Source organism: Nesoenas mayeri, assembly GCF_963082525.1.
Source record: "Nesoenas mayeri genome assembly, chromosome: 1".
Lineage (NCBI taxonomy): Eukaryota > Metazoa > Chordata > Aves > Columbiformes > Columbidae > Nesoenas > Nesoenas mayeri.
In genome coordinates, this window is record NC_137541.1 from 12365396 (window position 1) to 12437484 (window position 72089).

The 72089-nt window shown below is 37.8% G+C and overlaps 1 protein-coding gene across 2 annotated transcripts; it reads right to left on the bottom strand.

Moving 5' to 3' along the window:
* Positions 1-25678: 25678 nt before the first annotated feature.
* On the bottom strand, positions 25679-58309 carry GNAI1 (G protein subunit alpha i1). 2 transcript variants are annotated; one of them, XM_080340852.1, is made up of 10 exons: positions 58277-58309; positions 57981-58120; positions 40925-40967; positions 40688-40829; positions 35841-35998; positions 33924-34052; positions 29409-29538; positions 28025-28178; positions 26926-27140; positions 25679-26829 (listed from the first exon to the last, which is right to left on the bottom strand). In XM_080340852.1, the coding sequence occupies exons 2-9, from the start codon at positions 58096-58098 to the stop codon at positions 26950-26952; spliced, it is 1065 nt and encodes a 354-aa protein (XP_080196978.1). In that variant the 5' UTR covers positions 58099-58120; positions 58277-58309; the 3' UTR covers positions 25679-26829; positions 26926-26949. The 2 variants fall into 2 exon arrangements, with proteins under 2 accessions (XP_080196978.1, XP_080196979.1); XM_080340853.1 differs by lacking the exon at positions 58277-58309 and adding an exon at positions 58235-58276.
* Between the last annotated feature and the right edge of the window lie 13780 nt (positions 58310-72089).

Consider the following 72089-nt stretch of genomic DNA (forward strand, 5'->3'; position numbering starts at 1 on the left):
ATATATTTCAGATGCGCTTCATGAAAGCTCTACTGGTCCATGACAAAGTGACAGCAATGCCTCTTACTTCATCCTGGGGCTGTCGGTCCCCATGGAGGATGCCAGCAAGGTGCAATTCTGAACATAATGAATGAACAAACCAAATGGCATAATGAACAAACCAAAAGGCAACTTTGTTTAGGCAGGAAAATCTTTGGGAGCAAAAGAGGAAAAAATTCCCCAACCCTTCTACGGGCACTCTGTTGCATAGTAGTAAAAAACAGTTAATAATAGCAGGGAAGGAACTTCATTTTTCCCTATGAAATATCTCAAAGTAAGAATACTATGGATTTTTATAGGGAAAAATAGATTTTTATATTCCATATTTATATATATACACAATTTTTTTTTCAATCTTGGACCAGGTCTTCTGATGACATTTGTACCAAACCAGCAGCTGAGCTACTGCATAGAATGTGACATTCTGCATAGCAGAACGATGTCTCTTCTAGGGACACCTAGATCTACTGTGGTTTCTGATATTTTCTAGTTCTAATAATGCCAAAAATTCCCTGAAATACTTAGTTGGAGAGGTATTTAATTTTCTGGTTCTACAGATCTATTAAAAACACCACAGCTCTTGTAAAGAATAAGGGAAGTTCTGTGCATATCTGTGGTGAAGCCATTGACATCAATGAAGCTGATTTGTGTTTGTAGACCATGTGTTCCTTTTGTTTTACAGTATCACAAATAAAAATCCCTCGGCTAAGCTTAATGATTGTCTTTCTTAATTCTAGAAATACAAGACTCAGCCAACTCAGGAAACAATATCATGAAGAATACTATTTCAGAAAAAAATCTCTAATGCTTCTTTAATAACCAAATTTATTGCATTTCATGGTTTTCATTTCCTCACAAAAACCTCAGCAGAGAAGATCTTCTCAATCAAATGGAATACTGGCCCTGTTCCACCTTCCCATTAACTGCTAATCATAAGCTATCACTGAAAAAATAAAGTTTGTTTGTTTTAAGTAGAAAAACAACAGAAAACCAAGTAGCTGAAATATTTCAGGTGCTGAAAAAGAAGGCTGCAAGGTTGAATTTTAATCCTGAGGAAGCGATCTGGAGCACAGTTAGTGTATGGTCCTAAGTATTGCGGTGCTCGCTCTGCAAAGGCTTTCTGCTCTGGGTTTAATGCCTGTGACAGTTTCATTGACGGGCCCTCCTAGGTCTCTAGTGCCGCACTTTGATTTAGTGTTCCAAACAGCTTGAAGAAAAATGTCATCCCACTAAGAGTGTTAATTATAAGGCTCTCAGGAGTTAATTGATTACAATCTTCCATTCTTCCTTATAAAAGGCATTACACCTGTAGCTCTAAGTGTCTATGATTCTATCCGACAGATAAACTGCCTGTACCAAAAACTACGAATGTAAAGCACTGTAAAGCTACCATGAGCACACAGCTGCCAGCTTCTCAATGAGCTGAGGACAAACAGAGCCTTTAGGACAGCAAAGTCCAGCCTACGGAGAGGAAGGAGGAGGCAGGTTCAAGGGTGCAGACTTTGAAAGGTGACGATCAGCCAGACTCACTCACTTCCCTACCAGCGGGGTTAAAGCTGTGAGGAAAACAACCAGGGCATAAGGAAAATATGAAAACAAGTTTATGCAACGTATTCTAGGTGGACACAGCAGGCTACATGCTGAAAAATAGCCTTTCATTTATAAATCATGCAAAGACATCAAACAAACCCCTCTGAGATGCTGGATATCTGGATATATCATTTTGGCCATGGCACATGCATGAAATTTGGTCAAGGGACTTTTTCTGTGAAGGAGTGCAGACAACTCACTGCCCCTGGATAAAGTGCAAATGTATCTTAAAAGACGACATTTCTCCCTTTGTTTTACTGCCACTTCTACAGCCACCGGAGGTGCTAGAGTAGTAACCACACAGAAACAGGAGAGAAATGCATCTGCCTGAACTGTTTAACAAACATGTGCTTGGACAGATAGGCTTTATTTAAGGCTTTGAAGTTCTAAAATGAACATCCAGATCAAAGTCAGCAAGTGCAGGCAGAGGAGCAGAAGGTTGTTGACTCAAACAGTGCTTGACAGGCAGGGAGCTGAACACTGCAGCAGATGCCGGTTCAAAATGGGTTTTATCAAAATGTTACAAGACCGAATTCGTCCTTGCACATGTGTACATAAGAGAGAAGCATGCTTTTGGGATTAGCTATTTGAATTAGAGTGGAGTTTTCCACTTCCAATGAGATCAAATATATGCAGGAAGCAGCTACAATAACACCTCTTGCATCCTTACAAGATTTAGTAAATCCCATTGAAGTCAACTGAAAAGAAAGGGGGAGCAAGGTACCTCCATGACCTTTCCTGGCCCATAAAATCCAGCTTTCCTCAGCTCTAGCAGAGCAAGTAAAACACAAGCGATAGCAACACAGCCTGAAAAATGGGGAATTTTTGCTACCCTGTAGCTGTTTTCATGCATCCCTGAAGATAACATGGAGGTTTGTCTGATTAGCAGTAGCCAAACTTTGATTGACTCAAAAAGGGGCAAGTTGCAATCTGAGAAAGAAAAATGACCAAAATATGAGAGGAAAAGACAAAAATGTAGCAGAGGAAAGAATAATCATGTCCTAATCTTAAGCTGCAGCTTTTACCATATCCACTACTACTCCTTCCTCACAGTGCTTGTTGACCAATGCAACTAAATCTTACATTTAAGTTTATAAATGTCCCTTCCTATGGCAAGTAGAGTGGAAACTTGTCTACACAAATGAAGAGTGAACAATTGAAAAGACACTTTAACTGATATTTGTAATGTGAATGTTCATAGGGAAAAATTAACACAATTTTAAAGGAAAAAATGAACACCTTGTGGTAGCTTGAGGGCAAGAGGAACTAAGACGATATTATTGCACGCTTCATGCCCATGTAATATTAATGCAATCACCATGACAACTGTGACATCCTCTGAAATTATACACCTTTACAATTGCAGAATGTCTTCTGAAGGAAAAGCAGATCTGCAGCTAGCAGGAAGGCTGCGGTAGTATAAAATCGACCTTCTCTTTTTATAAAACATTCAAATACTTCTTCAATAACTCTTGCTTCTAAAGGCTACCATCATAAATTAGTTTCTAGTTTGTGTCTGACCTAAGCTTAGCCATGGATGTCTTTTTTTTTTCCATAGTGGAAAACAAATGTATGCTTTAAATATACATTATTATTATTCTTTATAGGCAACAATTCATACAAGAAAAAAAAAAAAAAAGGCTGCATGAAGCAGCTGACCAAAGTCTTATGAAAATTGAAGGGTTCAACACATCAAAACCAATCATGACTACATCCACCAGCCATCTTGCTTAATCAGAAGCTAAGGCAGGATGCATCATTTGAATGTCTATAGTGTTAGTTCAATGTTTTCAGTGAATAAATAATCGGAATTACATTGGGGAGCTATATAATCTGGGGCCCTGAATAGCAGCCATAAAGTAACTGTTCAATAAAAGCCACCAGACACCATGTCATGGGAATGTTATCCTTCTCATAACGTATTCAGAAAAATAAAATGACATAAGCAGGCTTTAGTAACGATGTCTCATTTCTAGCAAAATGCCTCATGTGGATTACGTACCATGCAGTCCTCTTCTTTTTATAGTCTCATTACAATTCCTTTCGAACTTAAACCAGGCTATGAATCGAATGCCCATTCCTCTACTCATTTCAAAATGAAGTGAAAGCCCCCAGTACCTCAGGTTTATTAGAAAGAAGATAAAGACTTACGGAACAAGAAATAATGAAAACACAATGCTAAATGTCCTTTCCTGGGCAGAAACTCAGATGGAGGTTCAAGATAGCAGCTACTTAACTTTTATTGCCCTGTTGCTGGGGGAGGATGCACTGGACAGTGTCAGGGGGACATCAGATTCACTTTGTGCAGTGGCTGGTAGTTCTCATTCAATAAAAATATGTTAATAACATTTAAGAGTTTCCATATCCTTCTTTATCTTCATAAGAATCCACAGATACAGAGGAAAATAAGACAAAGAGAGGAAATGTTGATCCATTAAAATGGAGTTCACAAGTCCAAAACCTTTTGCTGAATGAAAGGTGGGTTTCAGACTCTTCTCTAGTATCTATTTTCACCATGTCCTGGACGGTCTTGTGGATCTTCAACTTTATTGTCAGCTGCTCAGCCTTATAAACTACTCCAGCATAAACACAACATGTTCAAAAGTTGTGCTGAAATGCACTCATGTCAGTCATAAGATACACAGTCTTATACATCGACAGAATAATCCTCCATTGGTTTCACAGATCAGAGAATTGTTTGGGTTGGAAGGGACCTTAAAGATCATACAGTTCCAACCCACTTTCCACCACACCACCTCAAAGCCCATCCAACCTGCTTTTAAACACTTCCAGAGATGAAGCATCCACAACTTCTCCAGGCAGCCTGTTCCAGTGCCTCGCCACCCTCACGGTGAAGAATTTCTTCCTTATATCTAATCTAAATCTACCCTCTTTCAGTTTAAAGCCATTACACCTTGTCCTGTCACTACACTCCCTTGTAAAAAGCCCTGCTCCAGCTTTCTGGTAGGTCTCCTTTAGGTAATGGAACTCTGCTACAAGATCTCCCCGGAGCCTTCTCTTCTCCAGACTGAACAACCCCAACTCTCTCAGCCTGGATTCATAGGAGAGGCGCTCCAGCCCTCTGATCATCTTTGTGGCCTCCTCTGGACTTGCTCTTCCTTACAGTCCAAGCAGATGGCAGGATGACGGCTCTGGTGGTCAGGGTATGCTCTGCCGTTTCCAGGCAGAGGAAGACAAGGGTGCTCTGGTGCCAGCAAGCAGAGGGGTGTCTGGTCTTGACCAAAGTGTTCAGCAATTAGAAAGCTCGGATGCTGATTTCAGTCACGGACACAGCTACTACTAGAAACTATGCAGCACTCTCACTGTTTTACCCAAGAGAAATATTGGTTCCATCATGTGCCTGTCTTGTGAACAAAGTTAAACCCATATGAGACAGGCTTAGTGCAACCGTGTGATTTCAGGGGAATATAGAAAACATTGCTTTTCATTAATTCCTGCTGTCTTGAGGCTTGTAGCAGATGTGAAATTGGCCCAGTGACACAAATTCTTGAACATAACTTAGGTCTTTTCCTGACAGTGGCTGACCAATATAACATGGGCTAAGATATACTGAGGAGAGAGGGGGAGCCTTGGAGAGAGATGCTCGCTGTGTTGATCAAACCTCTCTGTGCCTTGTCCCAGTAAGAACAGCACCATAGAGCAGGTGATCAACTATGGTCTAAGTATAAAGATATACAAGTCTTATACTTTCTGATAACAAATTATAAAACTGGCATAACTAACCAAAAAATGTGGAATAGACCAAATACTTCTCTCTACAAGTTTATATATATATACATAAAGTCAAAGTAAACTACATGTGAAAATACTTAGGACACATTTTATCCTACATTTGGTTAAAATATTATGTATGTGTATATGTTAAAATGACCTGGAAAGGTTATACAACTGGTTTCTTTGGAAAATACTATAATCTGTCAAACATCAAGTTTATGCAAAGTTTGGTTCCAGTGACACCATGATTTTATTAGTGACACCAACTTCTGTGCTTATGCTGGAAGGAATCATTGACCCACCCCCTGTAATTAGACCATGTTCATTAATAGTTGGTTTTTGGACGTATCTAGTATTTAGGTACTTTTAGGGCATATTTCAGCCAAGCCTGCTCAGGTTGGTCGGAGCATCTAAGGCAAATATTGCTAAACCTTTACCTCTGTATGGAGCAAATCAGGCTATAGCCCCTCTGATGGACTGAGAGGTCACGGCAGGAAACCCCCAAACTCACAGTTCCCCAGCAGAACTCAAACCCCCCTTCTGGACTTCAATCACTACCTCGTGCCTTTCCAACTTAAAATTTAACCTGGAGCTTTGATTATTATTCTCATAACACCAAGAAACACCATGAAGAACAGGACTGATAGTACTTTGAAAACATACAGCAAGATGCATGATAACCTTGAAGAAGTTCTATGGCCTCAGCACAATGTCAAGACTACACACAGACTGGTGTAAAAGAGCAGTGAAACAATATTGGTCAGCATGACTGTTGAGAATCTCAGCACACCAGAGGGCTAACTATTATAAATTAAGCCGATGGAACTGCGCTGACTTACTGAGAAAACATCCTGTCGAGTTTGTATTATACTTAACTGCTGCTTCATATTTAATTACAAAAATCTTAAAGCAACACAAAGGCCTAGAGCAACAAAGTCGGTGCCTGCTGTGCCCCAGCTGTCTCCAGTGACAGCACATGACGGATAGCCCCGGCCTTTGGGGGGTCTGAGGACTAAAGCATTCCCTCAGTAACCAAAAATATTGGCTTCTTCACGCATTACAATCTTTGTTGCAAGAGTACTTTCCCACTGTGCCCATTTCCATCATTGGGAAATAATTATTGTTGTCGGGACTGATTCTGTTTTCATTTACTTCAGTGGGAGGAAAAACACCATGAGAAAGAAATTACAGGGCTAGAATTTAAATTCTAAGGTATCTTTTGGGAAGACTGGAGCACAAACTCCCCATTGCGCACTGGATGGGCAGAGCCTGGTGCTCCAGCTCAGGGCTTTGCTTCAGAACTCTGTCCCTGAGCAAACTGCTGACCCAGTGCACATTGTGTCCTCGCAGTGAGGAAGCAAACATGTACAGCAGGCAGAAATCCTTCCTTGCAGGGACAAAAAGCATGATGACAACCTGGTGTACAAGCAAGAGCTCACACTTCATTAGGGAGAGAGGTTAGACGGCTTCTTTAAGGACCCAGATTCACCCCTGGAGTTGTGGTTTGGGGCACAGAAAGAAGCCTAGAGTGCTATTTTTGTCTCCTGGACAAATTCAGTGAGTCTATTTCAGGAAATTAATGACATCAAATGCATCTGAAAGCAGCTGAAAGTAGGGGAAAAACCAAAGATAGCCATACACAGAATCATGCTGCCAGGACTACAGCAGAAGTAATTAATATTTTAGAGGAGGTTGCAAGAAACTTACAATAAAGCCAAATTATGAAATAATCAAGTCAGAAGAGATTTTTCTTTCTGCCTTCCAGTACTGAAGATTAATTCCAAAAGGATGTTCCCTCACCGCCTCTGTCCCCACCCCTTCTGAAGGAAAAGGAAAAATGGAAAATGGAAAATGGAAAATGGAAAAGGGAAAAGGGAAAAGGGAAAAGGGAAAAGGGAAAAGGGAAAAGGGAAAAGGGAAATAAAAGCTTCAAGTTTTCTGTGCAGAAAGAGTCTGAGACCAAAAGAGATTAAGTTAATAGAAGGAGGTCCAACACAGATTATCATTTGTGACTTGTCCATTTTATTTCCAGCTTCCCCTTCAGCTGTTTATCACTTTTTCCATCTGTTTCAAGAGAGGCTCTCTATGATTTTGGAAAATCAGACGTGCTAAAATCATGCTAAAAATATTTCAATTGCAAAATATGATGCTTCATAAAATACCAGAAGGCCAGAAATAATTCACAGGGAAGCTTTCAAAATGCTTCAAGAACACTTTTGTATAAAATTGCATGCTGAATCATAATAACTCTAGGAGAGAGAGGACTCCCCAAAGACATTCAAAGCTAACTGAAACTTTTTCTGCACTAACATTTAGAAATTTGGAGAAAAAGAAGGAAAAACATTGTAGGTATTTTGAAATATGCTTTCCTAATACATAAAGATCCCCCAGTGGATGCTCACATATCCAGTTCATATATTTTATTTATAAATTTTCAGATAAAAGCAAGAAATTTCAGGTAGATCTTTAAGGAACTAGCAACACATGCTACCAGAGTGAACACTATAAAGATGGGATGTTAGTGTGTCACCACTTCTCTGCAGAAACAGGTAGGATGACTCTGTGCTACTCCAGTGCCATTGTAAAGTAAAGCATTTCAACTGAAAACACCTTGAAAGTTGACTTTGCATTTGCTGTTGACTGGGAGCGCACACAGGGTTAATCCCAGAGCTCGGCTGACAGCGGTAACTTGTGTTGGCTGAGCTGCTCCGGTGACTACACATGGATGTGTGAAAGGCCAGTTTCTATTCTGTCTCAGCCAACTTCTTGACTCATTGTTATTTTGCAAAACTACCCAGTTCTTCAGTTTCTGACTAATTCACTTAATCATAATCTCCCTGTATGCTTTAACATGTTCATTTCTCCATGCCTTTGGAGCAGGCTGTGTTTTTCACCTGAAATGAAGACTGAAAGCCAGACGCAGATTTTGGCTGTCAACAGTCACACATATTTTGCAGCATCATATCACAAAGGCAGGAGAGGTCTGGTGTTCCTCCTCCCGAAGCAAGGCAGTAAGGCAACTTTCTACACGATCTTGTAAATGTATTTCAGTGTGCTATGTTTAAACTGCTCCAGAGCCAGCTCTGATACTGCAAAACCAAGAAAATCATGTGCCAAGGAAGATTTCTTGCAGGCAAGAAACCAAGAGCCATTAAGCTCACTATAGATTGTATTATTTGCAACTGTTTATTCATGACTCAATTATAATGCTCTCTAAACTGTTTTTCTTTCATTGAATATTATTTTGAATGACAACACATAGACATTATCGTACTGCAAGACCCAATGTGATAAAAAATTTTCAGCCAAATTCTCAGCTTACACGATCCAATAAATATGCAATTATTTAATGTAGCCAGACCAAATTACCTGGTTGTGCAACTCAGCTCTCAGGTATTTAAAAGAACCACAATGATGAGCATAAAATTTTTAATTTTAATCCCTTGCTACAATGTACAACAGTAATTCCACACAGCTGTACATACCTCTCCAGAAAGCGAGCTGTCAGCATCATGATCACATTTAAATAGTGTTTTGGAGATCAAATTGGTTCAAAGCAAAGAAAAATATAACAACTCTCTAGTCTTCACTACCTACCATTTGTGCATCAGCATCGCAGAATTACTTTTTTCTTTCAGCCTTCCTAGGTGGGAAACTCCAAACTTTTTACGTGCAGCCTGTAACTGATATTACAATGTCAAGCAAATGTGTGGTGACAAAAGACCTCTGAATGTTTGCTTCTGGTAACTCTACTGCTGCCCGTGCTGTTATTCAGCCACACTAGCCTTCTGTAATTCATAATAAATCATAACAATAATGAGATTGTCTGTGGATAATCATCTGTGAGAACTGCTGACAGGATGGCAGGAGAAAAGACTCTCCATTATGTTAAATCCAACTTGGAGGAGCCCAAAAGGAGGGGGAAGTGAAGACCTACGGCCCTGGGGTCCTTTCAAAGGACCCCACCGCACTCTGGGCAACATCCTCCTTTTTCCAAAGCTCTGACATACTCAAGTTGGGCCATGCAGTAGGGCCAAAGGCTGCCCCTTCTCCTCTCACAGCAGCTCCGTTTGTTGGGTAATCTCTGCATAATAGAGAGCCTGGAAAGTCCAAGAGAGTTGGATTCCACCCCCTCGCCCACCAGACTCTCCCTTCCACAAAGCAGAGAGTGAAAGCAGAAAATATTTCCTCCAGAACATCACCCACATTATGGAGATGTTTGTTTGGCTTATCACAAGAGCCAGTGTTGTCCCAGAAGCATTGAGAGAAACAGTATCATTGGATCTACAGAACAATCTTTGTTGCTTTTAACTCTCCCACTCATCTTCTGTGCCATTTCGCTAACCTCTAGCAAAGAGAGAAACTCCATATTCCACACTGTTGGTTTGAAGAGTTTTTTAAAATAGATGTTGTTCTACAAGAGTGTGGAGTACTCAAAGCAGAAAGAAAGTTTAACATGTAGAATTACATCTCATGAGAAAAAAATACTCCATTTACCTTGTTGTGTCCATTGCTGCAGTTGTACCATTTTGCTTCTGCCAAATGTTTGTTGTGGCTGTGAAATAGAATATGGTTTGGAGAAAGAAGAAAGAAGCATTCGCAAAGCCCTGAAATGTCAAAATTGGTAAGTATGTAAATTGGTCTAGAATACTCCAAAGGACATTTGATCTTTGCTTCTTTTCCTCCTCACCCACAGACGCAAGCAAATAAAAATAAGAGCTTGCTTTATATGGACAGAATGAAACAAAACAACAAGAACATACCACTCAGTGTAGAGATAAAAATCTGTCTTCATTGGTAATAGACATTTTGCCTTCCGAAAATGTTAATCTTTAAATGGAAAATGTGTCTCTTGGCAACTGACGTAATTTCCATCTTTCCTATAACATTGAGATATGTCTTAAAAATTGCATGTTCTGATAGTAGTTCATGTTTTTCAAAGGTCACTTATACCACATTTCCAAATCTGTTGATGACTGAGTTTAAACACCGGGGAAATCATTCTTGCAATGGCTTTGTCTGTTCTGTGTCTCTTTGTCTCCACTTCCTGAAGGAAATAAACTCTTGAGGAACATTGAAATCCCTGGTCACGCATGTGAATGTTTCATAAGTGACTTATAAGAATTATAAGCAAACATATCTGATAGTAGTAAGGATGCCTGGCAGTGAAGAGTGCATGTATTTACATCACCTTTGAATGCAGCTGAAAGCATTAAGCTGCAAAGAGTGTAGAAAGTTTCCAACACACCTGGAATATTCTTTGCTTTGGGATTATTGAATCTCAAATATTGAATCAGTCTCAATAACTTAGCTGAAAGCACCCTGTGTTAATAAAATGTGCAACTCGGATGTATCAGCACAAAGAGGCCTTCACTGGATACTCATTATTCCACTGTTTAAGACTTGAACACCGAAACCCTGGGAAATTCGTGATCTCTTTCATTCTTATAGTTACCAAAAGGGTAAATGTTCATTTGCTTTTGACACTCAGAGCCAATGTAGCTTATTAAACAAGATGAACAGAGTTGGAGTCAGACATCCAGAAACTCCTAGAGTCCTAGCATTAGGTAGAACAAAGTCAGAGCTTCACTGTCTACTTCTTTTCAAGCCATAAAGGAAATCATATCACATATAGTGACACTTGACCATATTCAATATGACAGGACACAAATAACTTCATGAACTGTGAAATATCCAAAATATGAATGACAGATCTAAGCCTTCCTAAAAAGGGAGTCACACACATGTGAACTTCAGGTTTTGGTTTTTTCTTCTGAAAATTTACCATAATCTACAGGATTTTTGTCTTTTGAGTAGGACAGGAACAGCCATTATTATTTGAACAGAGTATTTTTGCCTGTGGATACGAGATTCACCCTCTGTGGCAGGTACATATACCACCCAAGTGGATGATATGGGATGCATTGAAAAAGAATTCTGAAATCAGGACAATATTTCTGATTTTAACAGTAGGCTGATATGTTGCTTCAGCAACTCTCTTCACTCTCCTTCAGTTTCCCACTCATAGGAAGGGAACAACTGTATTGACTTCTTTTAATAAAGCACTGTGAATTAACATTAATATCATATGAATAAATTCTGTAACTCTGCACAATGAATTATTTCTATAAGATAAGAACTGTAACAATTTTTTAATGAAGAAATTAAGGAAGCCATTCATGTGAATCTTGGTGAAATGTTTGCACTAAGATGAAACATTTCAAAAAAGTGTTAAAAATCACAATGCAAAAGGTGGCTGAAAATTATGAATGCAATGAAGACAATGCCTCCTCTTAGTGCCAAAGTACACATGAACATTAAACTCTTCAAACACTAATAAAAGTTTTTCTCACTTGAAAAAAGGACACAAGAGAAAACATGAGATGCTTCAGCACTGAAATTTAATCACTTCTGTCACTAAACTTCTGTTAGTCTAGTGCGCAGCCATTAACACATTTAAAAATATCTAACCATCCTCTGTCCAAAACAAACAAACAAACAAGTAAACAGCAAAAGTAAGAAAACTCACTGAAATTTGGAATATGGGTTATAATTGCAATTCTTTCTCCCATCAAAAATACTATTGGCTCTTGAAGTAACCAGTTCAAATAGGCTTATTGATTACATGTTTCATTTGAAAGCAAAACCTGTCAAGGTTACCTGTCAAGGTAATTCAAAAGAAAAAGTTTTAATCTGCTAAAATAATTTTCATTGTTTTCTGGAAAAAAGGGGAGTACTTCATGGAACAGACTCTGCACTTCCCTTGCTGGGACAATAGAGTAATTGTTCTTCTTGTTGTTGTTTGGTTGGGCTTGTCATTTTTAAGTGACAAACAAGAATTCTGACAACCCAAATTTACTGCTAACTTGTGTCACTCCATTTTCAGGTGATTTCATTAACTGGAGAAATTAATGGAATAAAGACCTGCAAAAAGCAGTTTTATTAACTGCATTGGCATAAGGAACACAACATTTAATCCATGAGTTTGATCATTGGCTTTATCATATAAGGAAAAATCTATATAAATATATGGGTTTTTTTCCCAAGAGGACAGTAAGTGCCCCAGAAGAAAACTCAATCAACCCTGCCTTCCTATTCTTAACTGCATGTTGGCTCAGCCAAATAGGTACCCAGACATCACTACATTCAAGCATAGGATTGTGGAACAAAGAGAATTACTATTTCTGTTCTCAGGACTTAACCCTGGTTTTAGAAAGGTGACATCATTACCAAGCACTGGCAAACTGAAATAAGTCTGAGCTAATTTCCTGTTACCTTGAATACCTCCCTTAAAGATGCATTTTACAGTCCGTATTCACAGCCTTGCAGGAAGAGGATGCTTATTTTTAGCAACATCCTTGAATGTTTCTACCAGTGAGCAAATCTATATGCAAACAGTACAATTGCTAAACCTCATTGATCCAACTGGGGGTTTTTTTATTAATGAAGAACAAAGTTATATAGACTACAATGGTGGATTTATATAATGCAATCAAGCATTAAAGGCTGGAAAGAACAACATAATCATCTTATGTTCATTTTCATAACCATTTTAATAATAAAAAACCAAAAAGTAGGAAAACAAATTGAGGTCACATCTTATTTTCCCAAACACAATGATTCATGTCTGCAGTTACATCTACAATACAAAATTCAGATCATGCAATTGAGTTAGAGATACAGACCAGCTTCAGGAGATTTGACTTCAGAAACCTCCAGCAGTAATCCTTTTCCTTTTCATCCTATGCCAACAGCATCTGTTTTGCCATACTACCTGCCACAAAATTCCTGACAGGAATCCTCTGTTATTTCACTAGATTTTTCTTGACCCCAGTCAGTTCTTAAACAATATTTATTGAATTGAGGCAAGGATGGAAGTTGTAGATCTTCAGGTTTGCAATTACTGGCATCCCAGTGAACTACAATCCACAACTCTATGGCAGCTTTCCTTGGATTTGGGAAATGCTAAGTATTCCGTATTGTATAACTGCATGGACTTACTACCCTGGAGGGTGTTAAGGCCATGGAAAGCTTTAAATAAAACATCATCACCCATCCTTCTGCCTCAATCATAATTCACCCCCAGATGCTTCATGGTAAGGCAAAACACAGGAACAGCCCTGCTGCATTGCTTTGCTCTCATTGTGCCTGCTTGGGCCAGGAGGAAGTGCCAACACAGGCTGCACACCGGGGACATATGGTATGGTTTGAAAGCAAGTAGCTGCTGGCACCTAGGACACGGACATGACAAAACACAAATTATCCGGTACAGAAGCCCTGATTACTATTGCACTCTCATCTTCCCTGCACTCCACCTTCTTCCACAAGACCACTCCAAGCTCCTGAGGCTGCTTCTTCTCTGTCAGGACAGCCTTTCCATGGTACAGATCCCAAATGTTGCCCTCCTTAGGAGAAGGAACATCAGCAGATTTTCCTGCAGTGCCTGCTTCAGGTATTTCACCACCAGGAAGAGCAGCAGATCACATAGTCTTAGTCCCAGATCTGGCTGAGAAGCAGCAAGAGTAAGATCAACTCCCAACAGATGTTTCCCCCGAGGATGATGTGGCTACTGTGATTAATACTGGAGCAAATCCTTGCAACAACACAAAGAATCTATCCAATCCCTCCAGAGTAGGCAACAAGGAAAAAAAAAGGATGGACCATTGGCATCAAACCCTTCCCACAGATGACCGAGACCAACCTCCCATCTCAATTGTTGTTTTCCAGAGTTACAGGAAAGCTCATTCCAGGTTCTTGTCTCTAGGTTACTATCAAGAGAGATCATCCAGGCTGAACACAGGGCACCGCCATGCACTCCTTCTCCCTGCTGAAGCATGTTTAGCAGTTGTCAGTAAGTTATCCCAGTGAAGGCCCTTCTCTAAGAAGTCTTTCTTTGATACGATCATCAAACTGAAGGTTCTTACTAAAAACTCTGTTTTTGAGGTCTCAGTAAGTACAGATATGGGCAATAGTGTGTCTTCAGTATAGCATAGTTCCTCACCACAAAAATAATCTGAGAATTTAGCTTCACCTTTTCCCAGGCTGGCCCATACAATTCAGTGTCGATTGTCAAAACGTTGCAAACAAGAGAAAAATGAAAAACAGAAAAACAGGGCTGCATTCCAAGGAAGGTCATGGATACCAAAAAAAGAGCAGTTCCCAGGTCATGTTTTCTAATCTAAGCCTCCAACCTCAGCAGACCCTATGGCAGGACACTTCTCTGGCTCCAGAGGAAGAGTAGGTGTCAAGGAAACAGCTTCCCTGGCAGACGCCAAGTAGGCTCTCACCAGGACAGCTGGCAATCTCTTCGCAGTCTCTTCCTCACACACAGGCTGGATGGATCCTTACCAAAAATGTAAAACTAAATCTTAAAAAAAAATTGTTTGTTTCAATGTTTTGTTGGGATCCTTTTCTGCTCCTATTACTCTCCCAAACAGCAAACCTTTTGCCAAGAAGGTAGCCCACATAGAAGGGTTGATACAGAAATCTATGTTGCTTAAACAGGAGAGGTATTACGGAGGAACAGTTTCTCTCGAGATAGAAGGCTGACAGCAGGAAGTAGGAACGCCCAGAAGCCTGTAGAGGTTTGGTTGTCCTAGAGAGCAGCCTTCCAGCATACAAGCCTGAGAGTTTTCCACAATAACTTTCCTAGCCCTATAGACGACAGGGGCGACTTTCATGAGGATTAAATGGTCTGAATAAAACCCACCATATTGGTCTTGCCTTATATTATACAAGTGTCCTTATAAATGTCCTTATATACTATAGGACATTTTGTGAATATAGCACACTTTCGCTGTGGAGAAAGGATCAGTGCTTCAGGCAGGGAACCACAAACAATACAGATGAGTGTAATGTCTAGTTGTGCTAGAAGGGAGGCAGGGATGTTTGGACAAAGGCAGCTCTGGGACAAGCTTGAGTTTTCTGAGCCCTGTCCTGCTGAACAATTCACTGGAGTGCGCCCCGACTCACAGTTCTCTGTTCCATGCAGGTTGATATCAAGCACTTTGCACTGCTGGCTGAAGGGCTGTCCCACAGCACCCTTGTCCTTAGTGAGATGACAAAACACTCTGAACATCAACACTGAGTCAGAACCCTCTCAAAGCAAGTGCATGAGCCTCTTGGTTTACTAGTAGAGCTGAATGGTAAAGAAGAATGTGGATTCATATACTGGCAGCCTGGAGGGTGAGGTTTTCTCCGAGAAGAAGAAATGTGTCTTCAGTGGAAAATAGCTGAGGTACAAAAGGCAATTTGTGATGTAAGCTGTTGGTGCAGCAACTCACAGGAACCGCTGATCTTCCATAATGGTTCACAGGGCCTGTAAAATGATAGAATTATTAGTTAACACAATCATAATTATGTCATGAAAGCGGCATACAAGAATGTGTAATCATTTTCAGCTGGAAGAACCCTGGTAGCACCACCAGTCCTGATTAACCTCAGGTATGCAACCATTAGACCAAACTACACTGAAAGCAAAATATGGCATCACAGGCTTGGGCCACCAGCAGATGGTCTCCTTACTTTGATTTCCCAGCGACCAGTGCAAGTGAAGGATTTCCATGAGGACACTGGCAAGGCTCTTTTCCAGAGGAAGGAGTTTCCAGGAAACAATATGACCCTTGAGCAGAAATAAGAGCACTGGACATGGTAATTGCAGACAGGTTGCTGTCTGCTTCTATACCAGTGATACACAGTGGCTGAGCATCTATGCATAGGCTCTTACACAGAGTGAATAGCATAAGGTGTGTCTACATTAGTTTTGATCAGAAATCTGCTTCCAAAGCAAATTTCCCAGTCACCCTCACTGGTTCCCAATGTGGACAAGTCCTGCAACATCTGAAACAGGAGCACACCTACCACATTCCAGTTGCTAAGGGGCACTTGGTCCAAAAGAGCAGATTACAGCTAGTTGAGAGTAAAATCCCCTGAAATGCACATAGTTTGGGCATTGCATCTGTAGCAACAGGCACTTCGACAAATCTGCTTCTCTTGGTGTGTGCTGCTCTCTAACAGGTATAGCCAAGGCAAGTGTGAGCGCTTGGAATGTGTGAGCACAAGGAATACTAGAGGCATGGTCCAGAAGAAGCAACAGTTTGTGCTGCAGTTGAACCATGGTGCAGCCCTGCAGAGCACAGAGATACAGAACAGGATGGACAGAAGCCAGTCTGCAGCACCTGGGAGGACTTAGATGCACGGCATAACACCTATTGAAGTTGTTATAGCATAGACACAACCTTCTTCAGCTTCTTTCTATGCTCAAGGTGTGTTTGTGGTGTTCTGTTTTTCTCTTATGGATATAAAAAGCACGTCAGCCTGGAACAGGTCTGGCAATTTCTGTTTCAGCTGCAAACTGGTTTTAGTATCAGTTTTTATGAACCCTTGGAAAGAGGTTCAGTTTTCCTTTAATAGGATTGCTGACAGATGATATTGTAAACAATGTTAGTACATAACACTTATTATCTTACAAATGGATTTGAGATGCATACAATATGTAAAGAGAAGCTATGAAATATATTTCCAAGAAGATGATTCCACTCTAAAGTCAGCTATTTTTTATGGCAGACATGATAAAACAGACTAAGATAAGGTTCAGGTAAATATTCATTCTAAAAGGTCATAAACATACTTTTCTTCCAATAAAAAGGTTATATACCTGATTTCTAGAGCAGCGTTCTACGCTGTCTCTTTGGAAAGTTTAGACTGCTTTCTAACCTATGCCTGTAAAGAAAGGCTCAGTGCCTTTCCAGGCCATAAAGATAGTTAAGTATTAAATATATCGTCTGGTCTTACATCACTGCAGCCCAAAAAAACAGATCTCAGAAATGACTGAGGAGTAATAGTGCAGTTTTGGAGACATCCTAAAGAGTAAGGCTGAATAATATTATCTCATATTCACATATTCTGTCACCGACTCCACGTGCAACTTAGAGTAAGAAATTTATAATAATGAATTAGGTATCTCAGGAAATGATCTTTGAGAGATTCTAATGAAGTCAGTTTTGGCCTTTGTTTTCAGTAACAGTGTAATAAATACCCCATGTCATTTTCATTAGTGGAAATGAACTGCCAGTGTGTTCTTACAGAAAATATCTTAAAAACAAGACAGCACATTGCAATGTGCAAAGGGTCTGTTTTACAGGTACAAGAACCATCCTCACCTGTACTGTACATGCTATTGTTTATATACTCATACATAATAAATAAAAGCAATTTAATTCAAAATAAAAGTGGCATTTTAAGGTATATAATAGAACTATTTAGATTCATTAAAATGTAGTATTAATAAAGGAAGTCTTGTTGCTAGTTGTTATATGATGCTATTTATGGGAATATTTGGATCTAATTGCATCAGACTACACAGAGACCATCTTAAACACCTGCTGTATACCAAATGTCTTGCTAAAAAGTACTGCTACTAAACCATTATGCATCAGACAGCATCCATTAAAATTATTGCCATGTTAGAAGGTGATTGTTCACCTGACTCACTAGCCTGCATGGGGCTCTGTGGTCATCCCAGGTAAGTCAGCCCTATGTTAGCCGGTCACCCTCTAACCTTGGTGGAAGCAGAATTCAGTTGTGTGAGTTAGGGAATGCTGAACACAAAACTCCTGTCCACATGGGCAGCACTGAGCAGCACTGTCAGGCACATTTTACTGTTATATTCTAGTTATCCTAGTACCAGTAACTTTTGCTAGTGTCTTGAGTCAAATTCCCTACCTCTGATGCTGCTTTTTGATGGATTAAGTGTGGTAAGTGTTCTCATTTTTTTTTTTTTCTTCCTAGAGGATTCATATCCCTCTCAAGACAAGCTAACCTCTCAAGCTTACTTACTGCAGTAAAATCCTATCTGACCAGTAAATCACAATGTCATCTGCACATGCTGCAGACTTCTTCAACTGTGATTCACTTTGTAGAATGACTTATGTGTCACAATTAACTGTGGGGAATTGAATCCTACCCATGTCTTATTCCCATGAAATGCTATTCCAGACGGTTCACCTCAAATGATCATCTATCATGACAAAAGGACACTGCATTCTTGGTTACAGGGGGTAATTTGTCCAGGAAATGAGGCAACTTCCAATTCAGGATGAGCCTGTTCACTTTAAATGGGAAAGATTTAGAAAGTGTGGTTTTGGCAGTCCTCTAAATCCTCTTATACCATCATCACTGCATCTTTAATTCAGCATGGTTTCATACTTAGCATTCCTCTGCCTTGTAGCGGGCTGACCAGCTGCAACTACCTCCAGTAAACCAGCACCCAGCCAGGAGTTTTCTTTTGCTATCAGCAGGATAACAGTGACCAAAATCTGCACTTTCAGAAGTACCAACCCCAATAAAGCCACACATGACATAGTTGATAGTCATGCACAAAACACGTAAAAACACAGCACAGCAAGTGCTCAGAAACACACGTCAAAACCTCCTTTGATCACGCGTATGGCATGTAGTTCAGGAGTTGCATGGAATACAGCCAAGGGCTGTATGTCCATATGATCATCATATGGAAACTGTTACAAAAGAGAGACCAACCCATAAGGATTATACATTGCTTTAAAAGGACTTATTCTTTATCTTTCCATGTTGTGCAGATCTGACAGTCTCTTTCCATCTGCATCCTCTCCAGAACACTAAAAATAGCATTACAGAGATGTTAAAGTTGTATTTTTCAGCTATAATGAATCCCACAGCCACTGGTATCCCCAGATGCTTCCTCTTCCCCAACATCCACTCACTGCCTTTCCTGTTACCTCCCTCCGCTAAATCCCCCTAAATCAATACGCTATTTGGCAAGTGCATTTATTATAGCCATAGATAAATAACTAGAGAGGAAAAAAAACCCTATAAGTAAATGGAAAGGTACACTGGCTCACAGCTTCATTAAACTACTCAGCTTTTACCAGTCTGTTTCATGAGCTAATGGCCCGAGTTCTGCTACACAGAGATTTCGGGCAGCCTACAGTGACTTGAAAAAGCACTCAAACCTTCAAGTGGAGTCCCAAAACAGAGAAAGAAAACATGGATGATATTTCTAAACTGTGGAGGAAACATTTAATCATTGTGGTCCACAATAATCATGGTATCACCAAGACCGTCAGTACCTGTGGGGTTTATTTTTCCTCAATATCTCTAGCACAGCTATAGTGCTACAGAACATGGGAAAGAGCGACAACAGAGAAGAAAAAAAAAAATATTTAAAAAAACCCCCAAACTATGAAGTATTTAAATGCCTAATGGGACAATGAAAATAGAGCCATAGAAAGATGGAAAGATGGTTATTTGAGGCATTTTCCATATATTGCATAAGATCGCAACTCTGGAAGAGCAGCAGAGTTAGAATGGAACACTTTGCAACAAAGACAGTACAGATTTTATTCAAAGCATTACAAACTATCAAGGCCACAAAACTAACCACCTGCCTCTCGAGCTGAAGAGCCTGCACTGCACAGCAGCCAGCTGAGATGTAATGCAAAGATCCATTGAGCCAAACTATTCAAATACCCCACTGAAGTATTGAATTCTGTCATTTGGTTCTTATTTCTCCATTATCTACAGCCTCAGGAATTCAAAGCAAATCCATCTTTCTGACTCAAAACACGTTTTGATTATGCTGTTTCAGGATTATCATGCTCCATGGCATGCCCTGCACGTTGATGACAGCAATAAAAAAAAAAAATCAGATTTTAAAGCTTAATAGATACAGCAGGGCAAATTATGTTATCTTCTCACATATTTTCTGTTTCAAAGAATTCAGCAGTACTGGGCACCTATTTAGAATACAAGTGAAGAGCTAGGCCAATACAATGGTGAACAAAATACCTCATTTTGGTATAACAAAAAGCTATCAACATCAGTTTGCTGGGCTTGAAGCACAAAAGCCTGTATAGACACATTCACTCCACTACTTTGCTTTCCAGAAGACAGCTTATAAGAAAGACCTGTCTTTAAAGCAGCTTGTATCTCCTGGGCCACTGCCCACCTAAGAACATACAAGACCCCTAAGGAGCTAAGAGAGTTAAAGAAAAAAAAAAAACAAAAAACAACAAACAAACAACTGACTTAGTAGGAATCTCTTTCTGAACCCAGTAGTAAAAGGGTAATTGCTCTAGAGTAGATTTCTGGTCTGACTTTTGCAGTAGCCTTTAGTCAAAATCCAATCAGGCAAGGGATAAATACCTTGCAAAGAAGCTGCATGCCTTCATTCGAGAAGTTTAAAGTGTTCTGCTATCCAGTTAAACTTCTGCAGTCCTGTTTCAGGGGGGGAATCAAGGGCACTCTCAAGTTTGCAGATGGCACCAAGTTGGGTTGGAGTGTTGATCTGCTGGAGGGTAGGAAGGCTCTACAGAGGGATCTGGACCAGCTGGAACAATGGGCTGAGGCCAATTGTATGAGGTTCAACAAGGCCAAGTGCCAGGTCCTGCACTTGGGTCACAACAACCCCAGGCAGCGCTGCAGGCTCAGGGAACAGTGGCTGGAAACTGCCTGGGGAAAAAGGACCTGGGGGTGTTGATTGACAGCAGCTGAACATGAGCCAGCAGTGTGCCCAGGTGGCCAAAAAGGCCAACAGCATCCTGACTTCTATCAGGAATAGTGTGGCCAGCAGGACCAGGGAAGTGACTGTCCCCCGGTACTCAGCACTGGTGAGGTGGCACCTCAAATCCTGTGTTCAGTTTTGGGCCCCTCACTACAAGAAGGACATTGAGGTGCTGGAGAGAGTTCAGAGAAGGGCAACACAGCTGGTGAGGGGCCTGGAGCACAAGTGTGATGAGAAGCAGCTGAGGGAACTGGGGCTGTTCAGCCTGCAGAACGGGAGGCTGAAGGGAGACCTTGAAAGGAGGTTGTAGCATGGAGGGGGGGTTGGTTTCTTTTCTCAAGTAGCAAGTGATAGGACAAGAGGAAATGGCCTCAAGTTGTGTCAGGGGAGGTTTAGATTGGATATTAGGAAAAAATTCCTAATGGAAAAGGTTGTCAGGCATTGGAACAGGTTGCCCAGGGAAGTGATGGAGTCACCATCCCTGGAGATGTTTAAAAGATGCACAGATGAGGCTGGTTTAGTGGTGGGCTTGGCAGAGTTAGGTTAACAGTTGGACTGGGTTACCTTAAAGGTCCTTTCCAACCTAAATGATTCTATTATATTCTATTCATCGATGCATTTTCCTCAATATGCTACCTGAATTATTCCAGAATGAACACAGTATTCTGATTTTTGTTGATCTTTCCCTGGTCTAATAACATTACCACTTAATGGAAGTCATCCATTAATTATTCTAGTCTGACCAGAAACAGCAGGGAAACGGAAAGCATTTTTGGTATTTCAGCCTATGATAATGTATTTTTCTGTTTTTTCAGTCCACATTTTTAAGTGTATTAAATTGCTTGGTAATATTTAAGCTTTGGGAATGGAAAATTTTGAAGCTTGTTGAGATGATTCAAACTCTGCTTTTTTTGTTTGTTTGTTTTTGTTTGGAGTTTTCTTGGTAAAGCACTCATTTCATATTCTTTCCCCATCCATTCTATCAAAAAGAAAGTTAAAATCCATTTTTAAACCCTTTTCACTTATAAATAGCTTTGCAATTCAAGATACACAAAAAGAACTGGAAACTAATGCAGAAAAGAATTGCAAGAATGAATGAAGGACTAAAAATACGCAACCATACAGGTCTCATCAGGCTGAAGCCCTCCAGCTCAACAAAGAAGCAGCTAATGTATGATTAGATCAGTCTTAGCAATCCTGTAACTTTTTCCTTCTTGCCAGTAGCTCAAAAAAATAATTGATAAATTCATTTCAAATTGAATTAAGACATTGTCAACTATAATAACAATAATATGATGGTGTCTGGAAAAAGGGTGCAAAAGGATGATTTTGTTACCAAAGGTGAAGAGGAGGGAGATAGCTGGAGTCTCACACAACATAATACAGCTGGCTAGGGGACCCTTTCAGGATACAGGCAAATGAGTTCATCTGCTTTGGTTCAGAGCAAAGATCTGAAAAGAATAAGCTTTGGAAATTTACAGAAAGTTAATACTATTAATATTCTCATTGGAAAAACGATATTTCCTTTAACAACAAAGCTCTTGGTGAAAGATAGACAAAGTATTTCAAGTTTGTGATTAGTGGAATCAGGAATAGCTGTATCTTTGTTTTAATCTACCAAAAAAATCCTGGCGTACAGGACAAGTATTAGCTTTTTTCAAGATATTTAACATTCTCAGGATGACTTAGTTTCACAGAATTTTTAGAATAGATCTTTGTTTTTTCTGTCACATTGTAAGAGAATCACTCCATTGCAACAGAGGAAGAGTCAGGATTTGCAACTCTACCTCCATATATTTTTTTCACAGTAAGATATTATGGTTCCTGAAGTTAATTATTACACCTTTGAGCTTACATGCAAAACTGATGGATTATTTGTTTTAGTTAAAATAACTGTTATTTTACTTTGAAAAATGGCCAAACTCTGCTGGAAGCATTTTGGTATCTATTAAAATGTATCTCCTACTCACTGTACAGTCTCAAAGTTCATTCTGATTTTGTAGAAACGAGGGCACTTATTTGTAAGAGGTATTTGAGAAGTGCTCTGTGTCATACTGTAAGGACTCCTGATCAGACCATGTTATCACTCTGGAACTACCAGCTGCGTAACTTCACCCATTCAAGTTCCTGGTTTCCTAGACTTTTCATAATTCTTTTCAATACAAACACATGCAGTTTCAAGTACAGTTACTTATTCTCTGATCAGTCTGCATATTCTCACATTACCATAATAAAGAACATACAGATGTCTGTATGTAGGATTATTATCTGCAGAAGAAATTAAAAGATTGGCATATTCCACAGGATTTGAGGTGCCCATTGCTTAGATATCTACACAAAAGCATAACCTGCAAGAGGGAAAGCACAGGGATACCACCTCCTCCCAAATTTCTCTATTAATGGAAGGAAAAAGAATAGGTGGGAGAATAAAGAAGTTGGCTGGGAACAGCCAGTTCTGTGGAGCTGCAGTGACTTCCACTGACAACATATTTGGTCCTAAACATCTTTTGTTCCATTACGATTAAAAACAAAGTCAAATTTCAAACAGCATTCTGATCAGCACATCCTTACATACATATATCTTTCTTCTGCAACAGCTGCTCTGAAAATTCTTTCAGAATTGAGGCATTGCATTACAGAAATATTGTTCTGCTACAGAACTATATTTATATACTCTGGGCTCAACAATTTTCCTTCCCAAAATCCAAAAGGAATATGACCAAAAATGGTATAGCATTCCACTGCTACACATCAATCTCAAGTCATGGGCTGCACCTTAAAAAATAATCTGAATTACGCCTCTGTCCAAGAAAATTATTACTAAAACTAGTATTAAGTATAATAACTTCTTCAAAAGACATCCACACAGTAGGACAGCCAGCATCTTGGTAGGGTTTCCTTTTTGCCTGATTTGGAACAAAACTTATCTTTTTATTTTCCCCAATTCTAAATACACACCATCATGCTGTTCAGCATGCTGCAGATTAATCTCTTTTGCTCCCTAAGGTTTTATGTAGAATTTAAACCATGAAGCTGCTAATTGCATACAAGGAAACAGAAATGGCAATCCAGCAAATGCTATGCTATTCCCATTATATGATTCCAGACTCTGTTTCAGTTACTAAGAAGTTACTACATTTAACATCAAACTTCCTCCAAAATCAACAGGTAGCATCATGAAGCAAAATACCAAATTTTCCAAACCATGTTTTCTTACAGTTAAGCCCCTTAAAAATAAACACATATTTAGTGATGGTTGCATTTTACTGAGAGACTTCAACCACAGCTCACATCACCATGGGTGCTGGAGAAGCCTCCACAAGGCTGTAATTCACTACATATACTAAATTTGGAATTTTAAAAATAATATGAAGTAATATCTAAGCAAGTAGAGGGAGCTTCCATGTGTAAGGCTAGAAAAAGCAGTTTGCCTGGATACTTCGCATGAAGAAATGAGAGGACTGGAGAATCAGAAGAGAACAGAGTCTCAGATCACTGAGGGACAAGAGTGTTCTTCTCAGACAGTGGCAGACCTATAGGATTTCCTCTATTTTCTGCAGTGCTCTCAGACTGGGAAGCAGCCTCCTGACAGAATAGAGATGGAACAGAGCCTTAGTACAATAGCAGCAAAAATTAAGTGTGTGGCTCCCGCTATTACACAGAAATCCTCTTGTAGCTTTTCCTAGAGCACTGGCCTAGGCTGACAACCTCCATCTCAGGAGAAAGACTGATCAATCACTACAGAGCAGCTGTAAAGGAACGTACCCACTGTCCACTCATCAAGTCAGAAAAGACAAGCACTGCTGCCTGGACTAGCATGCAAAAGCATTTCACAATTTTGTTCTGTGTGAAGCCGTAAATACTTCAGAAAACACCAGTTATGAAATTCCAAAAATTCTCCAATTGAAGTTATTAGGAAAACATTTAGGCATTAAACAGTAATCATCAATTTATGTTCCTTTTCATGTTACTGTTTCTTGCATAAAGCTTTTGAATTTACTCTTTACTTCCTGTCTTCTAATTTTTACTACCTAGTTATCTCCACAGGATGAATGCAAAAAGACTTCAATCAGCACATTTAACGAAAAAACATTTCTTTCAAGCAAGGCACAAAATTTAGATTTATTTATGTAATTTGATTAATCCCAATTTTTTGTTTCACATTAAGTACAAAAAACAACTTGAATGTAAGTGTAAATACAATTTCCACAAAGTAGTTCAACGAGATTTAAAATCAATTATGTATCCAGAACTGTAAAGCACAATTAAAAGCAGCCCAGGATATACAGATTGCTTACCATAACTGCTGAAAGAGCTCATACTGTACCAATATATTTAACAACCTCCAGTAATAAGTTTTCCTTTCTAATCTTTCATTTGAAACGCATTTAGCAATTCTGTACCTAACAAAGAAAGCATTAAAGAATGAGTAGTGCAGATAAGTTTTACTCAAGCTGAGGGCTAAATGAAACACACATAATTAAAAATAACAGAACAATTACTTAAATATTTCGGTTGAACATTTCTAAGAACGAAAAAGCTAAAATACTACAGAAAAAACAGCAACAGGTTCAAAGACTTTACTTCTCAAAGAACGTAAGGTGTACTGTAGCTGCCTGAAATATTTTAACAATTATAGAAAATTTTATTTCCAAGTTTGGTAGATTTGTATTTTCTAGATGACATACATTTAAGACAACCATCCATAAACTTATTTACAAATAGAAGCTTATTCATTTTAAAATCTGTATTAAAAAAAACAGTTTTGGCACTACCCATAAGGCAATGGATGATATGTACCTAAGATAGCAAATGACATAATGAAAGCATAACCAGAAAAATCATATTCCTTATTAAGTTAAAAAAACATGTAAGACTTTAATTATAGTTATTGGGGAAATTAAAGAATCACCATTTGCAAGTCACTGAAACACCCTATCCAAAATACTGAAGATTCTTTTTATATGCAACAGGAAATTGCTTTAAACCATGAGTCCACTGTGCCATGTCTTGTGGGAGGACCTGATATTTCTACGGTTATTAAACTATCAAACTAGTTTTATTACCAGGAAAACAGCAAAAAGTTTGAGAAAATGATTTTCCTACTTAAGCAAGCAGAAAAAAAAATATCACTCTGAAGTCCAGCCTTTGTTAACAGTCTACTAAAAAAAAAAAACCCAAACGTAATTTTGCCATTCACTCCACTGAGCAAAGACCACAGTTTCAAACTTTTTTATTGATATGAATGGTTTTAACAATTTCCTTTTCACATTTCCATCAGCTTCAATGATAGTTGAACCTTAGAATTAAATTACTCCATGTTGCCACACTTGCACTGCAGAGACTGCAAAGCTCAGATTTCATAAACTGTGGATTTCACTTCAATTTAAAAAATAATCTTTGCATTTACTTTAAATTTATAAAAAGATTTTTTTCAAAACTTAAGGCAAAAACAAGTTTTATTGGTTATGTTTTTTTAAATCTGAGCAGGTGTACAAGGCTGTTTAAATATCAAAAAAGCTAATACCATATACAGTATTACCAACAAAAGTAAAGAATAAGGCAGCATGCACCCTTAAGACGAAAAGAAAATTTAATTTTACAAGATGTTTAAATAATCCAAAGGCAAAAAGTGTCGGTCTCCTCTAAGAGTATCTTCATAAAACATGGAAATTTTAGAGGACATCAAGTTACTAAAATATTCCGTTCAACATTTATACAAATACATTACTACAATTATAAGTTTACATACAATCAACTGACATCTCAGTGTTAACTAATTACTTAAATTTACAAGACAAACATAAATAAAGCTGTTAAAACAGGCAAGTACAGTACTGATCTATCATTCAGCACAATGTATTCCATATTTCTTTCACCTTGAAAAGAATCAGATTAGAATTGTGCGAAGTCGTTCTCCAAACCTAGAAATAAAATAAAAGAGAATTCAGTATACCTATGCAGGTTTTACATGGGCATATTCCAAATGCCCAAGTCCTGTTTTCAGGCATGTAATTTACCATTTAACAGCCTTTTGTCTGTTTTCAGAAGAGGCCACAGTCTTTAAGGTTATTTTTAATTATGACATCAGTTACAGCATCAAAAACAAACTGCACATTTTTTGTGTCTGTGGCACATGTGAAGTGAGTGTAGATTTCCTTTGTGTCTTTTCTCTTGTTCAGATCTTCAAACTGACACTGAATGTAAGCAGCTGCTTCTTCATAAGTGTTTGATCCTAGAAGGAAAAAATTGCTCAGTAAGCAGGTTTCAAACTGAGAAAGAACAAGATGTAATATATCTCTGAAGGATGTGGTTCTTTGGAAATAGTTAACCTAAACCTGAAGAGGAGTAATTCCACAACCATTGTTTTAAGATACCATAAGTAAAACTTGAAGGAAGCCTTCTGGATACATTTTTAAGAATAGAAACTAAGAGCTCAATTCAATTCCAGCTGCAGGAAGAGCCTTTCCATTTACTGAAGTGGCAGACAGACCTAGTCAATGACCCATCAGTGTTGCCTAGAGTAGGATATTTGTTTCCTTCATTCAAGTTACTTACTTTATGCTTTAAAAAGGTTTGGGTTTTTCCCAAAGATTTGACATCCCTATTTCCCCTGAGCTTTTTACCTCAAACATGCTATTTTCTACACAATGGCATAGTCTGAATTTACAATGAAAACAAAGGCTCTAAGATGCATTCAGTTAATTTATCCTCTTTTGCTATGTATTTCCCAAGTAAGTAACCTACTTCTAACACATAAGTACACTCCCTGATCAAATAAATTCTCATGTATCTTCAGGGATTTCTGCTAGTGAAAAAAAACTACACCTAACTACAAAACCTGCAGGACATGAGAAAAAAAAAGAACAGGCTAAATAAATTAGGCTGAAAAAAGTTGCAGCAGTAACATTTAAGTGGTATCAGTGGGCCAGCACTTCACCTGGTTAAAAAGGTTCATCTGACTTAGCCGTATTTTATTTGTGATCCATAAAAACATCTCCCCACCATCTTCAGCTTTATTTCATCTAAGTATTGTAGGAGCCATTAAACTCCTCATTTGTGCATCAAAAATGAACTAATTTAACAAAAAGACCCAAAAACTTGGCATCTCTCCAATACCTGTGTATTCAGGGTAGCAAATAGTGAGAGGACTCCTTTTGATTTTTTCTTCAAAAAGATCTTTCTTGTTCAGGAAGAGAATAATAGAAGTGTCTGTGAACCATTTGTTGTTGCAGATACTGTCAAACAATTTCATGCTTTCATGCATCCGATTCTGTAATTGGAAAAAAAACACATTGTATTTTATCAGACTTCAGTAGTAAAATCAGGATATGTATTTTTGAGTAGTTACAAATGAACTAGAGAAGTTACAAAAGTAAGTTTCTAGCATACGGATTCATATTTTACCACAGGATATACAGAGAGGCCAAGACCACTACAAAGAACACTTCCACAAGTATAAGCAACTACTTTCATTTTCCCCTTCTAATTTCTAGACTTATGCTGTTTAAGATTTTAGAAGTTTTCTGCGTGTTTTCACATTTTCCAGCAGAGATATTCTACAGAGTCGCTGAGTTACCTGAATTAGTTTTATACTGATTAGATCTTTCAGAAATTGAAAACCAAATTCTGCACCTCATTGAGATTCCAGCAGTAAAAAAAAAAAAAATAATAAATTCTATGGAACTAGAGAATCAAGTGTGCAGATATTTTTCCTCCTATCCTAATTTTTAACACTATAGAAAAATTATCTAACTTCAGCCAAGCTCCAGTCACATTTAAGTAGCAGGATGCTAGCTATGACCTTCTTTGACTACGTTTGACTTGAGAGGGTGTTTTTTTTTAATTTCTCTTTCCTCCCCTATGTTCTATGAGAAGTTGTAGAATATGAGGAAGAACACAAAAGTTTATTAATGATTCACACAATAGATAAGCAGTACTTCAGACCAGTCAGCTAGTAAAAAGCACACACTCTGTGTATACCGAGGAGTACACACAAAGGAGAAATCACACCTTGAAAGAGGAGAGGGAGTGGAGGGGGTTGGAAGGGAGAAGGAAGAGCAAAATTTCTGCGACTAAGGAAAGACATCAGAGAAACACATTTAGAAAGAAACAAAAGCTGAAGACTAAGGAAAGAAAGGAAAATAAAACATGTGCTAAAGTACAAACAGGTAAGTCAAACAATTTCTTATTATACACTTTTAGCACCCATAGAGACTAAAATGTGTATTACTGACAATCTATCCTCATTAATATATGCATCCTTTAAAACATCAGTGTATTTGAAAAGAATAATTGTCTCATAGTATTCCTTTTGAGAATAAAGAAATGCTTTGAAACCCAAAAGTATGAATTCTATCATCATTTCTCTGAGATCTTTTACACAAAACTCATACATTCTATAAAGCAGCAATACTCCAAAAGATGTATTTATAGCTTTCCTTTCAAACTTATTTAGGTTCTATCCAACAACTATTCCCTTCTTCAGCATTAAGGTACTTGCCATTTCCTCATCTTCAGCCAAGACCAAGTCATAATCACTTAATGCCACACAAAAAATAATTGCTGTAACACCCTCAAAACAATGAATCCACTTCTTCCGCTCTGATCGTTGGCCACCGACATCAAACATTCTGCAAAACAGAAGCGCAAAGCAAAGAATGAACTTCGGATTGTCTAGCTTTCTGAATGTTAACCAACAAAATCTGAAACTATCACCTGTGCCAGTCTGATCACAAAATTTTTGAGAAGGCATAAAAATCTGCAACCTTTATTACTACTTAACATTTCAGAATAAAAAAACCAATTTTAATAAAACCTTAAAAGCCTTCCTATACAACATTTTACAAAACACAAGTGTGACATGAAAGTGTGATATGAAAGCTAAACAAAACAAATTATTTACAATAGCATAATTCATTAACAAAGTTAATTGTAATCTATAAAAAATACACAGTTAGCTTTACTAAATGTAAAATAGATGAAAGTGTTATTCAACCTTTAGTCCAAATGAATGAATAAAGTATCTTTTAAGGTAACCGCTAGGACATGTAGGGTCAAACAACAATTCTCATTCTTTACAGGGCAGGATACAATACAAGACAGAAAAATTAACTGAGAAACTGAACTAGAAAACTGCTCCCTTTGTTGCGGACAACAGTTTCTAAGGAACACAAGCAATTAAATGCTTTATGCTGATGGCAGTACTATAGTGTCCATCTGCATGGATCTCACCTACTTCAATAATACGGCACTGCTCAGTGCAAAAATATTACAATCAATATCGCTATTGAGAGGTATAAGAAAACATGGCACAGCTTCCCATATTAATAAAAACGATATCGTGAAAAAGTATTATTTCAAATAACAGCAAAAACATGTAAAGAAAATAGGTCTGCACAAGAGGCATTGTATGATTTTGGCTTATTCAGACTATGTTGCCAGTATGTATCCTGGGAAGAGAGGAAACATGCAGAAGACGGACAAATTCTAGAGCATTAAGTATGGTTTCCAGTTTGTATTTGCAGATACTGATTTTAGCTGGAAATGCTTGCTCCAGTTCAGAATAGCCTCTCTGCCCACAGTGTATTTCACAGTGATGTCTGCCTCTTTTTGGGGTTGTCTTTCTAATAGTGCACCTCACAAACTCCCAGTTCTTTATGCAAACGATCTTTTTGCACTCATCACTGACATTTTTATATACTAAAATCTAGTACTAGATGAAGTTTTGGCACCACAGTTTCACAGCAAACAGCTCAAGAGCAAGTAATAAGAACATGGACTGTTTTACAAAATAAAGCTGCTTCTCCATGTGATATGAATACAGAGAAAGAGACACACACAGAAAAGAAGAAGAACAAGAAAAAAAAAATCTACTTAGCATACAAAATTCTTAAAAAAAGAGATAAAGCTGAAAGCACCTTTCAGAAAAATTAGCTATTCTGAATAGAGTGATCTTAAACTCCATAAGCTTTCCATCTGTCCTGTTAGAAGTCATACTGAAGCCTGTTAAGTCAGAGTTCCAGAAGATTGAAACATTCATAGAAGCTGCTTAATCTGCACATGAATTTTAAAAAGTTTTGAACGAATTATTTACAAATTCTTCCTTCCAATATGGGAAGGTATACACACCCATCTTTCAAGCACTTGCCTCATGTGCTAAAATTCATGGTAACATCCATGGTTTGACTACTCAAAAGAACCATATTTTGCTTATGCAAGTTAAAGTCTATGATGAACTATAAAGGCATACAAGGCACTGCTGAAAAAACTGAATTTTTTAACAGCTGAATCTACCTCCCTTATCTAAAGAATGAAGGTGTTAGAGAAATGCTGTAACGGCTTTCCATTATTTCAAGAAACCAGACTTCCCTAATGAAGTTACAAGGTGACTATACCACATTAAGACAAAACATAAAGCATTAAAGACACTTCCCCAGTCACCGCTCTGCTAAGCTATGTTACTTAGCTCTATTAAATGGGTAGCTTTCTGAATGCTTTACCTGCAACTGTGCAAATTTAAGGACTTATGCAAGGTCCTTTCATTAACACAATATACTTCTGAAAGCTAGTGTGGCCAGATTTGCTATGTTCTGCTTCTTTCAGACTATTTAAGCAAAGAACATGATTCCAGTACCCATATAAAATGTGATATGGGCCAAAAGGACACCAGATATTTATTATGATTGCTTTAGTTCCTTTTTTAAAGTTATGTAAGTTGTTCTTTCCAGTCCCCAGCCTTGCGAAAGACTCTGAATTTGAGAAATATTTTCTTTGAGGCACGGTGAGTATTTACAAAAATATGATACATATGTGGAAAGTCTCACATATTACACACTTATTAAAACTGACCCATATATTTTATTATCCCCCTTTCCTATCTTCTATGGCCTGTAAGACTCCAGAGGGAACAGGTAGATAAAAAACCTACCAATTTAATGTTAGTGTATTACATGATTACGTAAATTGCACTAGAAGGGATTCAATTACAGTTGTTATTTTTAGAAATCTTCCAAGTGTTCCGAGTTGCTCAATTTCTATTTAAAAACAAACAAAAAAAACCCCAAAACAACATAAAAAACCCCCAGTAAAAATAACTAGAGAAGGAAACAAATCAAAAGAAAAAACAAAGACCCCCTGGCTTTCTGATCAAAAACTGTGAGAAACATAATGACCTCAATTCAGGTCTTCTACTTGCATATACTGCCACGCAAGTGACAATGCTCTTCGCCCATTTAATGTTCCACAATGGAATAATGCCACCTTTAAAACATTTTAAAGATCACATCCATAGGAAAATATTTTGTACATGTATACCTTAATAATTAATACCTTAAATTTTAGCAATTACTTCTGTTAATTCTAATGCTAATGTTTTATAATCTTACACTAAGACCTGATTTTTCATAAGAATTTGTTATATTATCAGAAGAAGATTTCTACAAAATAAGGTATTCTTTGAAGACAAAAGTAGTAAATAATCAGACTCAACTTCTGAAACTATCTATGGAAACAGGATGAAAATGAGTTGCTATTTGCATTTTAGATTGAATCAATAATCAAAGCTAAGTGCTTCATAGACAAGGCTGAAATGAGGCTCAACCTCAAAGAACACACAGAGCAGAACATGAAAGAAAAGATAATGAGAAAAAAATTGAAGTACACAATATTGCACAGCTAGTCATGTTTATGTACCCTCAACCTGGTATAATCAAGCCTTTTATGCCTTTAGTTCATCTTAGCAGTTCTTTTCAATGTTATGCAAGAATATACTTTTTCAAGCCCTTCCAGTAACTCATTGAGCCTATCTCCTAAGGCACCTAGAACTTAAACACCTGCTGTACAGGTGTTTAAATGTACAACATTACAGCTAAGCACACCTAAAGGCCTGTTTTAAACTTAAACGTTTTATAGAAGTATAATCATACGGTCTTTGTAACTGTTCTAATAATCAGTACAGCCTGGAAGTAGCAATCTGCATACAAATTCATTGAGAGTGTAGAAGAATTTAAACCCATCTACAAAAGAGAACTGAACATTGGAAATTGAGTGAGAAATTGGATAGCTCCTCAGAATACTGAAGACCTCTCTAGGGGCCTGAATAAAGACTCCCCTCCTTAGGTTTGCAAGACATTCGCTTCCATTTGGCAGATATTATTTCATGGATGAATATGAATTTTGTATGCTTAAACCCTAAAACAAGGAAACAACATATTTACACAATACTGATGGTCTTAAGCATTGATATAGCAAGTACTGCAATGCATTGACAATGAAAAAACCCAACTTTCCATGAAGATACTAAACAAATATATTGTATAGACATGCTGACAACAATCTCTGCACAATCTAAATGCAGATGTAACGTGAGTTGTACTGAGTTTTCTTTTAATTCTTCCAAATCAGAAGGAGGTAGAAATTTATTACATTTATATTAACCTATGCTTTCATCATAGAATGTCTTTAGACATAAAATGTTCAGAATATTAACATTATTTGTAAATCTCACACCACAGGAAAGTAAATCGTGATTTTCATCACTAAATAAAGTACTACCTTAAAGTACAACACATTTGAAAATGGTTCTTCAGGAAAATGCATTTACTCTTTCATACAACACTAGAAAATACTTCTAAGTCTCTTCCTCTCCAACTGAATTTAAAGGGCAGAATCTGACAGAAGAACAGCTATTTAACATGACAGAAAACAGTACTTTGAGATTTAATTTACATATAAAATATTTTTTTACAGAAAACTTCAATAAAACTAAAGCAGTTATTACTTAATATCTGCATAATCATTCTGAGTTATTACAGGAGTTCCAACAACTCCTACATCCCTTCAGAAAAATGGAGTCAAGCATGAGAAATTTTTTTCAGAATAAAAGCAGGGTGGGGGAAGAGAGAGGGAATCAAAGTCATAGTTAGACAAATCTGTTAAATTACATCACTGAAAATCCATCTTTCAGAACTTTACAGAAACCATAACAGATAGATAACACAAAGAATGATTTACATACTTAAAATGAAGATCTTTGAAAGTAAAGTGAGTTTCCACTATTCCTGTAGTTTTCACTCTAGTCCTGAGAACGTCCTGTTGGGTTGGAATGTAGCTGGTTTGTGCTATCCTGTCCAAGTCATTCAAGTAACTGAAGGTAAAAATAAATACTACTTTCAGTTATTCATAAAATAGTAACAACATAATTACAAAGAATTACATAAGTTCTAGGTCCAATCATTATATAGTGCCTGACTTTTGTAAAATAGGTTTCTCTGAGTTAAGACAAAATACAGGACATACTATTCCCCTCAGTTTTCCAAGTTTTTTTGAAATAAGCTTTAGAGACAGATATTTCATCCTAGAAGGGAAAAAATGTATGCAATTGACTCCACTACATAGAATTCTTCTTTTGAAATCCCAAAATGCAAACATGGCTCTACATACGCCAATATTACTTGCACCACCTAGACCCCTTCATCTTCGTAACCTGCTGAGCTACAAGTTACTTTTAACTAGAACCAAAGACCAAAATTACTCAATTTGATAATAGGTATGAAAAGAACTCAGTGCTTTGACCAGAATTTATGTGTTTAAGAAAATGCTTAATGCCTAACAATTAACTTCGAAAATTTCTATTTGCACACATTTTCTATAAAAGAATGCTTTCATTGCCAAAATTCTTGTGATGAAGGCCAAGAAGCCCAGCATTTCTACAAACCACACAAATCTAATTTGTGCTTTTCCCATAGTAAATAGGGGAGGAATGTTCTTCTCTCAGTGTAACTAAAGTTTGTGATTTTAAGGATACAATTGTATGGCTAAAATAACAGTTTTCTTACAAAATTGGAAGCAGGGGTATCTAAACCAACAAAATAGAACAAAGGAAGTTAATGGAGGAAAGTAAGTGATCCTCCAGATGAAGTGCTTCATGTTGAAGAAAGTTTATAGAAGTGCTAACTCCTAAGTCAAGAGATCTGTCATTACGAGCTCAGCTTGTTGCCATCTACCCTCTCTATCCTTAGAATAACTTCAGCAAAAAAGTAACAACCAGGCTGGAAGTTACCATATTTTCAATATAATTTGATCACATTTCTATTTATTCAGGATGCCTATAATTACATTAATCCAGCTGCAGTCTCCACTCAGTTACCTCATCTGCATGTTTATTTATGTATAGTTATTCTAAAAAACTGAAGAACCAGCTGAAAGAAACTGAAAATTCTAAATTCTAAAAAACTGAAGAAACCAACTTCAAATACTACAAATTAATTAAAAATGATAAAGCTTTTAAAAAATTGCCCTATAAGGCTGGTATCACTGCTCTGCCCTTCTTCACCATCTCACCTCTCCCTCCATTGTCTCCTCCTTGACTGACCATTACTTGCTCCTATCACATCTTATTTCTCACAGCCTTGATTCCTTACTATTTTGCTTTTTTAATGAAGTACCCTAGCATACAATACAGATCATGATTGTTACCTTTGCTTGACACATTTCTAAAAGAGACCATTAATTAACAAAGAAAATCCAGCAGTGTTGACCCATAGGAAAAACTATTATGAACATGAAAGTACTGTCCTTGGTAACACAGATTAACCTCACATAATCTAGTTTCATAGACATGTTCAGATACTGAACAGGTAATTGAGTCATGTTTTTGTAATAAAAATTGCTTAAAGCATTTTTTGCATTCCTCAAGAGGATGAAACAACTGGTCAGAACTCAACTCAAATTCATAGTACTACACCTCTTCCTTTCAAATCCTGAAACCTTGGTTGGAGCATTTTGACCCGAGTAAACAACATCTTCGTCCAGACACTTCTAAGTTTTCCATTTACATGGGAGCAGAATTCCTAAAAAGATCAGACTTCTTTTATGTTCTCTTACCTACTACTTACAAGAAAAAAGAGAATCTTGTTTGTCACATAGTACTTACTAGGCAGCAGAGTCATTAAGCTGATATTCTCTAGATCTGTTGAAACAAGCTTGAACTCCACTGTCTTTCCACAGTCTCTTGATAACTCCAGCAAGCTCTGCCGTCATAAATCCTTCTTCTGCTGCTCCAGCTAACACAAAAAGCTGACGAGCATCATCCTTTAGAAAGCAGAGACAAAAATTGATAAATCCAACAAGTCTTATCATTTAAGAACTATATTCAGCAAGCAAGTTACTTTCTTAACCTGGTAAATACGAACATAACCAAACAAAAACAACTATTCATTTCTACATTTTTCAACAACGAAAAAAGACTAGTAAACCAAATTTCTCATTAGGTGACAAAGCTGCTTATGATCTGTTTATAACTTGAACTAAGCTTCTATAAGCAGAGGTAGTAACATTTTGTACTCAAGTCTAAAGTTAACCTTATTTGCTTATTAAATACCACAAACAGAACAGAATGGTTACAATGCATACTAGAACCCTCAAAAATGCAGATGTAGAAATGCAACTGAAGAAAACACATCACTTAAGCTTCAAAAAACAACTCCTGTTTGAAAGTAACCAGTAATAATTTATTCGCAAATCATGCATCAGGAAATAGAAAACTACTTCTTAAAACCTTTCCAGATAAATCAGTTGCAAATGTCTACTACCTTAATTACTGAGACTGAGTTTTCTTGGTAATGCAGTATCAAGGAAAAAAAAGATTTTTCAAGAGAGCAAATACTGGATTTTAAGACTATATATGAAAATGAGGCTGAATACAGGATGTAATGGAATTTTATCCAATTATGTTAGACCTGTAAGGCACTGGAAAAATAACATAGCAGCTGGGTGAAAGAAAGAGATCCACATTAATACTCTCCTGTGGGTAGTAGTTGTTTGACCTTGTTATTAGCTGTATGTAATGTATAATACTGCCAAAGTATGCCAGCCAGAAAAATCAGGACACTTGTGGCTTGTACTACTCACAACATGTACTGTTTCTCCAATAACTAAAAGAAAGAACAGGTGATACTGAAAACAAGGACGGAAAAGAGAGACCCAGACACATCAGCTGAGAACTGAGAGTATTTCAAGAAAGAGGATTTAAAAAAGCAACATACAAGGTTATTCTCACAAAACAGTAAGTGTAGAGAGAGATGCAAATCTGTAGAAAAATCTGGTTCTGTCACCTTTGCTGTTCAAAAAACAAACTTTAGAAAAAAAAATCCTCATCATAAGTACAGAAAGCACTAATTGCTCTAAAGATATTGTCCACTGTAAACTTAAATAATCAGAGATTATGAGAGCTAACAGGGAAATTGTTTGCAGAATATTAGTAATGCTGATATTCACAGCTTGAAAACAACAGTTTGGAGTTCAGTCAGCTCAAGGCAAACTTGAAGAGATTTATATATATCTATATGTATACACAGGCAGCTATACATATGACCAACAGGTGTCTGATATATAGTTCAAGATGCCTGGTTAAAGCTAGAGAGGCTACAAATCTAAAAATGAACATTCGCTAAACAAATGAACAGAATACTGATTCCTGTACATGCACAGGAGAAATTGTGGATAACTAAAAAATTTAATGGATTATCCTAATAATTACATAAAAACAGAGCAGTAAAGATCAAAGGTTTGGATAGTCACATCTCATGGATTATAGTTTGAGCAATATACCTGCATAAAAGAAAACTGAATGACAATTCTGATCTTGAATATTGTTTGTGGATGCAAATGCCAAGGACTTACAAATCATAGAAGCAGCACATCCTGAAGAAGGGCTAATACATTAAGACACATAATGGAAACAGCTTAGAAACTGATAGTCAATTTTGTCATGAATTATTATACTATTTTATACCTAACATGGTTTGACTTTCAAACATACAAAATTTACTCTCTTTCAAACAGCTTTAATCTCTACATGCTCTAAAATGGCAGGAGGGGGAAATGGGAGGTGGAATAAGAGAATCAATTTCATTTTTTTAAAAGCCCAAACATTAAAATAAAAAGTGTTCTCTGTTATCCCCATGCTCCTGTTTCTGAGGATGACAAATACTACAGACCACCACAAGTGAGGCCATATGCAATGATCAAGTCTTATCTTCAACTATTAACCAATGATAGATACTTTCCTTTAATTATACATGAAAGAGGCAGCTTCCTCTCTAGATGTCACTATTTTTATACCAAATGTCATAAATAACAAATAAATTAATTTAACCATCTCTCTAGGGAATTATAGAAAAATCTTACATTCAGAAAGTGGTCCATAGCTTTTTAAAGCACATTCACTAAATGTCTCTCAAAACATAGTTTATACTTCAGTACTGAAATGTCCTGTAGGGAAAAGGAAGACAAACCAGTCTTGAGACTGACCATTACTGAAGCTGCTCCCTTGAGGCAACAGCTTAAAAACAAACAAACAAAAAACAAAACAAACAAACAAAAAAAACCCCAAATCAAAACAACAACAAAAAAAAAACCAAAAACCACCCTATCAACTTGCTGCTTTACCATTAACCTTCTGATAGAAATAAGAATAGATGATTTTCCAAACAAACTTACTAATTTAGAATAAAACCCTCAGTAATTTAAGGTAGAGTCTGAATGTAGCAGTTTTCATCAAGAATTACAATTTTGAGCTTTCTTTGCTGAAAAGCGACATTTTAACAAGAAAATAGTATAAAATTTAAAAGGCTACTTTATAATCAAGAAGTAAACATACTTTTTTTAAGTGAGATTGATGTACAAGACAAGCTCTGAATTATTTTTTCTATTTCTGACTTGACAATTGGCAAAAATCTAGTACTGATGTTCCATAGCAGCATTGCTCTGAAAAAAAGAATATGGACCACCAAGACCTGCCTCATTGCAAATGGATGGACAATTATTTTAAGATTATCCCTGACAAAAGTTTCCCTCATCATTGATATAGCTCTCTGAAGCCCAGAAACTCAGATGACTTCTAATTGATGTCCTATATAAAACAGCCCTCAAAATCTTCTTGTTAGTCATTTTATTTGCTTATGCCTAAATTTATTCCTCCTCTGTTTTTGCTTACTATGTATTTAGTAACACGATTCTACCATCTGCCTCTTTCCAACACTGCCAGACAGCAGCAAGGACGCCATTGCACAAATACTGAACTAACACACAATAAGATATTTGTGCTACCCCAAAAAATTTTACTCTTAAAGGAAAACAGCAGGAAACATGAGAATAAATGGAGAGGGGAATACCCAAGGAATTGATTTCTATGGAAAGAAAATAAAGGCACACATTCTGAACTAAGTTTCAGTGCTATTCAGACTAAAAACTTTCGTGATCAACTTTTTACTAGTTATGTTTACAATTAAAGAGATTTGAGGTAGAATTAACATATGTACACAAAACAATGACTATCTAAAAGCAAAATGAAAATTAACTAATAATTCACAACTGCAAATCAAATTTAGACTTCAAATACAACTCTATGACCCACATTACATAATCTTTTGAGTGTCTGCCTTCCTTATGGCAACCATACATAACACATTTCACAAGGTCACCACAGGTATATTCTCTAATATTTATAAATTGCTTTTCAAGCAATCAGTAAGATCTTGAACACAAAAACTTCTTGTGAATGAAGAATTTACATACCATTTCTTATTTTTCAAGACCCTCCTCTCCTCCAAACTGTAATTCAACCCTGACATGATAGAAAGAACTTAATTATGACAAAATAATCTTCTGACTACCCTATATACTTATTTCAATACATGAACAGGAAAAAACACTTCCTGCATCTTTCCTGCAAGATAACCATAATGCAGGCAGTTCCTGTTTCAAAAACTACACTGGTGAGCATTCCCTATTCTGACATCAATTTCTATGGAAAGAAAATAAAGGCACACATCCTGAACTAAGTTTCAGTGCTATTCAGACTAAAAACTTTCGTGATCATCTTAAGCACTGCAGCACAGAGTAGATTCCTGTAACCAGAAGACAAGCAAAAACACTTAAGCTAAGCATTTTACAGAGATTCAGAGTCTCTAACCACCTGACAAGACATGGATGTAATCAGGATCACCACAGGTAAGAACACAGGGTTAAGACTGAAGAAATAATAAGCCAAAAGAATGAATTTTGCAGACCAGCTTCAATAGGTGGAAGGGCAGATAGACCCATCAGAGGTTTTTGTATGCAGGACACTAGATGAAATGAGATCGAAAGAAGCAGAAAACCTTAGAAAAAGGTATTCAATTTCCTGGGGAAAATCCTTAATCCAATCCAAAAAAATAGGATACCTGCAGTAGGGCTACGCTCATGTCTCTGCTTTGAGTAAAATAAAGTCTTCCACACTGGAAATCAGTACAAAGCAGGATCGAATTAATAGGCTTGAAATATTTTAGGCACCACTGTGCCTATGACCTAATTGAGAGGTGTAAATAGTAGCTAGATGCTTACCTCTTTAAGCTGTGGCTTTCAAGGAACATGAAGATGTCTAACTTAAGTGACTTACAGAACACAATAGCCCACAAGTCCATACAAATAAAGAGACATGACAGCATAAAGTTTTTCAAAAACTCCCTAAGACTCAGATGTTTAATCTTCCAAATTTAGATACAATTTGGAGACTTGTTTCTAAACCAAACAGTTGCCATGAATCAATCCAGTGCTGATTGCTCTGTAGGTCATGTTGTCATGTGAAAACCAATGACATTTAGTTTTCAATCAAACTTCGTATCCTACAAAGATGATGTTTTGGATATCAAGGGATTTCTTCAGGAAATAGTAACAGATAAAAACTGAAAATTAACGGATATTTCAGCTGTATATCTGTGTGTGTACTTCAATACTCACAGCCCTGGTTGGATCACCGAAGTCTATCTTCAACCTCCCCATTGCTCTAATGATAGCAATAATGGACTGAATGGTGTTACTGTAGACAACAGCTTTGTACTGTTTACATTCATCTTCTGAATAACCAGCTTCATGGATAATCCTACGGAACAAAACCAACAAATTCTCTATTCAAATTAAAAAAAAAAAACCAACAACAAAATCCAATCCTCTATCATAGTATTCCACCATACTTACTTCATTTGTTTCACGATTGTGCTTTTCCCTGATTCACCAGCTCCTGAAAAACAGATGTGTGAAAACTCATTAGTTGTATTAATATATGAAGTCACATTTCGTTTCTAAACTGCAAATATCTAACCAATTTAAAAACCTTTAACAGTTAAATGTTTATTCGTTACAAATCAAGCTTTAATATCAAAATGTAAGTGCCAAGGTGGAAGATTCAAAATCAAGATATTTTAAGAACAGATCATTCAGTTCTAACAAGAAATCTGCTTTTCTGTTTACAGAAGTGACTATAATCTTTACACAGTCTGCTGGTATTTCTAATGCAAACAGATCATCAGTTGTTCACCTTCAAAGAGGTCTGAAGCTCAGTTCTTCTAACTGCCTTTTTAATCAACACCTAATCAAAAACCTTCTTTAAGATCTACACACTGTATCAATAGTCTTCAGTGTTGCAAATGAACATGTTCAAACTCTTTGTGGTTCCAGTCCTTGTAACCAAGCCCTTGCAAGAAGAAACCAACAGACAGACCGCTTTTTGCATGAGGTTTTCCAGACATGCGAATACCATTCTCGATGCTTAACAAATTAAAAAAATAAAAACAAAAAAACCCACGACAGCATGCTATGTAAAAATACAAAGCTTACAAAAATAATTAGTATGGCTGCAAGCATACAGAGAAAAAAAAATGCAGGATTTGCTGTCTCAACAACCTTAGTTTACTCTCACTTTCTTTAGTCTGCTTCTTTCTCCAAAAAATTATGGAACTCCTAGAGCTGTGATCGACTTCCTTTAGACAGCACTCTCCCAGCTTGCCTGTGACTTATGCTAATTTTCCCTCTTACATTCCCTCTTTCTCAATATGGTTTTACAGAAGTGAGTATAATCTCCACACAGCCTACAGGTGTTTCTTATGCAAACAGATGACCAGTTGTCCAATTCCAACACAACCAAAGAAATCGCTCTTCTTTAGAGGTCACTGTGGCTACAGGAAGCCACTGAATAAGGCTGTATTCATCTTCAAAAAAGGACAAAAAGGGGAATCTGAGGCGTTATGGGACAATCAGCCTCATCTTGATCCTCAGACTAATTATACAGCAAATACTCCTGGAAGTCATTTCCAGACACATGAACGAAAAAAATGTTACTGGGAATTGCCAGCATGGATTTACAAAGTGCCTAACTTGATAACTTTTCAAGAGGATAGAGCTGGTTTTTGGGATGAAGGACACCAATGGATGTCATTTACTTTCACTCTGATAAATTACATCGTATGGTCCCAATACTGAAAGGAGATTCATTTTTTTTGCACTCCTGAATGCAGAGCTCAACCAGGTTTTCTGATAGATGTATTTGTAAAATTTCCTTCCTAATCTCAGTGTGAATAAGTTGTCCATACAGCAAAGTGAGAACTCTTTTAGAAAGTTTAGACAGAAGCAGTATTAAATATTTCATGTGACAGCTGCATATAAAATTTCAGAGCTAGCTGTACTGTCACAACCAAACCCTACCCAAATTTAGACAGACTTGATTCTATATTTCTCAATCATCTAGTATAGGATGCTATTTATTGCCTACTTCTTAAGTGTCATAACTTGATTTCAGCTTCACTACTGCCAATAACTTGAACAGTCTTATTGGCTCGCTATTTAGATACAATGTGAAAAAATTAACAAAAAGTCAGTGCTGCTCAGATTAGGTAAACGGCAGGGTATCTGTTCCAAATTTGAAAGAATGGTGGTCTTTTTTTTATATTTTGTTTGCTTAGTTTTAAATGAAAGTCTAAACTACCTATTAGGTCATCAGCTGGACAAAAGAAAATTTTAATAACTGATGCGTATTTTTGTCTCTTTCACACACTTTGTGTCCTTTGTGCACCCATTACAAACAAAAAAAAAAAAAAAAATAGAGCAACACTTTCTATGAAACCCCAACCTGAAATACAGAATTTTAAAGCTTTTATTCGTATAGTTCAGCAGGAATAAAACTTCAACTAAGTCTAACAGTCTTATTACATCTGCTTGACAGAAAGCAAGTGGATCCTTATGCTTCAATGTACAGACTGACAAAGTGTGGAAGTGAAGCATCTCCAACTTATCAGCACAATTTCACACAGAAAACAACAGAACCATGTTTTCCCCCATAGAATCTACTGTAATCTGAATGGTCTTCTTCCTCAAAGTTTAATAATCAGGCTCTACCTTCATATGTCAATACCTCCACAGCTAGTATTGCTGCTATCCAAAGCAGCCTTTTACCTGGATCCAGCATGAGCTGTGATCGCACTTAGTGAATTCCTATCTAGAACATAAACCCGGGTCTATGACTAACCCTGTTGCACCATCCATGGCATCTCAAGCTCAGCTAAATAAGAAGTATTAAATTTCTATTATTTTTTTTCTTTAAGAGCCAATCTTTAACTCTGGAAATAGAAAGAAATACATCAATGCATCTTCATGTTCAAAAAAACAACCAAAAAAACATGTAACAGATCAACTTTGCATATAGCACTCTGAAGGAACAAAGTAGGGGTAGCAAAGGTGAAATAAATTTAAGAAACAGCTAAAGCAATATTTGATTCTCCGAGCTCCTACTTGGCCTGTAACACAAGAACTTTCTAAAAAAATTATTAAAAAGACAGACTAGGTTGTACACTATGATTTTAAGGGTCTTTGCTAACCTAAATGATTCTATGAGCCTATGACTCACTACCATGAAATTGTAGCAAACATCATTTTAGACAGATTCAATATTCTTTTACTTTCCAAATGGAGAAAGTCTGTGTTTAAAAAGAATTTAAATAAGCATTTTATAATTTGATTTAAAATAACAGGTCAGCAGAAATATTACTTTAAACTACTCATAGCATCTCATGATTTATTATCCCACACACTGCCTACATAGCAAGCATTCCAGAACTACAAATTTCTGAAACAAATGCTTTATGCACACAAGCACAGAAACGGTTGTTTGTAAGCTCTGAGATCTTAACAGCAAGATTTCTAGCTTGTGAAGCACTTGCTCATTGCTTACTAAAGAAATTAATCAAATACCAAAATACAAAGCAACACAAACTTCCCAAAGTTCACAGTATCCCTCTTTGGAAGAAACCAATTGTTAAGTACAACAATTCCTAATAGCACAAATATAACACTAACACTGAAAAAATTGTGGACTAGATTTCAGAGAAAAAAAAAAACATACCACAAACCAAAACAATAAAAAATACCACCACACACAGGAAAAAAACAACAACCCATACACACACACACAAAAAAAAAAGAAAAAAAAAACCAAACACACACACACAAACACCCCAAAATACCCCCCAAAAATCCACCACAACACAACTAGATTAAGAGAAGAGTAAGATGAAAACTGAAGAGTTGACAGGGCTGGCTTTGAACCACCATCTAAGTCAGACAAAACAACAAAACCCACAAACAAGTAGAATAGTCTTTTATGTTGCCAGAAGAGAGTACAAGTATGGACAAGAGTAATTCATATAAAACTTTTAATGGATGCTTGTCAGCTTTTCAGACTGTAAACCAGGAGACTTGCACCAAATTAACTAAAACACACACATACGTGAAATTTAAAAGCAAAACACATTGACTTGTCCTTTGTTGGATTCACTTAAAGTCCAGTTCTCACAACAATCCTATCCAGTCTTCTGTCAGACCTTAGTTATTTCCTCTCTCCTGTCTTGTGTCCCCATTTCCCCTGTTTGAAGCCACCCAGCAGCTTATCATCATCATCTTGTATTCTTCTAATTATGGAGCAACTGCTGCCACTGACTGAGTTTATGTTCCTTTTTGCCCTTCCCAACTGTTTTCATGTAGTCAACCAAAGGCTGACAGCACTCATAAGGTGGCATGAGTCTTGGAATTTCTGTAGATACTAGAATTTGAATGTGCTAGGAAACTTTGAAAGAGTTAAGAAAGAAACTGTGTGAGTAGTAACAGGAAGAAAGTATTTTAGTAATTTAGCCTTGTAGTAACAGAGTGTGAATCCCAGATTATATCACTGGTTGAAACCACAGGAGTGACAGATTTTAGAACTACGACATTGACTCAGATAAAGGATCTGAGATCATCTGCAAGGTTTTGGTAGCTGCATGCTGGCTTAATTCTACAGAAGCAGCACCATTTAAGCCTGTAAGCAATTGTTGCTTTTGTAAATTACCTAACAAATCAAGAACTAATTACAACTAATCATTTCTTTCCTAGGTCTTCAGTATTGCTCTTAGTAGATGCTTGAAATCAGTGTACAAAGTGGTCTATATATGATACATAAAACATCATTTAAGAAAATATTAATATAAATGTTACCACAAGAAGCAATTGCATATTAACTTCTGTTAGCATCCTGTGTGTTTATTTAGACATAGACCTCCAATAAACTGCTTTAAGTTTCATAGATACCTAGGCTATTATTACAGTAAACACATGAGCAAGTGATAAAGACTGTATTGGTTTAGCATTGAAACAACTAAGAAAAAGTATGGTGTTATATTCAATATAACCTCTGGAACTCAAATTCTAAAAAAATAAAGCTTATGGTGAAATGAGCACACACCCCATTTTGCAAACAGTAAGGTAACTTTTATTCACATCTTTATCTCCAGAAGTATTAAGTTTCCAGTTATTTCAAAATTTATATTAGTGCTTAATATTTTTTTATGACAAAGGTTTTATGAAATTTCATTTTTGCTTAGAATTTCATGCATGACCCCTTAGCAGAAATTTTTTGTTATGTGCAATTTTACATACAACACACTCAAATGTGTGCAGCTTCTGAATACAAATAACAGCTAGCTCTTCAAAACTCTTCTTATATTTATATTCCTCAGCTGTTTCAAATTACTGGCTGTGCAACTACTGCTATATAGTAGGAACCCTTGTACCTTTATGTGCATCACTTACACCATAATCATACTGTGGACTCATTGTCTCACTATGAAGGAAAGACTCAATACAATCACAAGTGTCACATTTCAGAAACTCTGTGAAACATTCCAAACGAAATATGGTACCTGTGAATTGAATCTACTTCAAAAAAATATGTATCTCAACGTGTATCTCTTGAGAACGTACAAGAGATCTCTTACACAGTATAATTGTCTTACAGAGGGGCAGTTCCATTGTACTTTAAAATCTGAAGCACGTACTTCAATTAAGATATAGGCACAGCTTCCTTTGTGTGAGATGCCAAACCCAGCACGACTGTGACAAGCTGAGACTCAAAGTTGTGGAAATAAACCTCTTATGTCAGAAACTAAATAAGGGAATGGATGCACATTTAAACATGAAAGCCACATAGTAATCATGTTTGCTGCCTCACAACTATATGCCACATCACCAGCAGCTACAATGTGTGTGGCTCCAGGTTTAACCAACACGTTGATGCTGATAGCAGCTTAGTAAGACTATCAGTTGACTACACAAATGTATCAACGGCCAGCCTTCAGTGCTCTAAAAGATCTGAGAATCTCTTCAAAATTCAAAGTCCAGAAACTTGTTAGTGCTTCTAATGGAACTTCGTTAATAGCAAATAACTGATCTTCTCTTCAAAATTAAAATAATATTTAAATTTGTTACTTAAAAAGTAAAATGGTTCTCCTTTTCCTTACATAGTAATAGGCTCAGAAACAATTACTACATAATTTGAAATTATAGTATGAAAGAACATTAATGATTTTCCAAAACATGAGTTTCAGTGGATATTGTATACGACCATACTACAAGAGATAAATGCTGTGTGCTCCAGAAAGAACCACCTCCTTCACTCTTACAATGTTTACCAAGACAGTTATTATCAATTCCTGCCAGCAGAGTAAAGCATATCTCATCCAGACCTCCAATTATATATCTAATAAACCTCTAGAAATCCAGAGTGCCTTGACATTTTTCCTGACAGTGTGGCTGGCCTTCATGACCTTTTACTGTTCACTGAGCTATAAATACAGTGGGCAATGACTGTAGGTTCAGTGACTGAGATACCAGTGAGAATTTTTACTCCTAAGCAGCCCATTATCAATCACAAATATACTTTACAAAAAATTCCCCACTGCAACAGAGGCATACTTTATGCAGGTTATTCCAGTGGAAAGATACAACAACAGAACTTGAAATTCACAGCATATTTCTATCCAAGGATCCACATGCAATTCAGAACAACACTACTGTTGTATTATCTACAATTGGGGCAGATTTGACTGTCCCTGCTATTGCACATTACGATGTAACTATACAAAGAGTTGGGAAAAATCAGAAAGCAAAACGTGTGCGTTCCTATCAAAACAGGAAATAGATCTTACACAAATCTCAACTGATTTTATTCAAAGCTCTACTTGTAACACCAAGGCACTATTTGCAAATGAAAGAAATGTGTACTGTAAAAGTTTATGCCAGGGCAAATGCAGTTATACTACAAGTTAGTCCACTGTTGTAAAAGTAGCACAATAAACTTCAGTTCACATTAATTCTCAGTCTTCATCTATGTCTAACTTAACAGTGTTTTTCATCTTGTAGCTTGAGGACTAACACCCACAAAAATAAGAAGAATAAACACATTGATAGGTGACCTAAATTCACTGCAAAAAGGTCTCCATCTCCACCAAAAATTTTTAAGCACTTTCAAAGTGACACAGACTGAAGCGTTAAATGAAACAATCTAGCCACCCAGATTGATCTTTTTCAAAAGCAAACATCTTTAGAACTCTTATTTGTATTTGAATCAGAAAAGAATATTCATGTGTATACTCAACTATATTCTTTTGTTACATGCACATGCATTTTCCACACAAAGTTACCTATAAGCAGAATATTATTTGTCGTTAACAGTACTAGAAAAAAAATGTTTTTTGCTGTTTAAACAGACTGTGTATTTAACTGGTCAAAAATTAAGCTGAGAAAGCTTTGACGCATATAAAAATTTTAGTGCATTCAAACAGGCAGTTGCACCCAATAAGCCCAGAAGCAAGGAATAAAATACCTATATAAATAGCAGACTGTTAGGCCTCAAACAAGTATGTTGTCAAAGCCTGATCTAATCTAACCCCAAAAGGTACTATGTTCCAGATCAGCACAGAGAAAATAACCTAAGCAGTCTCTCATCTAGGAATTAAATGACAGCCTTTGCTAGCAAACACTAAGGCACTAAAGCATATTAGAAGGAATCTCTGTCAATGTCATTAAGAGCTTTAGAAAGCATATAATGGTTTTGCTAAGAGTTTATTGGATTTATTAAGGATCAGTAACTGAATCTGCATACAGCTGAGCAATCTACTTTCAAAACACTTGAAGACATATTTAACCCATCAAGAACACAGACAACACTTATATGAGACTTAGAAGCTTATTGTCAGACCACTCTTACACAGTACATCACAGGTAGATTCTGACATCAATGAGCATTCAAAATAACATTTAACTAAATAAAATCTACAAATACTGAAGACACTTGTCTTGTTTATTCCCAATTTTGTTATTGCAAGACATTTATCTCTAGTCATACCAAGTTTTAAAATTGCATTCCAATACTACAACTGCAATGTATTCTGTTTATAATATTACTACAACTTCACTGTTTTAACCAGAGACTAATATCTCTGTTCTCTTTACTCTTTGGACACTGAGCTGGTAGTTACGCTGCTTGTCCACTACCATGTTGCATTCTTCACAAAGTGCTAGGTAGAAGAGGATTCTTTTGAGCCAAGACTATGACTTATAAATTAGACTAGCATAAAGAAACCTAAGTCTGAGACACCTTGGGCTTAGAATTAAAATAAACTCCTACCTCCATTTTCTAATCAAGACAAACCAACATACTCCTTGAGAAAGACTGGCACCATCTCTTTTTCCAGCAATAAGGCTTTCACAAAAGTGGGGTTTGAATAGAGTTTAACATGTCTACCAACTGGACCTCACAGGTGAACAGAATTTCACATTGTTCCTAATCTGATTCTATGGTAAACTGTGACACAGAAATGCAGAAATTGACAGAAACCTGTTCTGCACCCATTTTCCCCTCCACCCACTGCTATGCATTTCCACTACTCCACTTGCATAAAGCATTTATCTCTGGTCCTCATCGTGCTTTTATTCAGGTCTTCACCTGTCCATTATGAAATATCAGTTAAATGGACCATTCTAGCAGCAAACTAAGTCCAAACAGGTCAGTCAATTTGACTATTAAACCAGCACAAAATTGCATTAAGCATTTAGAAGTGTCATGCTGTAAGAACACTTTCCTTTTTAGCAGCCCAGGGCTTCTAGAACAGCTCAATTGCTTATTAGACCACATGCACTGCTTGTTTCCAGTATTCTGACATGGATTTAGAAAATAGGCAAGAACCTCTTCTGTTTTACTGGAAACTATTAAAAAAACCCAGATATACATAACATCCTTACGATTGTGATGGGTAACAAATTTCATTATAAGCCAAACAACTACAACAGCTTCATCTACTAAAAAAAAAAAAAAAAAAAAAAAAAAAAAAGAAAGAAAACAATCCCCACATACCACACACAAGCACCAGCATGTTGTATGCAATAAATTGTTTTACCAGCTTTGCAAAGGAAGAGGGGATACAGGTAACCATTTGATTCCAACAGTATTTTCTTTTCAAGAAACAGACTATATTAAACTTTAGAAGATACTAAAAGTCATAAACCTGCTTCACAGCTTGAAGAGGTATTTTCATTACAGTACATTGATTTCTTCTTTAAAAGCAATCTGTTTAGAGCAATGATTGTAAAGACTTCCTGTCCACTCTGGTTGCCTAGATACTGTTATATTGCACTGAAGATTTAATCAGGTACCTTTGCTAAGTATATTACACATTTCAAATGCAATACTACATTTCTAAAAAGTATATACAAAGAAGTAATGAGGTACAGTTTATTTCATAAATTGAAGCACTGTATATTCAAAAACTGTTGATTTCTTTAAATAAGTAGCTTTACAAAAAGTATTTTCTAATTTCAGTATCAATTTATATGGGTACATATTGCAGTTTACATGCATCTCTAAATATAAATACATAGCACCCATATAAACATATAGATACTTGTTAACACCACTACTTGATATACTAAGCTGATACCTAAACATACAAGAAATAGTGTTACTCAGAGCTTCAATGACCTTTCAGTTACCAAAGGAAGGAAAGCAATTTATTTGTCTACCATACGTTTAACAAATCTGTTATTTAAAGAATTGATTCTTAAATGCTCTATGTCAATTACCCCCATCAGTTGAGATCCTGAAAGAATAACATCAAAATAAATTAAAAAAAAAAAAAAAAAATCACAGAAGTACAGTTTTCAAGGAAGTGGTTGGCCATCAATTAAAGCAAAATGAAACAAAGTCAGAATTTGACCTGAACAGTTAACACACTTTCAAATCAATGAATAATGCATATGGCTATTGCAACACTAGGTGATTTTTAGGTCATTTTGTTGAGACAGCATAAACAGATAAATGATACTTTACCTCCTGTTACATATTCAAGCTACAGATAATTCCAGAGATTTTGAAGCTGGCTCCACAGCTTTGCAAATTCCAAGGGCAAAGCCATGATGATGGGCAACATCTTCCAAATCCACAACTCTAACACTTCTAACAGCTACACTGTGAAAGGGTTTTGAGCAGTCACAAACATGGTTAATTAGTCTATGACATCATAACCTTCCTTCATTTCCCACCCTGATTCTCATTTAAAAAAAAATCTTATTTTGTCTTGTCTGCTCATACTCAATGGACAAGGAGAACAAAATACATTCAGCATTAAGAAGAAATGAGTTCAAATATTTCAGTGCAAAGGCATACATTCCCAGTTGTCATGGTTTAACCCCAGCCAGCAACTAAGCCTCACACAGACACTCACTCACCCCCCACCACTAGGATGGGAGAGAGAATCAGAAGGGTAAAAGTCAGAAAACCTGTGGGTTGAAATAAGAGATAGTTTAACAGGTAAAGCAAAAACCATGCACACAAGCAAAGGAAAACAAGGGATTCATTCATTACTTCCCATGAGCAGACAGGCGTTCAGCCACCTCCAGGACAGCAGAGTTCCAACACACACAACAGTTACTTGTGAAGACAAATGCCATCACTACGGACATCCCTTCCTTCCTTCATCTCCCCCTAAAATATATACTGAGTATGATGTCACATGGCATGGAATATCCCTTTGGCCAGTTGGGGTCAGCTCCCCTGGCTGTGTCCCCTCCCAGCTTCTTGTGCACCTGGCAGGGCATGAGAAGTTGAGAAGTCCTTGACTGCTTAACAACAACTGAAACATCAGTGTGTTATCAATGTGGTTCTCATTCTAAATCTAAACCACAGCACTATACCAGCTACTAAGAAGAAAATTAACTCTACCCCAAACAAAACCAGGACACCAGTACAAAAAGTGTCTTAGCAAAAACAGATTGTCTTAATCATCTAATAAATTTTAATATCTTAATTATCCTTCCCCTCAGAAATGTCACTATGTTGAGCCACTTCAAAAACTGCCTTTTTCTGAATAGTCACTCAAAACAGGGACACTCAGGTTCAAAGTTCTGATTTTTCCAGCTGCTCTCTGTATACCTTACCAGGTTAAATACTTTTCAGATAAACAATCTCTCAGGTGCAGCCAAATAAGTTCCATTTACAGAATAACAAAACAGCAATTTACACAAAGCCTGAGATAAGAGTAGGACACTGAGCAAACAAAGGCAATAAATAGGACAGCTGATCCCAGTAAAACTGGACAATGACTAAGACTCAACCTCAGAATAGCAAGTTTCACCAATGCCAGTTCTCCTATACATATCATATACAATAAACTTTTAATAGCTAATTATCAAGTCAGTTCAGACCTTTTATTTCTGTGCTTCCATGGCAGAAAAACTTCACTCTTAACATCTTAATTATCTCTTTTCTACTTCCAGTTTTCTACCTTGACATTTGCCAGATAGCGTACTACAGGAAACACTGCAGACATCCGTCAAGCTCAGCAGCAAAACTGACTTCAAAATTTCGTGCCCTCTGAAACCAAACTCATCGCTTGGTTTCAAAATATTTAGCCAGACTTTATGATGTGCCAACTACCCAATTCTTCCTTCTCAGAGAACCAAAACAACTAAAAGGTAAAACGTGGCAGCAAAAGAACAATCCACTTTGGCAATATGATTATGCAAATCTAAGTCTTTAATAGCACAAAGCCCAACTTCAAGTTGTGCCAACACAACAATGAAAGGAGCTATACTGTAAACTTCAGTTCTGAAGTGAGTTAAAAATAACTTCACAAAAGGAGGTTAGCTTAAATACACAACCATTTCAGTAATATAATTTATAAGACTGAAGTAAACTGTCATATTAGCACAATGATGATACAATAAACTGTGCTGCCAGAAAAAGTAGGAAGAAAAATTAAATCGGTGTATTACAGAACTTATGTATAGTCTTGAGGCACCACTGACGCTGGGAGTGAATGGCTTTCCAAAAGATACCTTACCAGAGCTTTTTTGGTCTCTAATTCAGGAGAGGTGGAGGAAGGGGAGAAAAACAAACAAACAAACAAAACCCAAACAACAAAAACAAAAAAGGAAACATTACATTGTTTTTAAAAGACAACTTGAAGGAAAATTAATTCTTAAGTTTAATTTTTTTTAACTCTTAAATATTTTTTAAAAGCTGTAATGCCTGATGCAAAAGACAAGTTAAAGCACTCTCAATATATCCATAACTACACTTTTTAATCAAGAGACAAAAAAGCGAAGTTGCTATGACTGGTATTATGACATATTTCAAAAACGTACAGTTTCTCTTTGGCCCTTTCTAAAACAAGATGTACTGAAGCAGATTTCTTCTTAGAAACAGTAAAGAATTAAAATCATGATACAATCATAAATGGTGATTTTATAAAGAAACCTACAAAATGAAGATTTGAAATAATGACCTGAAATGACTAAAAATTTGTACGCCACCGAAGTCTGTACACACGTTAAAGAGCATTATTATGATGTTTTTATAATACACCAACAGTCAAATAGAAAGAAACAAGCATAAAACAACCCGAACAGTAATTCTACAATCACAACAAAAAAACAAGCGGCTGTGTTTTCTGTATATCCATGAGCTCTACTTCACAAAAGAGGGATTATTAGGCTAGCTGAATATAATAATTTTGACTTTGTTGTTTGAAATTATTGTTGTATTTAGTACAAAGGCTTGAGGATTTCACTGACTTAACTAAAAAGTCGGATATAGAAGTTCACATAAATAACACCCTGATTGCTAGGGTCCAATTGTACCATATTAAAATGCAAGAGAGCTCCTAGTTCAGAACTGTTGCAAAATCTAAGCAGGCAGACGAAGTTGGGTGTAGGGTGGAGGTGGCAGACAGACAAGACCAACAAGAAAAACAAACAAACAAACACTTTTAACATTTATTTTAAGTATCACAAAACACCTTTTCAATAAGAGTTGAACTTTGTAAATATCTATAGATGTCTCTGAAGGTGACACAAGAAATACTTTGTCAGAAATGTTTTAGATGAGGTTGGCATAACTTATAAAGATGAGATCAACATCTCTGAAGAGTGCAATACTTGCTTGTGAGAATAAGGTTTTGAGAGCTCCCATAAATTCAGACTTCTAAAGTCTCTTTTGTCTGCAACTGTGGAAGGCAACACTCTGGAGGAAAGACAAGGGAAGAAATGGTACAAGCAACACTTTTTTCTTTTTTAAACCAATGTGCAGCCAGGTCTGGAGGAAGGCAGGTATTGGCAAGGACTGTGAGGATCATGCTGTTGAAAAGATGAGTATGCAGTGGGAGACAGTTGACTGAGCACACAGAAAGATACAGATCTGCAACAAATGAAAAGCAGACAGGAAAAAGATTTCAGAGATGTGAAGATTTAGGAGAGCAACTGAATAGAATTGTTCTAGTTACTACCTTAAGGAACAGGAAGAACTGCAATGAAAAAGATGAAGAGCAGTACTCTGTCTTAAGTTAAAAAACAGGTATCTTTAAGAACACAACCTGCCAGTGCTCCAATATGAATCACAAGGATCTATCCAGGAATGGAAAAGCGGTTCTGTTGGTCGTGAGTATATCGGTATCCAATGACTTCAAATCTGCAAACGTGATTATGCAGAAAGATGATGCATAATTACAGTTGTCAAATATATGGTCTGTAGCCTCCTGGATCCCAGGATGCACTCCTAAAGAATGTTTAAGATGTATCCATTGCCTTTTTCATTCAAGATACTAAGAACCTGAACACTGAATTTGCTTTATAAAGTGAAGAACGTGATATACCACAAGACAAAGCACCAATCCTATAAACCCGTGCTGCCAGTTTGAATGTATTCATAAAACCTGATGAGTTAACCTCATACCAAAAGGCTTTCTACTAAATGAGGTACTGCCTGTTCTCCTGCAGTTGGCATAAATTCAGTGTTATGTGCTTTAGCTAATTCAACAGAAATGTACTTGCAAATCCACACCTGATCTGAATCACATGTATATTAATGCAACACACAGATCAGTGACACAGAACAACCATCTCCCAACATAAGTAGAACTACATTCATTCTGCAAACACCACCAGAATTTTGTTGAACACTAGAAGTTAATTTGAGGAAATACGGAAAAGAAAAATAGCTTGGGTCTACTGCTTTCTCTAGCTGGAAGCTAGCCAAAATATACATTGTTTTTCAAAAATCTTGTTTACGCTAAGTATATGAGTTTACCTACAAGAAATAACAAAAAATACAATAAACCAAAATATTCCTTTGAACAATTAGAAAACAGAAGTTTAGGAACATCTTGACACAAATATTAAAGTACTTCAGGATAAATATTTTTCTATGTTAAATTACTAGTGTTGGACAATATACTAGACTGCACTTATATTTTTTGTTGAGTTCTCATGAAATTTAAGTATTTCTTTGTCACACGTTGATTGAAAATAGTTGTAAATAAAAGAAGTAAATTTATTTAATGATTTTAAAAAATAAAATCACCAAATTCCATGTATAAACAGGCATCTTCCATTTGGCTTACAAACTGTATGCTCAAATTCAGCTTACTTCTAATAATAAGGATAGCTCTCAGAAATTTTCCAGAAAAGGTTCTCTCTTGCTGTTGGTATAGAACATCAAAGTGCATCGAATTACAAGGTTAAAATACTGTTGCCCATGGATAATGTTCAGAATCTAGTATTTTCATCCCAAGACCTGATGCACAAGCTGCAGTCACATTTGTACAAAATGATGCATTTATTTAAAGATATGATGAAACAAAGTAGATAATCCAGGCCAACAGTATTTTTCACACATTAAATATGTCTGCTTCTTCCCAGAGACAAGACAAAAAATTATAAATCTCACCCAAATCAGTTTTATTGTTCGCAAAGCCATGGTTTAGATGCAGCAATGTCACATCTATCTCTTAATGAAATCACTACAATTTCCTGCTTTAGAAAAACCGTTAGAAAAACATATAATGGAATAAACTAAATTTAAAGGCTAGAAATAGATTGATTTTATAAACACACCTTCCCTCAGTTGAGCATTATAGTTCACCTAGTATCTAGTAGGATTCTCCAATCACCACACAAAAATATAGGTGTTTTTATACATGCTGGAATAAATCTGTCTTCCTGGGCCAACAGATACACAGCTACATGCTCTTCTTCTACATTAGCGAGGTATTTTAGCTGCCTTGCACACACTGCATTTTCCTGGCAGCAGACCACAATTTGTACTTTTCCTTCCTTCAGTATCTTTTTAATAGAACAAGCCCATATATAGATGTAGGTGTACAACTGAGTAGATTATAAACTATGACATATGGGCTGAACAAGCAACTGGGAAAGTGAGCAGTGAGAAGAAAATGACTCTAGTGGAAGTAACTTTAAATAGTTTTACCATCAGATAAAGCATTCACATAACATTTAAGACATCTGACACAGTCGCAAGGAAAAGGGAAAAGTAACAGAAATTTTCTTTCCAGGCATGTGAAATAAACAGATGCATCCATGGGTGTATATACAAAACCTCATTTTGAGTTCATTAAACATTTAGGTAATTTTTGTTTAAATAATGACTCAAACACCGGTCCTAAAATAAGTTCACATGCTAGTTTTCACACCTCTTTTTATATGGAAGGAGGAAATATTAAACCAAGTGAGCTACAGCTCAGAACATGATTAGAAAACATATGTATTTGAGCATTTGTTCCATATACTAAGATCTCACGAAACTATAGCAGAAAAAATTTATTTTCATCAAAAGCTTTTCAGTATTATAAACACAGAATTTCTAAAATAGAGAAATAAAACATCATAACATAGGACAGATATAAGAGCATTAAAGAACTGAAAATAGTGACATAACTCATTCTCAAGTTTAAAGCATCTTTCTATAGATGTGGACTTTATCCATATCCATGGAATATGATGAAAGATATGAAGACAACTACCAAACTACATGTACAAGAAGTTCCTTACAGAACAGCAAAATTCTGGAAAATAATTTAATGCCTTGCTAGAAGACAAGGCACCACCTTCAAAGAACAAAGTAACATCTTCTGCAGATCACTACAGGATAACCTCTCCATGCAACATTCTGAGGAGTCCAAAAGTGTACAGGAACAGGCACATTACCATCCAAAACCCTAACACTTCCTAGAAAACAAACCAAAAATGAAAGCCTTAATTGTTTCCCTCACAAGCAAAATTTAAAACCTATAAACACATTTTAGGACATTTGCTTTTCCCATACTAGCTTTGTTTCATCTCTTCATCTACATATGAAAGCTCTACAGTTCCCTGTGCCTTTCTGGAGCTATTTTAAAATTTTGCAACAGAAATAAGTCATTTTAGAAGTCTACTATAGTGTTTGCAGTGAATAGAACACTGTAGATGAGCAATCCAGCCAAATCGGTGTCAATGAGAGTAAGAAACTGGTCAGTAATTGTAAAAGTTTGTCTTAAGCTGTAGCTCTGAGAGGTGAAGGGGAGCAGGAGGAAAGCTGCAAATCAATAGTTTTTTTAACTCCAGATCTGAAGGACCCAGTCTGGTCTAGCTATACAGTATGTACTACAAAACTCCCTACAACAGCAATACAATGCAAATCTTGCAGTATCCAGCTCTTGTACAGTAGCTTTAGTCCTGCAAAAAAGGTACTTCTAATTAAAACCCTTGCTTACTTTTTTCTTGTAATTTTAAACAGCTTATTTTACGTATCTTTACACACATCACTTATAATGTACAAAAAAGCTAGCTTCAAGTACTTGTAAGCAAAACTCAAGAACACATGATAGTATATATTGCTTTATGATAGTGAGTCACTATATTATACATTTAGAACCCACATCAAGGTTGTACTTCCCATTACAAGATTTCAGCAACATAAGCAACTTGCACAAAAATAAGACAACACAAAGTTAAATGATGCTTTTGCCTTGCATTCCTTCGATGCTTTCTGCACTTTATTCTTACAGCAACAGTTTCCAAGATGTTCGGGTCTACAAGAAACATTAAGAACAAACACCCTCCAGTCTAAAACCTCCCTCCTCTGAGCAGAGGTACAGAGAATCCACATCAAAAGTTTGAGACATTATCCCCTTTTATGTGGAAGTTGGGGCCCGCTCTAAGCGAAGGCCCCGGGACAAACCACGCCGTGCTGCTTTCCGACAACGTCCCTGCCTCTCACCCTGAAAGAAGCCGAGGTGCCCACCGGCGTTACCGCGCTGCTGTGCCACCTCCCACCCCCCCTTGCCGCGAAAACTCCCGAGGAGCCATGAGCACGTTCCCCAGCGGGGCAGAGCGGCGCTCCCTCTGCCGTGTTACCCCAGGCCGGCATCCCCGCGCTTCGTCGAGCCCGGGGAGCGGGGCCTCCCCTCAGCCACCCCCGGGTGCCACCGGAGCTGCGAGGGGGCTCGGCGGCACCTGCCCCGCCCTCGCCGGGCCCTCCACCTCACGGCTGGCAGGCGGGGGCAGCGCACCTCGCGGGAGCCCCGCACCTCGCGGGAGCCCCGCACCTCGCGGGAGCCCTTACCCAAGAGCAGCAGCTTGACCTCCCTAGCCGCCTTCTCGCCATCCTCCCGCAGGTTCCTGTCGATCATCTTGCTCCTCTCCACCGCCGCCTTGTCCTCGGCGCTCAGCGTGCAGCCCATTTTGGGAAAGGGGCTGCGCTACCTAGCCGGGAGAAGAGAAGCAGGGGAGCGCCGGGGTTCCACGCCCGGAGCGGCGCTGAGGAGGGAGGGGAGTGAGCGCCTCCCCGCTCTCTTTCTCTTTCTCCCCCTCCCTCACCTGAAACGCAACAGCGGCGTAGGCGCCACACGCCGAATTTACCTCACACGCAAGCGAGCGGCGGGCAAGAGAAGGGGGAGGCGGGAGAAGGGCTGCCTGCAGCCGTGCCCAGAGGCAGGCGGTGGGGGACGAGGCAGCGCGCTGCTGGCGAGGCCGCGCACCGGGGCCGCTGCTGCCGCTGCTCCCGCGGCGCCGCCCCCGCCCCGCCCGCCGGAGCCACTCGGGCGCGCGCACCGCCCACACGGCGGCGCGGGAGGGGGAAAAGGGGCGAGCGCGCGCTCGGCGAGAAGGGCCGTGCCGAGCGACTGCGCGTGCGCACAGCATCCGCGAGCCGTTGGGGCGGGGCGGGGGAACCGTAAACGTGAATGAGGTTTGAAAACGGGCGTCCGCGTGACGTCATCGCGCGCGAGCCCCAGCCGTCTGGCAGCTGGTGAAGGCTCCAATTTAAACAGTTCCGCACGGGCCGTTCCATTCCCCGGCGGGGCGGGGGAGCGCCGGGCAGGGCTGTACCAACGCCCGCAGGGGCGGTTCCAGACGCGGAGGTCGCGCTCGGTACCGCTGTCCCCGCCTGCCTTGTGTTCGCTTTCCGCCGCTCGGCTGCCGAGATCGGTCAAAGAGCCGCGGGGTCCAGCCCCCGCCGGCGCTGAATGCTTGTGGGCGAGCGTTCCCTGAGCCGGGGGCGGTCCTGGGGCAGCACCGAGGATTCTGCTCTGGAGACTCGCCGGTCGGCAGCATTTTTCCCCCACGAAAAAGCCAGACGGAACGATCCCGCCCCACGGCTCAAAACGACTCAGTCAGGTTTCCCTTGGTGTGCCTGGTGTGCTTTCTCAGAGCTCAAGTGTAGGACTGTCTGCACATCCATGTCCTATCAATGGGTTGTGTTGCCGCTCGTTCTTTAGTATAAAACTTATAAGAAAATGATACGGAATGTCTTCAGCTCTTTCCCCACCACGCACGTATTGAGCTGTTTGGATTACAAAAGAAGGTTCCTATTAGCTTGTAATAGGATCACAGAAAAATCCGGTTTGGAAAGGACCCCGGGAGATCATCGGGTCCAACCTCCTGCTCAAAGCGGCATCAGCTGAGCATCGGCGTGACGTCATATCCACGGCTTCCCTCAGCAACGTGTGAGCACAGACACTTGGGAACGAAGTAGATCTCACGGAATTCCTTGCTTGCACATGAGATAAACCTTTGTGAAACTCAGGAAAAGTTTCAGTCAAAACATCTCATAAGGCACAAGACTCTACAAGGCAAATTGGTTAAATTAAGGTTCATCTTCCCCACTGAGTCCTTAGGGTTTTTTGTTTCTATAGGATCTCAAGAATTTCTGTCCCCAGAATGAGCAGAATTTTACAGTATGGGAGGTGTTTTACCATTAGAGTACAAAGACTTCAAGTCAGACTGTACTACTATACTTGGTAAATCAAATGGGTTTTTTTTCCCTTAATACTCAAGGAAGAGTGTATCAAATGTTTGATTTTTATTGGATGTGTTGGATTTTGTTCTTTACAGAGGTTTTTGAAAGCTAATGCTAAATAAACTGTAAGTAATGATGTAAAATGAAGTAGATAATGCTCGATTAAACCGTGACTTAGATAATTTTGACATTTTCTGGTTGATTAGCATGTGCTCAACACTGGCAGACCCTCGCTTAAAGAAACCCTGAACAACTTTAACTCTGCACCTCACAAGACCTCAGAGCCATTTTATTTGGCATCTTCATTGTGGTATTGTTACGGAGAATAGCTGGGCAGCTGAGAGGTGTCACTTGCTGCTTTGCCACCAGCCATTTGACCTCCCGAGTGGTTCGTGTTGCACAGTCAATTTTCTGCTTTCTTGTGCAGACTATCGCATCCTGGCACCGTGGGATAAGAGTTTTTACAAAACAGTTCACATATGGGGGCCTAAGTCTTGTTTTAGGGTTTCTGGCATCTCCTGTGACAAACTGGCAGGGGCAGTCATGTGGACTGCTGCTCAGGAAAGCATGGAGTTACGGGAGAGGAGGACTAATAAGCTTAGGGATAGTTTTCTGGTTTGGAAATAAAGGATGAAGAATTATTTCTGAGATAAACAACATGTGGTTTGGATATTGGCAAGTGAAAGTGTGCAGATTAAAGGATAAGAATGTAATAAGCAGAGATTATGGTAGATAGAAATACGTGATAATGAGAGTAGACATTACAAGGATGGGGATACTACAAGTAGGACACCCCAACTTTGCATGGATTTTGTTTCATTTAATCATGTTCCTAACACATGGATTTTTATACTTTCAACTGAAAGTGTCTGCTGAGGTTTTGTCTCTGCTCTTCTTGCCCTTTTAGCACTGTCACTACACCCATGGGTATAAAGGGTGAAATAGGCCTGAGATCCTTTTCTCATCACCCTGTAGCAGGAAAACAACTGTATAGTGTCTGCTCTTTTACACATATAGCTAGTCTTAAATATAAGCATATTTAATTATCCCTTTAGTCCCATTTATCTTAAAAGCACTTTATTTCTTAATTAGGGACTTTTCTACTACCTTTTTCCTATTACAGTCATGTGGATAAGGTGTACCTTTTTGTGCATGAACAACATTACCTGAAACAGGGCTAGTCCTGAAGATCTGCTTGCATATGTTTTCTCTAACATGCATGTTACTTGTGTTGAAATTTGCAGCCAATTTGTATTGATTTTTAATTTTACGGGAGCAGAAGAAATACTCATTACAGGTTACATATGATCTGCCAGTATTATTTACTTATGTAGTCTCCTTTGAAATAATAAAAGATCTGTGTTCACCCATGTCAGTTGTTTATTTCTGCTTGTGGAATAATGGCCCAGGTGACAGATGTTTGTATTCTAGAGTTACTTTGCATCAAGAGAAGGTCTCATGATCGTGGAATCATGCATACTCTTTTTACAGGGCTCAAGAAGGTGGAAGAATGATTGTGCTAGCTATTGTGGCCAAGAAACTCCAAATAATCAGAAAAAAAAAATGTCAATGCAGTGCTTCACAACAAATAATGCCTCACACGATGTCAAGTGGTAGAAGAGGCCTGAATCTATATCAGGAGCCAGTATAGATCTGTATGTGGTGGCAGAGGTTCCCTTCTGGTGTCTTAAAGTATTTTCTTATCATTTAAAATATCCTACTGCATAGTAAAACAAACTATAGTTTAATATAGTCTGTATTTGGATAGTACAGCATCTGTCAGTTTTATTCCAAAGTGTCAGCAATGCATTTGTTCTAATGCATTGTTCAGAGTTTCTTCACAGCAGTGTGGTTCTACGAGTTAGTGTATTTCATCCTTATACTGGAACTGTACAGCTTTTCCCTTCATCTGACAAGTTGGGCGATTACTCAGAAGCTGTGAGTGCATTTTATGGCTTCATTCCTGAGAGAGGATTATTTCAAGAGATTTTCTTGTTTTGCCTGCTTTAACAACAAATACCTCTTGTTTGGTATGACCTCCTTTTGAGTCCCCATCACTTGCTCTTGGGCTCTTTTTTCTATAAGATTATATTTAGCTGCTATTGCTTTGGCTTAAGAGATAAAATTTCTTGTGTTTAGTACGGAATACACAGTGTTATGTGGGGATAATGATAAGTTTTTACCTTTCTATTTTGCTGTTTTTCAGATTTAAATTTAAATCATCTGATTCAATCACCTTACTTGCTCTCGTCTTTAACCAGACACAGTACACAAAATCACATATGAGAAATTGAATAGAATTGTTGTGAAAGAAATAGAGGAAAGTGGGAAAAAAACTTCAGTTTCTATCTGTGGAAAAGTGAATAGATGAAAGTAAAATAGTTTCTGAATAAAGCGTGTGACTATATGCCTATTTATAACTCAATGCCTAAGCTAAACTAAAATTTAATCTAATTAATTTAATTTTGTGCTAAGAAAACACAATGCTGCCAAGATTCAAAGCAAAGTATCTTCTTCCATACTACTGCTTTACTTTTAAACTGTGTATATTGCAATTTTGCCTTTATCCAGTTTCTTGACTTCCTTACAATTCTATTAACCCTCATTTTTTTCCAGATTAACTAGTGACCTCCCATGTGATGCTGTGGTCCCATATGGCACCACATCTAAATCAACTGACAGTTAGAAGCTGTATTACACTATTTGAAATGTAAACAGTTGAACTAATGGTAAAACAGACATCAAAGCTAGTTAGCAAATACAAATCCACTATATTAATTAAAGGTTGAATGTTCCTCTGCCCTGTTGCTAAGTCTTGTGGCAAACTACAAGCAGTATTGAAGAACATCTGGATTACAATGTATGCATAGCCAAAGCTGTCCTGTTTTGTTAAAAACACGTTTCTCTTTTAGTGAATTTGCCTGTCAGCTAAAGCCTTCATATTAGCTGCATTTTCCTGGCGAACAAGATACATGTTTTGGTAAACATAGCAATGGAATGCAAAGTTATTGATAAACATGGATGGACATCTCGCAAGAGGGACAACGAGAAACAAGTGACCAAGAAACTGACCAACTGTGTATAACATTCCATTCACATGGATACTTCATATAAAAGTGGGAGATCACGAGGATCTTGTCCCTTTTCCTTCTTTTTCCCTTTTCCATATGGCCGACGTTAGGAGAGGACCTTGCTAGTTGTCCCTGAGAACTGAGGCCTAGTGACACACTGAATCCAGCTCCGGTTGGCTGCAGAGTCCAGTCCAGGACTTTGGGTGCCGGCTCTGCAGTTGCTGATACTTTCAAGATTGGTTTTGTAAATTTTGTATAATTTTCTCTATTCTTATTTGTAGCATTAGTAAAACATTGTTTATTTTTCCAACTCTTCTCTCTCTGTCCTTCTTTCCCTCCCAATCGCCTGTCCTTAGTGGGAAGGGGGGAGAGGGAGGGGCAGAAGGGGAAGTGGTGGGAGGAGAGAAGGTTAACAGTACATCTGCCAGGGTTTTATTGTCATCTTGCAGTCTAAACCCTTGACAAAAGCTGATTCTCTTCCCACATTAGTGTGATTAATTAATAGATAGTGTATACTTTAGACGTTAATTAGCTCATAATGTCCTTGTTCAGCAATATCACTAATGACAGGGCAGACTTTAGGTGTCACGTGCAACACCTCTGTGAACTACCTCTCTAAGAGATTTTGTATGTTTAATTCAAAATTACATTTTTCGTGGAACCACAAAACAGATTCAGTTTTAACATTTCCTAACACCATAGCTGAACAAAGCTGAATTGGTTAAGCTATAGCTCAGTAGCAAACTAACACCAATAGTGCTTGTTAATATGGATGCAAGTAATTATTGTCAATGTCTTGGGAGATTCAAGGAAATTCCAAGGTGCATATTGTGCGAGGATGGTGCTGTTGGGAGAGAGAGGAGGCTTTTCCATGTAGGCCAGTATGACCTAGTACTCACTGCTGTCCTGGAGTACACAGGGAGGATTCTGTTAATTTTAATGAAGGCCATGCTAATTACACTAATGTGGGAGGAGAATCAGCTTTGTGTATGCATCCAGTGTAATACAGAGGCGCTTGAAGGTAGACTACATGTATTTTGCTAGGAGAAGGCTCAGCAATGGGGCAGAGGGGAATTTGACATTTAATTTGTATTATGTTAGCCTTTCCAAAAGATCACGTTTCCAACAAGGTGTGCGAGTCTGTAAATTGATTATTTCAGTGTTCAAAACACTGTGGATAAATCCTCTACTATAATATGATAGAGCAAGGAGCAAATGTTCAGCAGGTCAGATTTCTTTTTGTGCAGTCTGCATGTTTTTTAGATATTGTATTGTTAGATTTAATTCTGATTAGTTGTGGAAAAAAGAAGCTATATAATCTACTGTCTGTTCTAACCCTCAGCTGCAAATGAACTAATCATTATATGGATTTCTTAGTTTAAATAAACAAAAGAAGAACTCACTGAAAAATTGAGCATATTATTAATAAGATTAATAAAGATTATATTAATTTGTGATAAACACACACACAGATATAGGCTTGCTTCCATAGTGCTAAGAAGCCAGCACAAAATCCTGTAGAACTTCAGAACATAATACCTTTAGTATACTCACAGCAGAAATGAAACATACACAAAATAAACAGCAAAAAAATCAGGTAAACATAATATTATGGAATACATTCCTCTCTGTGATGTGGTCTGGGCAGCTATATTAAGCTTTGTTCTTTTGTAGGTACAAAAAAATTGAAGTTCTTTCACAGCAAGTATGAAACAGAATTGTGAACCACCAAGTATTGTATTTGTAAATGTTATTGCATGTTAGTAAAAATTATATACATTAATATGTATATTAATGTGCAATTCTCACATCAGCAAAATTATAGAGTGGATATAATTCCATTTGTGTAAAGCTTTAGTAAATCTTTTTTGTAGTGACTGTTTCAATTTTGAATTGTAGGAAGTAAACATCATTGTTCATGTAAAAATATCCACCAGTATAATGTTTATTCTTCAATGCTAGGTCATCATAAGTTTGTTGGTTTGTTTTTATTTTTTTTTTAATTAGTTTAAGATAAACATTTTTATTCAAGATCTGTAAATATACAGAGAGTGAAAAAGCTATCTAAGATGTTACGCTAAATGAGACATTGAGGAAAATTACTGCAAGAATGTTCCATTTGCCTCTCTCGTAAGCATAGGGTACCTATAAGAAAATATAAGAACTTTGTGACTGTCATATCTAGTTTCTCCACATGTGCTCTGAAAGGCAGCTCTTATGAGTAGGTAGCTTGAATAGTCTGTTTTCTTTTACTGCATTTGAAAATTGCATATGAACATGTGGTGGATTCCCCAACACTGGCCACTTTTAAGATTCAGCCGGACAGGGTGCTGGGCCATCTTGTCCAGATGGTGCTTTTTGCCAAGAAAGGTTGGACCGGGTGATCCTGAAGGTCCCTTCCAGCATGGTATTCTATGATGATTCAATGATTACTTATTGTGCTAAATAGATTATATCATGTAATACAAGGTTTGAATTCCTAGTTACAAATATACTACAAGTCCAGCAACCATTTTGCTGCCAAAGCATATCAACTGATTATTATTCAGAGACTTTTTCATAATTAAAAATTTAAAATAAATTGCAAATAAATTCTGTTGATTGGAGTAGACTATGACCATGTTGTCCAATAAATATTATTTGTTTTATTGCAAGTGCAAGGTACATGATATTTACATGTAAATGAAAATATTTGTAATATGTGGTCCTTTTTATTTTTTGCAAACATTTATGTGTGGGTTATGACAGTAGTCTTTACATTTTAGAATGCTGCATAACTGTGATCATTGATCAATAAAAACCAACTAAAACAACTATGAAATATATATCAAAATGAGTTTGTCCTCCTTTTCCCCAGGCATGATGACATCAAGCCTAATACTAGACCTTGGGATTCTGTTACTGTGACTCCATAGGATTTTCTTGATTACAAAAGATGGAGAAGGAACAAAGTTGTAAAACTGCCTGTCTCCTTTTAGTGATTATTACTGAGCAGAAACACCGAGCAGGTCTGAAGGAAGGGCCTTTGCCATGGTTTACACGTGTGCTGAATCTTCAAAATATTCCTGTTTGTTCTCAATTATACAAGGTCTTGGATTCAATCCAGAGTTATATTTACATCTTTGCTTGCTCTTACTTTTAGCTTGTTCTTAGCTTTGAACTCCACTGCTTCTGAAGAAGGCCCTGTGTGCCATAAAGCTGGTCTTTTTTTCCATGGCTACACTAGTAGATCTAAACAAAAGACATTACCTCTACCAACAAACCTTAGTTTTAAGCAGTTTATTAGTAGCGACAAAGTTCATGATTCAAATCTTGGCTTCACTGAAGTCAGTGGAAATGTTACCATTACTATTACTTTACCGTAACCGTAGTTCAGTATAGCCAGGATTTCTCTTTCGGAACTGCTCAACTGCGCCAAGTTGTACGTGTGTTTAAGTGCATTCCTGATCTACAGCCAGGGTGCTCAGCATCTTTGAAAATTACATCTCATGTAGCTAGACAGATTACACTGTCACTTATTGTGTTGCAAAAACATTGTTTTTATTGGGTAAATGAAGAAAGTCATTATAACTTTTTGTCTAAAATCTGATTTTAAATTATTTCGGAGGAAAAATACAATGATAGTTTAGGCCTTGAATTTGTAATGTCTAAGTTAATTTCCATCTCTATTCAAAATTTTGTATTTCTATGGACTGAGTAATCTCATTTAAGTTTCTCATTCAGTAGCCTAAAATAAAAGCAGAACACTTCCTGTCCTCACAGAGATGCAGATAAATACACAGGATATTTTCTAATGCAGTGGCAAGATGGGTTGTATTTTGTTGATTTATATGAAATGAATAATTACTTGGAGAAAAACAGGTATTAGCCTCACTATGGGAAACAGTGATTTCTAATGCTTCTTCCTTCATCTTCCGAACAGGAACAAGTAAACCCAACCTGTAGTTGGTTATATTTCAGTGTTCCTTTGTTTGCCTTGGCTCACTCATATAAATCAGTCCAAGCTGCCTGGGTTATGTTATTCATTCTATTTTTTGTTTACATGTTCAGTGTGCTTAAAGCTTGTAGTAGTAATGGGCTGATGATACTTTTTTTCAATTAGAGTAGTTCACTTTCCTCAATGCCTGTGCAGAATATAGAAAATCAATGGTCGCAAAGTTATTAATTTTTAAATTTAATTGTGAATTGAATACCATTATAGTGTTTAGCTGAATAATACATTAAGGCTAATGGTTCCTGCTATTATAAATGGCATTTTAAATATAGTCTTTCCTTTGAAAGCTAGGAAGTTTTGCCTTGGAGTATTATGTTGATTTGTTTAAATCTTGCAAAAATAAATATATATATATATCACATATACCAGAAGATTTTATTTTTCTTGAATAAGGTTTGTATAATCAATTGTGTTAACAGAATAAAAATCAAGTAACACAAACAATGTTTTTTATAAAAATGCAATGATGAAACACAAAATCTAATTTTAAAATAATAAGAAAATATTTTTAGAATATTTTGTATTCAAATTGTTATGGTTAGCAACAGAAATAATATATATTACCTAAATACTGTCAGCATTGTTAATACCAAATACTAGATCCATTGTAATGAAAGAAGGTTGTCATCAATATCTGTAAGACGACTGTAACTTTGGATTCCGCAGTGTTGAAGAAAGCAGTAAAAGTATCCAGAAATAAAAGCCTCACTTAACAAAATAATTTCTTCTCCAGTATACTAAAGGAATTCTTCCTTGTCTGTGTCACGAGATCACCTGATTGAATATTCTGGCAGGCAGTTCTACGCGGTTTATTCTGTCATGAGTTTTGGCTACTATATCTAGGCTTTATTCCCGAGAAAGTAGGTGCTGTTTTCAACTTGTCTCATCAGAGGCATTTGGAAGATCCACATATTTCCCTAAATGAAGCAGAACTATAAAACTGAGTTGTGAGCCTTTGCTGCAAGAATTTGAGGAACCCAGATTAAGAAAACTATGTATTGATAAAACTGCCTAAGGGAACAAAAACAGGAAATGTTTTTGATGGGAAAAAGCTATCAGGAATTTAAACAGGAAAGCCTGAGCACTGTTTGTTACTGCAGAATACTAATGCTGTCTGCAGAATGACCATTGCCCTAATGATTAGAGCTTTGATAGAAACTTAGCCCAGGCTCAGGCAATCCAGGTCCGCAAGGTTCTTTTCTGTTAAAAAAAAGCTGAAAATGGAACTAGAGACAAGGAGTCAGAAGTCAAACTATCCCCTAAATTAGTAGGACCAAGCTGCAGACAAGAATTATGATCAGAAAAAGATCTGTGGTGCTCCAGAGAACACACACCAGCTGGAGTTAGAGAGGTGGGAGGCGAGGTGTGTAGTGCAGCCCAGCAGCGAGCTCCAGCCGCAGCACAGTGATGGGTGCGGATACAGAAATGGGGACCTGGTCAGAATGAGGGACAAGCAGGTACAGTGCTGGCACACAGAATGGGTCGTGATCTGCAGGACAGAAAGCCTGGGGAACAAGGATGACCTGGCAGTGGTTTAAATGCTGTCATGACTGTGTCCTTCGTGGTGTGACTGGAGGGCTGCACTCCCATGGCTACCGAGGCCACAGGCAATGGGCTCCCAGTGCTGCTTGTTCCGGAAACCTGAGGCTCGCAGGGCTCGCTGCTCAGTAAAACTTGTCATTAGAGAAACCATCGAAGTTCTTAGTAGCTCGTTTGCTGATAGATAAGAATTATTATGTTAAACAACAACTGCAATTCACGAGTTTCCACTTCCCCAGGCTCACAGCAGTCCCTCCTCTGTCTGCCAGGGTTCTCTGGGCTGGAGCCTGAGGCTCTGCTCTCAGAGCAGACCTTCCAGCAACCGGCATTGTGTCTTCAACCAAATGGGCAGAACTGTGTCTCAAACTGAAACCAGATACCGAGCGACCAAAACAGTTTGGAATCCACAAACCTCATATTTTTTTAAAAACCAAACCAAACCAACCAACCAACCAAAACAAACCACAAACAAACAAACCTCCAAAACCTTATAATGTTCTCATAAGTGCTAAACTGACCCATGTCATAGATTTTCTTCATCTTAAACAAGCCTTCTCTCTCTGATCTATACTTTCTTTGCATATTAGAGCAAAAGAAGAGTAAGTCCCATCACAGCCCTTGGTTTTGCTGGGCAAAGTCAGCATGAGTTTAGGCTGTATTGTGCTGTTCCAGAGATATTCTGAAGTATGCTCAATTAATGTACAAACAATAAGTTTCTACAAGTGTCTGTTCCTACAAAAACAGATCTTATATTATTGTATTATCTATTGAAAAGTAGCGATGAGATGACACATATAGAAATGTTATTAAAAAAATATTAACATTGAAATAGTGCTGATGAGGTACCCCCTGCTGCATTATGCTGGTCAGCCTGAGTCAAAATAACAGAAAACAGATATACAGTTCACTTCCTTATGAATTAAAAGGTTGGAATAAAATCAATTCCAATCAACATTTTACTGAGTTTCCTTTTCCAGAAATAAATATTTTAAATTTTTGGTGAAAACCTGTAAGGTTTTAGACTGAGTATTCCATGACATTCAGATTGAAAACGCAGCAATGTGCTCTATCCGTGATTCAGACCTTGGAGAGATTTAAGAGAAGTGAGCTGGCAGATTTTTAAAATTTGTATAAAATTTTGTATCTTTATTTGGATATGTATTTTTGTCATTTGTGACATTTATGTCTAAATTATGTCCAGATTTTCACCAGTGGATGGGATTTGTAGAAGGGTTGTGCAAAAAGCAGGACTCATTTCTGTTCTGTTCAGCACAGTGCTTGATAACTTTGAATTAATTATCTTCCCATATCTGATGTCACTTGCACGTGACACACTGGCCAACAAAACATTCTTGTAATGCTTAACCCTGGGAGAGGTGGAGGGAAAAGTTGTTTATATAGGTAAACAAAGAATACCCCACCTGCAGTGCTGTGTCCAGCTCAGCACAGGGAAGACATGGACCTGTTGGAGAGGGGCCAGAGGAGCCACAGAAATGATCAGAGGCTGGAACAGCTCTGCTGTGAGGACAGGCTGAGAGAGTTGGGGTTTTTCAGCCTGAAGAAGAGAAGGCTCTGGGGAGACCTTATTGTGGCCTTTCTGTACTTAAAAGTGGCCAGTAAGAAAGATGGGGACAGACTTTTAGCAGGGCCTGTTGCGACAGGACAAGGAGGGATGGTTTCAAAATAAAGGAGGTGAGATTCAGGATAGACGTGAGGAAGAAATATTGTTTTTACAATGAGGGTGGTAAAAGACTGGCCCAGGTTGCCCAGAGAGGTGGTAGATCACAGAATCACAGAATCACAGAATCGACTGGGTTGGAAAAGACCTCAGAGATCATCGAGTCCAACCCTTGGTCCAACTCTAGTCTGTTTACTAGATCATGGCACTAAGTGCCATGTCCAACCTCACTTTAAAAACCTCCAGGGACGGCGAGTCCACCACCTCCCTGGGCAGCCATTCCAATGCCTGACCACTCTCTCTGTAAAGAATTTCTTCCTAATATCCAGCCTAATTTCCCCTGGCAGAGTTTAAGCCCATGCCCCCTTTTCCTATTGCTGACTGCCTGGGAGAAGAGACCAATCCCCACCTGGCTATAACTTCCCTTCAGGTAGTTATAGAGAGTGATGGAGTCACCTCTGAGCCTCCTCTTCTCCAGACTAAACAAGCCCAGCTCCCTCAGCCTCTCCCCATAGGTCTTGTGCTCAAGTCCCTTCACCAGTCGTGTTGCTCTTCTCTGGACCCACTCCAGCACTTCAATGTCTTTCCTGAACTGAGGGGCCCAGAACTGAACACAGTACTCCAGGTGTGGCCTCACCAATGCAGAGTACAGGGGATGCCCCATCCCTGGAGACATCCCAGGCCAGGCTGGCCTGGGCTCTGAGCAACCTAATCTGGTTGAAAATGTCATTGCACAGGGGTTGTACTAGATGAGCTTTGAAGGTCCTTTCCAACCCAAACTATTTTATGATCCTACAATTCTATAAGTATATAAAGAGGGGATTTTACCTCTCCTTGAAGCTTTAATAAGACAAATATTGAAATACTACTTACATAGCTAGTGTGGATGCATGAAAAAAAGGAAGTTGAAAATTTACAGTCAACATATAAATCATCATAGAAATGCCCAGGGAGAATCTTTAATGAGAAGGACGAGGAAGGTGAGCAGGCAGTGGAGGCGCTGGGTGTGGGGTGTGTGGCCGCGGCACGGGCAGTCTCGACAGGAGGCACCACAGGCTGAGCTGCATGGGACAAAAGCCACTGAAAAGTCACTGAGGATACCACTGAAACTTTCTCAGGTGACAAGTATGTAATTTAAGGGTCAATGACAGTTGGAAAATCAAAATAGATAATCCATTTTTTATACTTCCTTAATGTCAGTATACCTATGATAAAATACTTTAGGAATGAACTGTAGCAAATCCCTTCTAATTAGAGATTACTAATTCCCTCAATGTGATCTTGCAGAAGATCCCAGAAATTAAGATGGTTCCCTTAGTTAAACTCAAGCTATGTGACTTGCCACTGATAGCTGCAGTACAGAATTCTGTAATTTGAATAAAAGGAACCTTTTAATTCATTGTAAATCGTGGTGGAGATACCTGACACCTTTCATGTTCCTTTTAACTCCTTTTTAGCTCATTGCTAGCTTAACAGCTGCTAGGCTTTACAATTATAGTCAAAGCCTGATTTATGTTACTAATTAAAAGTCACCTAAAAGCCATGGGAAAAGAGAAGTATGGGCATGTAAGTGTGCAGTACAGGTCTGTCTACCAGGTTTATCAAGCCTTTTAGTGGATCTGGCTGCTGAATTTTGATTCTTACAAAAGTTTCAGATCTTGGTGACTGGCAGAAAAGAAATGCTGGTGTTTACACTAAAAAAAAAATCACTGTTGTACTTATATTATTGTGCAGAGTAGTGTCATTCTTCAGTCTCTCATTTGATACCCAAACAGGATAGTCTATGTAATGGATAAATATGACAATGAGAATTGGAGAGAGAGCAGATAGTTCTTTCCATTTATGACATCATGGGTGAACATGTGAGGCAAAAATGTGACTTGACCATGGAAATTACAAGGACACCGTGACCAGCACTGATAGTGAATTGATTCTACAGATGGAATGCCCACACTGCGTTGTTCAGGAGTGTGGCAATTTCTGAGCTAACAGGACCGTGCAAGAAAAACACTTGGTGTTACCATGCTCCAAGGAGGGCTTGTGAGGTCGGGCGTACTGCAGCACCTTGCCCAAACTGCGGAACTGGGTCCTCAGCTCCTCTGGCTCCTCGGCAGGGTTTGAAAGTGTCTGTGTGACCCAGACACCCTCCACTG

Coding starts and splice junctions, on each gene's coding strand:
- GNAI1 (XM_080340852.1), bottom strand. CDS start 58,098: ATGGGCTGCACGCTGAGCGCCGAGGACAAGGCGGCGGTGGAGAGGAGC. Junction 40,968..57,980: donor GGTCAAGCTGCTGCTCTTGG/GTAAGGGCTCCC, acceptor TCTGTTTTTCAG/GAGCTGGTGAATCAGGGAAA. Junction 27,141..28,024: donor TTGCTACCCTGAATACACAG/GTATTGGAGAGA, acceptor TTTTCCTTCTAG/GATCAAACACTTATGAAGAA.